This window comes from Melopsittacus undulatus, chromosome 1 (assembly GCF_012275295.1).
Source record: "Melopsittacus undulatus isolate bMelUnd1 chromosome 1, bMelUnd1.mat.Z, whole genome shotgun sequence".
Taxonomy (NCBI): Eukaryota; Metazoa; Chordata; class Aves; order Psittaciformes; family Psittaculidae; genus Melopsittacus; species Melopsittacus undulatus.
In genome coordinates this window covers 49,566,316-49,638,404 of record NC_047527.1, presented here as the reverse complement: position 1 = coordinate 49,638,404, position 72,089 = coordinate 49,566,316, and positions in this window count along the sequence as shown.

The window sequence follows — 72,089 nt, the reverse complement described above, 5'->3', positions numbered from 1 at the left end:
TACAGTCCCTAATGAAGAGTCCCTCCACTGCATTCTTATAGGCCCCCTTCAGATACTGGAAGGCTGCTATGAGGTCTCCACGCAGCCTTCTCTTCTCCAGGCTGAACAAACCCAACTTTCTCAGCCTGTCTTCATATGGGAGGTGTTCCAGTGCCCTGATCATCCTCGTGGCCCTCCTCTGGACTTGTTCCAACAGTTCCATGTCCTTTTTATGTTGAGGACACCAGAACTGCACACAGTACTCCAAATGAGGTCTCACAAGAGCAGAGTAGAGGGGCAGGATCACCTCCTTCAACCTGCTGGTCATGCTCCTTTTGATGCATCCCAGGATACGGTTGGCTTTCTGGGCTGTGAGTGCACACTGCAGGCTCATGTTAAGTTTCTCAAGAAAACTGTTAAGCCCTTGATACTCTGACAAAGAGGGCAAAAGCAGTATATCCAGTTTAGATTACAAACACAACCATCAAAATTTTAACTGCATTATACACTGCCTGCGGAGTGATTTATTTCATTGAGAGACTGTAGCAAGTAAGATTATAGAAAAACAGGGGATCATTCTTCAGACAATGCCACTGCCCTTGTGTATGATATACCATGGTTGCATATTTCCTATGCTTCTTCATCAATAACTTGTGTAATTAACTAAAACTGGAGAGGCACATGCTCAAATTAGACAGCTTCAAAGGCAGAGGGATTTGATTTGGTCAGTGGTCCCTGGCCAGTGATCTCTCTGCTGAACTGAAAACATTCGACAGCCAAGAAGCAGCAGCAAAAAGAGATGCTGTGTTGCTCCTCCCATACCCAAATTCACAAGCATCTGGCTTTAACAGTGAAAGTGTATACAAACAGGCACAGTTCATGCAGTGCAGTTTTTGGTTCTGAGACCCCATTTTCTTCTGTTGTGGCCTTTCATCTCCTAATTCTCATGCTCACTCAAATTCTCCTGCCTGAGCAGATGGTCCCGGGCAGCAGGCAGGCAGCATGGTCCTGCATATTAGGTCATGCTTATGAAGGCTCCTTCTGGGAGGGGGTATGGACTCAAGAGGGCACTACTACTTCTGTAGCATTTCAGTAGATTGACAGTACAGCACCTGATTTTGGTTACTTCTGCCCCTTCTTCACATGTGCTCCCTCTCTGTTGCCACTGAAGGAGGACCCTGTTTGCTGGCAGATCCAGGGAAGGAGGTTTGTGCATTTGGGGTTCTGTAGGAACTTTGAAGAACCAACAGGCAGTTTGGAAACTCATTGATCTCCGGAGGCCAAATATCTTCCACCATGTAGAAAAATCAGAAAGTCTTCACATTTATACTCAGCCTGCCTGGAAAAGTATGCCATGCTACCCACGGGGATTTCACATAACCATTTCACCCTGCTCACAGTTATTTAGAGATGAGGCTTTCTGTGGGGGAAATGAGCATTACCAGGGTACTGGGACATTACTTGTTGTTGCAAGTAAAGCCCCAATAAGCTATCTGTGTACAGCTAATAGACATTCACTCTGATCTCACTGTTAGGAGCTGGCTATATGACATTACAACTACAGAGGTGCAGCAGAAGCCACTCATGCCCCTTGTTCCTCCTCCACTGACAACTGGGTGCCCCAAGGCACAGCTCTCAGATCTCAGAGCAGCAACCAAATGCTCAACAGGAGCACCTTCAAGGAGGGACTAGCAGAGCTGTCTACCTACCCTCCATCTGCAACACACTGAATATCACAGATGAACTGGAGGGGAGACTATAACATAAAGGATGCCCTGGTACAAAAGTCCACCTGCTCTCCAAAGACCCCTATTAGAAATCAGAAATTTCAAATGGTTGGATAGATTTTTGTCGCTGTCTGGACAAATGCTGGGCCTCAAGAATGTCAGTACAGTATGGTAGCCATGACACAGCTGCAGCAGCACATCAACTCCAAAACCAAGCTTACTTCCAAGCGATTTTGTTTTATGTCTCCATTTCTGTTATAAATTGCAGGAAAAGTGGACTGTAGATACTGTAGGGAGCAAGGTCAGCACCAAGAGAATAGACATCAAATAGGCAAAATCGTGATTACAGAATGTGCCAACTTGAGAAGGAAATTTTTATTTTGGGAGTACATTAGAAGCAACACAAAGGTTTTCTCTTTCACCTCCTATGCTCCACATATGCCGCCTTTCTTGACATTTTCCTGCAGCCTGATGTCCCCTGGAGAGCTGGCTTGGTTTGCTAGGTGCAATAGGTCAGACCTGCCAACATATGCTGGGATAATAGGGTTCCTGCACTTCCCTCTAGAAGCAAAGAAGCAGGTATAGGAGAAACTCTCCATTCATTTACAAGGAAGCTGTTCTTAAGAAAGGTTAAGGTAAATCTTGCAAAATATTTACTCTGAATATTACCTTAAATGTTCAAAATATTTACTTCCAACATGCTGTCTCTTTTATCAGTCCATCTTCTGCAAATATTACTAAAATAAAGTTTTGCTGGCACAGCTATTTAAAGAAAGAGAATATTAGTAAAAAATACATGAATATTCACATAGTGATAAAATTTTACTTTTACAAGCAGCAGTGTGTACACCAACACATTTATTAAGCCACATGAAAAAAATACTGCCATGTGGCTTATCCAGCCAACTGCAGATAGCTACTGCATCTCAAGTACTGAGTATTCACAAGGTACTATAAATGAGCAGTCCAAAGAGACAAATCCATTAACATTTGTACAATGCACTGACTAATGCACAATTTTAATGAAATGGGTTTGTGAAGTTATTTTTATTAATGACATTTATGAATTAGAGTGCTTCTGCAAAAGCTGTAGCAGTAGAGTATTGCTACCCCACAAGTAGAGAAACAGGTTATAGTCACATAATAAATCACTATGTAATGTTATTCTCTGTAATTTTATCTTCACTTTATGACAGCACCTTTCCAACTGTCTACAATGTTTCTTGACTTCCAGAAGATATAGGGTCCATCAGTTGCATACAATATATAAAAAATCTGCTGTACTTTTTCCATGAAAGATGGGGGGGGGGGGGTGTAACCTAGCATCTTCACATTGATCATTACAGTATTTAAATATACTAAAAAAAAAGTACAAACAAAGGGAGATTATAAAAAAAAATTTGTATCCTTTTATTTTTTAAACGTAATTTTCCTTGAAATGGGACATACAAGCAACACTCCTTTATCACGTAAAGGGCTCAGTCCTGCATAATGCTGAAGGACACTGTAATAGATAAGGAGATTCTGAAGCAATTTTATATATAATTTTACTACCATCCCTTTATTACTTGATGCCAGCTTAATTCTCATCGGAAGTGCAGGTAAGAACCCTAGCTGATAAGGACTTTCAGGGAAGTGTTGCAGAGGAAAAGCTCTGTGCTATTTCATGTAAAAGATCAGGTTATTGAATTGTGAGTTTCAGTCAGTTTTTGAGGTCAAATTACTACATAGTTTCATATAATAAACCTAGACATCTTGTGCATGTATATTGAAGGTAATGAATAATATTTGGAATAACGTCAGTACGGCTTTTTAAAAAAAACTCAAAGATAACAAAATCACCTGTTCTTTATGCAACTTCCCAAAATACTCCTAACACAAATATTGTCAGTTAATAACCTGTTCCACCTTAATGAAACCAAAAGCTAAGTTTAATTGGAGCATGCTATGATTTCCCTTCCTGCCCATCTTGTGTCTTAGTTTTCTTGCTTCTCTGCCCTGAACTGTTTTTCCCAGTCCCCAAACCTCTTCACTCAGAGCAGGCTTTGTACAGGAGATCTGGTCTCCTGGCATTCAAAGCACATGCTCCTTTGACCTTCATTCAGCAATGCATGCTGTTGTACAATGTTTTTAACTGCAGTAATGCCTCAGAATCTGCCACTTCATGTTAGCACAGAAATTTCTGCACAGCCTTCTTTCCCACTTTTTGGAGTGAAATGGGAACTCTGTATCTGAAGATACAACCGCTATTCCCCCCTGTGGATCACTTATTGAGGATAGCAGATGTACCCTTGGGTTTTGTACACTCTAAAAGAACAATTTCTGTATTGTGCTGCTAAAATGTGGTACTTAATGTCATGAATTTAGCATCTGTCTATTCAGTTTGTTGTGAAGACAAGTATCCTGGTTTAACCCCAGGCATCAGCTAAGCCCCACACAGCCACTTGCTCAACAGATCAGAGTGGGATGGGGGAGAGAATCAGAACAGTAAAAGTGAGAAAGCTCCTGGGTTGTGATAAAGGCAGCTTAATAAGTAAAGCAAAAGCTGTGAGCACTAGTAAAGCAAAACAAAGAATTCATTCACCACTTTTCATGGTCAGGAAAGTGTTCAGCTTCTTCAGGAAAGCAGGGCTGCATCACACTTAGTGGTTACTTGGGAAGACAAACACCATTACTGAACATTCTCCCTTCCTTCTTCTTCCCCCCAACTCTATATGCTGAGCATGAGACCGTATGGTATAGGATATGCCTCAACTCAGTTAGGGTCGGCTGTCCCAGCCATGTCCCACACCAACTTCTCTGTGCACTCCCAGCCTGCTCACTGGTGGGGTGGTGTGAGGAGCAGAAAAGGCCTTGACTCTGTGCAAACACTGCTCAGCAATAACTAAAATATCCCTCTGTAATCAATGCTGTTTACAGCAGAAATCCAAAACATAGCCCCATACCAGCTACTTTGAAGAAAATGTATTCTGTCCCAGCCAAAACCAGTTCAACAAGGAAGAAAGGGATGGATTTTCTAGTAGCTCAACCTGTAGAAATGTTACAGTACTATTTTACTCCCAGAGATTATTTTTTTACTCAGTGAACAACCAGTATGATTCTTCTCTTTTTCATCAGATCAGTTCTCAGCCCCAACACATTTAATCAGCACAGTTACATTTTTAAACTTTAGGATAGCTTTGTAACTTTTAGAGAGCACAGCTAACAGGAAGGTAAGATGCCTTACCACCTTTTAGTCCTTTTAGAACCACCCAGAGATGCTGGGGAGGGACTATTCATTAGGGACTGTAGTGACAGGACAAGGGGTAATGGATTCAAACTTAAACATCAAACTTAAGCAGGGGAGGCTTAGATTGCATATAAGGAAGAAATTCTTTACTGTTAGGGTGGTGAGGCACTGGAATGGGTTGCCCAGGGAGGTTGTGAATGCTCCATCCCTGGCAGTGTTCAAGGCCCAGCTGGACAGAGCCTTGGGTGACATGGTTTAGTGTGAGGTGTCCCTGCCCATGGCAAGGGGGTTGGAACTAGATGATCTTAAGGTCCTTTCCAACCTTAACTATTCTATGATTCTATGATTTTAAAACACAGAATTCCCATCATTCAGGTTTGTCAAATAAATGCATGATTTCATCTGCTTTGGCCATCTTTTTGGATTTTATTTTTTGTTTGTTTGCTTGTTTATCTCAGGGACTAGAGCAGTAAGTGTGGCAAAGCTCAATTATAACCACATGGGGCAAAGCCAACCTGGTATTACCTCCAGAGTGCAAGCAAGCACATCATTTTTTACCACCTGATTCCAGATATCATGTCAGAAATAAGATGTCACATCTTGAGAACACTTAAATTTCCAAGCTAGCTTCTGGGTTTGAGAGATCACAGCTCTCTCATGGGTGAGGTCCCTGTTATCGCTATAAAAAACTGCTTCATTGATATTTCCTTGCCAAAGTTTTACATGTCCCTTAATTTATTTACAAGCCTCTGAAATGTGTCTATAACCTTAAACGCTCAGAACCCTGGAGAATGGTGAAAGCAAATTTAATTGGGTAGCACCATCTAAGGCTGTTTGCCAGGACTCTCTAGAATGATCTACTGAGGTTATATATTTTGCTCTGCTTAGTCTGTCATTTAATTTATTCCTGGCATTGGGTAGACATCCAATATTGTAACAGTGCCTAGCTCCCTGTAATAAATATGGGTCTCCCTAGCTTTGTGCCTTGTGCAGCAGCAATACAGGAGCCATGTGATGGACAGATGACTTCCACAGCCCAGGTGTCAGTCTGCTCTGTTGCCTACACTTGATTCAGGTCCCCTGTGGTGTGGAAACTGACCAGTGTTTGCTTCTTGCACAGGACGGATTTTTGGAGAACACAGATTTGAACTCTTTCTGTCAGCTCTGCTTCTTGCTTGGGCTCAGATTGTCACATTGTCACATGCAGCTCCTGCACTTACACATGTTTTTGTCAGCCAAGCGTAGAGGGTTGACCCTGTTTGGATGTCAGGTGCCCACCGAGGCTGCTCTATCACTCAACCTCCTCAACTGGATAGCAGAGAGAAAATAAAACCACATGGGTCAAGATGAGGACAGGGAGAGATCACTCACCAGTAACTATCATGGGCACAACAGACTTCAGTTCCTCACAGGATACACCTTTTTGTTGTTTTTTTTTTTTGTTTTGTCAACTTTTTCCTCTGCTCTGAAGGCTGACTGCTTCTTTCTTTCTTTCTTTCTTCCTTCCTCCAGTGTTTCAGAGAAGCAATTTCTGCAGGGTCTGTCCAGGTGTAGAGCCCTCTATATCTTTGCATACGCGGTGACATATACACACTTGGTTTATATTCACACTCAAAGTATCTGATTACTCCATCTCAACAACAGTCTCTCAGAATATGCCAGGCCCTGCCAGCATTGTCTTTTTCTATGCCAGAAAGCAGAAAAGGTTTCTGCAAAACTTAAGGAGTCATTGATATCATGGTGGATGCAATAGTAGCATCAAACCCCATGACTGTTCTTGCTCTACGTACATTCATTCCTGCCATTGATGGAGTCAATATCAAAAAGGTATCAGGTAACTTGAGGCACATCTTACTGTGGACTGTGACTGCCCATTCAAATCAATGACACTGATTTTTATCTCTGCACACTCTTACTGACTGAGATGAGTCTGAATAAAAATGGATGCTCCCTTTCTCGTAACTTTTCAGTTAACCACTGAAATCAGGCTAAATGTTGCCAGGAAAAAAATATGTAATAGATGTATATTTCGTTTTCCCTTCTCATTTGACTGCATTTCTATCCTTCCACTACATTATTTGCTTAGTTGTAGTTTCTTAGTGGAATAGATTAGGGACACTCTTGGCAGAATCTCAGTACTGTAATACGTTTATCTTGACGAAAAACATGAGGTCAGGAAATGCCTACTATACCCCTGGCAGATGCAGAACTGAGACAAAGAGAAACTAAATGCTTCTTCTCAGGCTACAAGGGATGTCTGTGGCAGAGTAGGGCACAGATCCCTAGATTAATGCCCTTACTGGTGAAGTGCCTTTCTTTTATCATGAGTGGCCATTTGAGTAGATAGTAAATTCTTGTTTACTTCTAAAAGATGTGGATGATGCAAAAATTTCCCATTTTCAGTCACACTGCTGAAAAAGGCATGGACATTCATGCTGCAGTATCTTAATACAACAAGTTCAGAAAGACAATGAGCATCACTGTGAGAGTCAGGACATGGTCATGGCATGCATATCAGCCTCTTTCCAGAGAGGGTACTGAGAAGGATATTTTTATAACATGACAGATCATCAAACAGGTATCTTGCCCATGGACACATACAAAATTCTTGTTATAGCTAAATTCAGATTTTAACGCAAAATATAAAGGGGAAAATATCAGTGGGTATACTATGGAAAATACACTGAAATCTGTAATTTATGCTGCAGTTGATATCAGCTATTAAAGTGCACTGATAGATCATGTCATATATTGACAAAAACGTAATAATTTCATTCTTCTGTGGCAGCAGCTGAAAATGAGGAAAATAATGGACTTTGTATTTAAGCTGCAAATACATTTAGGATGAAGGATTTTCTTTTGCTACTTCAAATTTTATTGGGGAAAAAAAAAGTCATCTTAGAAACCTGAGGCTTTTTTAAAACATGGTTATGATTCTTAGTACATTCTTTATATAGACTGGAAGAGGAGTATGGTCTTACTGTGGCCTGCCCAAGGCCACTTACTAAGTTACTCAGACTAGGTTGGGATTTAGCACCTTTTTGATTTCTAATCTATCATATCATTGCTCCCTGGAGCTCCACTGTTTTTTGGTAGGAGACAAAGACCATTTCTAGATAAACTATCATTAGTTATTTAAGCCTCATAAAAATAATGCGTAACATTTGCACATCCACATCGTGGTTTCCACTGCATCTTGCTAGGCAAGCATCTCTTAGAACTATTTTTGTAGATTGTAGGATTTTTTCAACATTTCTTAAATATTTTTAAGTCTACTAGGGAAAAAGTTCATACACCCTTCTCTTCCACTGAGACTATGAGCCAAAGTTTTCAAACCAAAATCTAAACTCTAAGCTAAAAAATACATTTCTGAAATTCAACTTTTGAACTTACCAATGAGCATTCAGAATAATGATGTCATTTATGAAATGTTATTGATGTTGCAAAGGCAACCCTCTTAGCTCTCACTGACTTCAGTGGAAGTGTGTGCACATAGTCTAGACCAGCAAAGACACTTAGAGGTCTTGTGAAAGTCAAATGGTGTTAGTAGTCTCAGTGTTGAGGTTTTTTTGTTGGTATGAGTGTACTCAATTGCGTAAAGAGTGTAACACTTCTTACACTTCAATTATTTGATCTATCTCATATATAGTATGTTTTATAATGTGTGGTTTCAAGCCACCATTAGACAGGCACGTACTCCTCTCTGATATCTCACTACAGAGATGTAGTATTAAGAAAATAATTTCAATAGCACTTTCAAAAACAGTTTGCTCAAGTTTAAGACTGACTTAACAACAAAGCTTGAAACTCTTTTTCAATAACACTAGGTAGCAATAATTTGAGTTTTTCATGTTTTCCATTCAGAAACATCTTGAAATTGAAAATTATCTTTTTTGTTAAATAGATTTTTGCATTTGTTTCAAGTTCTGAGATTTTCTTTAGTCAAGAACTTACAAAAATGTCAGGATTTTTTTCATTTCCCTTGTTGTCTTTCCCTAATTATCATAGGGAAAATGAGGCAAAGCAAAAAAGAGTGAAACAATACATGAAGTTCTAAACACTAAAAGAATTTATGTGTTGACTTTCAAAACCAATAAATATAGTTTCGATTTGTATTTCATTGTGGGGAAAAAAAAAAACAAACAAAACCAACTAGTGCTTTAGGAGTTTTGAAAAACTTTTTTAACTGTTAAAAATTATTCATTAAAAATGCTAGCCACCACATAAAATTATAATTTACATCTTATTTGCGATAAAAAGAGAAGTTTGCTCTTGATTTCATTACTTCATCCAGTCTCTCAAGGTCAATATATTTAAAAAGTCAGGAGATCAATGATGAGGCAACAATTACTTATTCAGTCCATTCCTTCTTCCCTTAATATTTTTCTGCCAAAAGAATGAAATAACTGCTGGGCAAGATCAGGTATGGATGGCAACAAAAAGAAGAGCTCTAGTAGGAGTTCTATAACAGACCCTAACTATCGTGAATTGCATTATTTCTTACATTATCAATTACAGGCTCTTTTAATTAGTTTCCCACAACCTGTGCAGTGGAATGTGCCAGAGGGTGGGTGCCTAATTAGAAATGAGGCTTGCTGCAGTATCTGCTGTGCAAACCCCAGGAGCAGTGACACGCTCTGGCACTGGAGAAAAAACCCTCTGTAAAACTGACAGCAAGATTAGACATCAGTAACACACGTAAGAGCTTCTTTCCACTGCTCCACGGAGATGGGAAGAGCAGAGAATGTCACTGCACATTCCTACAGAGAATTTAGATTCAGATAGGGTCCAAGAACTGGCATTTTCTAAATGGTGAGAGTCCACTTGTTCTTTGGTGATCATCAGGATCAGAGTGAACCAGCTCTGTTTCTATTTTAAGACACACACTGCTACCCACTAAGCATTGTTGGGTCCAAAACGGAAGGAAAAGATAAAAGCTTTTCAGTTTTACAACATGTCACACATGGTTGCTGAATGAGATTTACCATCCATCATCCCTCTTGTCTTTGATCTACTGCAGGTACAGCAGAGCTAACTGATCCGTCAGTTTCTGAGCCATAAGCGGTTGTTGACTCATGTCAACATGAGTCAACATGTGACGTGAAGAATTCCCTGTGAACTGCAATACTCGCTGAGCTCATAGCTGGGGAGATGCTAAAGGCAATGGTCTGAGGCTGCCATTTAATGGGCTGCAATTTACTGGTGAAGGAAGACCACCCATTTAGGTGATCTGTTGCTCAAAGCACCTTGCTTAACATTGGCGGCTGTGGTGTTTGTATTTCCAACTCAATTACAAAGAAAATGGGTTATATTCTGTTCCCACTCTTAACAGGTCATTGTGCTGTTATAGTTGCAAAGGTCTTTCTTTTTGTTTTCACTGTTCAGCAGCTTTGCTCCCATTTTGTTTATGATGATATTCAGTAATAGCAACTACCAGGAGCTTTTTCATACAAACTTTGCTCTGATTTCTAACACAGAGATACATCCATAGGCAGCTGAGGATAAGTTGATCTGTAAGCACAGCAAATCCAGAGGCAAACATCACAAGTGAAGAAGGTTGAAATCTTTCTGATACCAAAATAATCAACAACACCTCAAAAAGAGAAAATGGAAACATTTTGCACACCCTATTTTGGGAAATCTCTCCTTTCCCTTTCTCTTCCTCTGTGCTCACACAAGTTTTATTTTTAAATCTGCAGGCACAGTAGTGCAATTTTCATCACTATGATAGTCAGTGGCTGTGGTGATTTACATCAAACTGGTACTTTTTGGGAACAAAATCAACTCTTCTTTATACGGAACTTGCTCCATTAACAAGCTCATATTTAATATCCTGCCTGCACATAATAACTGCTGCATTTAAGATTTAATGCAATTTCTGTTTTAGTTCAACCTATGCAAATTTGTTAATTCACAACCATTTGTATTCAAAAGAATATTGGTGTTAAAGAAAGATATATACTCCATCACAAATACCTCCTGAGACATTAACGTTTATATCTGGGTTGCAGTTTTCTTTTTTTGTTATTGTTGGCAGTATCATTTTCTCTCCTTCCAAGCACATTAGCCTTGCCCTGTGCACAGACAAGAAGTTAATTACAATACCTCAATATTTGTGGTACTTTTTCTCTCCAGAGGCTGTAAATCTCTGAAGCTCCCAAAATATTTTCCTCTAATGATGTTTGAATAGTCATGGTTGGTTCAAAACACCTTGTCTGTGCTTCCAGCAGCCTCTCAGGAGCACACTCAGCTCCCAGGGACTGTAAAAGGAGTTGGAGCTCATATTTTCAGTACTCTTTTCTGCGCCTGAGTAATGTATCTGACCTAACCTGGGATAGGTGGTGTGAATAGAATCACTCTAAGTTATGAGCTGATATCAATAGTGTTGGAATAAGAACATCATTTTTGTTAGCGTGGATATGTAAGTTACAGGCAATAATTTCAACTGCAAATAACATGTTTCCAAAGGATCTTAAGTGCTTTCTTTTGCTGAAAATCTCAGAAACAAGTTATGTCTAAGGATTCAACAAGAGTTGTGTCTGCTGTGATAATTTTGCTTCCTCTACTCTTTGTAATTTCACTGTAAAGCCCAATATAATAGACACATTTCTCTGCTATAGTCTTGAGAAGAAAAAGGCATTGTGATCTCCTGGGTCAGTACTGTGTGATCCAGCCTAACAATCAAAGGACATTACCATGGATACCCAATCTTTGGTGGCTGCGGAAAGAGAAAAATTACCTTTGAATCAGCAATCCACGGCCAGGTTTACAGCCAACTTCAAGGAGATCTGGGAAATCAAGCAAATCTTCTGTGGATAAGGATTCACTGCTCCTGAGCAGAATCTTTTATGATAAGCAAGTGGAGGAGATGTAAGAAAGCTTGCTGACCTGAGCACCACCCCCAAGCTGTGAGGCGTAAACACCTTGCAGGTGTTTGTTTGTACCCTTGCCTATTGAGACAGATGCTGCCCTGTTATTGAGGATCAGCACTGGCATGTTAGTATCCAGCACATCAGTGCGACCAGGTGAAAGTCAGCCAGAGGAAAACAGTCAGTGCCAAACTCAGCTCAGGTACCATTGCTGCAACAGTGACAGAGCAAAACTGAAAAACTGAACAGATCAGCCTGAAGTAATGTAAGACTCCTCAAGGGAAATAGAATCCATTCTGCTTCCAGTAGAAACAATTTCATTCTACCACGCAGTCTTTATCAACCAACCACAATGACTGTTAGTCTATGTTTAAGCCTTTATATACAGTTTGTACAGCATTTATCAAAAAATAAAACCCCAAAACTCAAACAAAAAACAAACAAAAAAATCCAAAACAAGCAAACAACAACTAAAGAAAAAACAAACCAGCAAAACCACAAACCCAAAAAGACCCAAAACCAACCAAACAAAACATCCCCACAACGGTTCCATAGGAATGTGAAACAATAGGTGTTTTCTATGACTTCCAACTCTTCTCTCTGTGATAGAGCAATACATGTGTGGGATGTCCCATGCATATAGCAAGGAATCATAAGAAACTCTTACAACTTATGAGTAACCTGTAAGATGCTGCAACGATCACTGTGTAAAGAAATTATCTGCATTGTTCCAACAATAATGACCTTGTCACAGATAGACACAAATATTTTTTTAAAGAATTTAAAATGCATTTAAAGAAATTGGGAGTAGGGAGGAGGAGAGGAGAAGGCAATATTTTAAAATTAGGAGATGCAAAGAGAGTAATGATGAAAAATTACTTCAGTGAAGATTTGTTTGATGTAAGAGTGTGGTGCCCTGCTACTGAGATAAAAAGATATCAGCTGGGAAAAATGTATGTGAAAAATGTATGAAGGTCTTACATTAAATTAGTGAACTACACCGAAGTGGAGAAGCAACAAAGGAAACTGCACTTTCAGCGTACCATCAAAGTCAGTAGAAAGAATTTGAATCAAGGCCAAAGTGGTAGATATCACTGTTGCCTTCAGCTTTCACCCTGCCATCAAAGGAGGACAACCTATAGTTCACTTTTAAGGGAAACCTAATGCACTGTTCTGCATTTTGTCTTACCACTTTTGTTCTTTTAAAGTAACATTAAAAATAGTGTTTATGAAAAGAATGAAGCTGGAAGTCCTGAGTGACACTTCTGAACAGGACTGTCAAATGTAAATGGTGGACCTGATTCCCATTTACACTAATGGTCTAGCAGTAGAAAAGGTCATCACCTTGATCTAACATAGATTTGCAATCACTTTTATCCTTTAATTTCAATAGAGAGAAAATCCTTGGAGTGAATGGTTGGAGTCCTGATATGCTTTAGGTCAGCATGCTACAATGAGTAGCACCTTGGATTGTCACTGGCATGCAAAGAAAGCCCATTTATAATAAAATAATTATGAATAATAATAAAATTATGTATAAAATATATTTAATATTCAATTATTATATGTATCATATTATATATAATAGTAAATTATACTTATAAATTATTATAATTTCTATAAGTTATAATTATAAATTCTTATAATGAGTGAAATTATAGTATGTAATAAATATTTATTATATATTCATTATGTATTCATTATATAAATTATATATTATATATAAATATATAATAATGAATTATAATAAAAATGTAATAAAAAAATAAAAACCTGTGTTCCTCAATTTCTACATGTGCACACAAGTAAGCAAAACAAGGCTTGAAAATAACTTGCAAAGTTAAACTAAACATTAAAAATTCTATCTATTTTTGTTGGTTTAAATACAGACATTGTGGCAAAGCAAAGCAGAAAGGTTCTTGAATTGTTTCTTTTTTAAGGCTATGGTTTGGGGGTTTTAATAATTAAAGAGTATTGAGACAAACTTTATCATACCTTTGCTCTAAACACAAAATTGTGAGTTGCAGGAATAAAGGGGTAACAAGAACAAGGCACACTGGAAAGGGGTGTGTAGAATGATGTAGAATTGTGTAGAATTATTCAAATCACTCAATTTTCACTGAGAAAAACATGGAACATTTTAGCATATTTTAAATCCAAAGATCATGTCTGTTGTAACATGCCTCTATAGTTTCCTCTGCGTAGACCAGCCCTATAGCTTTGAACACAGAATAGAGCTCTCTCTTCACAGCTTGCCAGTAATTCTTAGGCAATGCCACTAATGATTTGCATTACTGTTTGAATAATAAATCTTTATCACCAAGCCATCAAAGATGCAACACGGACCACCATTACGAGAAAATGTACCACATCACTTGCCTTCCTTTCCTGTTTCTGCATGGTGTAGAGGAAGTCTATAGTTAGAGCTTGCTATTTTGTGATATAGTGTCTGAATTAATTAAAGGTTTGGCACTTTTCACATGTTATGCAGATATATTTCCCCTGTTACTACATTCTTCTCCACACATTAGGTGTTAGAATGCACAGCATATTGCAGGCGAGAGGGGTGTTGTTTCTACAAAAATAAAAACTGTGAAATGGAGATTTTTTAATTATTTAGAATAAAGCATATTTTTGGATCATACAGATAATCTATGAGACTCTCTTAAAAATAAAAAAGCAACAAGTTCTGCCTCTTTTTTCTACTTACGCTGTAATGATTTAAATTTCTCAAAGCATATGGTGAGAATCAGAATTATCCCTTTTCCACCTACTACTCACAATTTCTTGACTACTGATTTCAGCACCTAATCTATGGTGCTAAAACCAATTAGTGATACATCAAAGGTTTTTGCAGTTGTAAATTTTGGACCACTACAGAACATTAGCACATGAGCTCCTCATTATAGGCATGGATATATGTGATCTTTAATCATGTGATAAAAGATACACTCAAAATATGTTTTGTTTGGCAACCATACAATCTCCTAATTGAGGAAAAAAAGCTAATTATACAGTTCTTTGCAAGGCTGGATCTGCTGTAATAAGGCTTGTACACAGAAACTAAGTTGTAAATGAGAAAGGCTAATTTAATTTTCTTCCTTTTTCTGAAATATTTGCTTTCTAAAGTTGTAGAAAGTTATTTTTCACAAATCATATCCTCTAGTAATGGTTTGAGGTTTTAAGCAGGTTGCTGGATTAGTATTCTGAACAAAACTTAATTCCCACGAATGTGCTTAACTTTTGGCACACAGCAGCCCCATCAAAGTCAATGAAACTAAGTCATGCCATATAAAATTAAGCATAAAAGCATAAATTAGTAACTGCCATGTTCTTCTGTTGGCTGGCTCCCAGTATGCCTCATCTGTTTGCAAGAGGTATACAGACCTAACGCAAGTGATGAATTTGATGGTGAAGCAGCACATTGTATGCTTTAGTACTCAGGCTACTTGATAGGCTATTCATTTTCTCCTGTCATTTCCTATTCCTCCACAAAGTCCTCCCATCGTCAGGTATAAAAATAACAAATGGAACATTGCCATTTGGTATTAGATCACTGGGAACAATTATTTATAGTTCTTTTCTTCCCCAGAGAGGTATTTTTCCATCCTTTGGAACTTGAGCCCAAGCCCAACGCACATCAGCCTGTGTTACCTTTGGTGGTGCATCAGAAAAGAAATTAAAACTGCTTGGAGCTGACAGGAGATGTGATAGACTGGACATATTTCATGTGAGTCGTAGCAACAACACTCCAAAGTGGGCTGAGAGGGACAGGGAGGCTGCAAGATCTGATCTCTGTTACTTCCCTTTGCTTCCCAGGGTGAAGAGATGTGGTCTGCCTTAGAACACAAAAAAGGTGAAGGATGAGAGAAAGGAAGGAAGGAAAGGAGGAGAGGGAGAGAAAGAAGGATAAAGGAAACAACACCAATAAGGAAGTCAAGGAGGGAGGGACGAAGAAAGGGAGAGTCTTCTTTCCTCCTGCCCGTGAAATCTTAGTCTCAGATCGAGCTGCTTAGGTTGGCCACTGAGATAAACACTAATTTTACAGAGTCACTAAATCACACTGGAATTTCCAGTGTAGATAATGGCAAGAGCTAATCTGCAATGATTCAGAGAAGGAAATAGAAGCCCTTTTACAATTTAAACCCTTTACTATACAAATTACAGACATTTGCTAGAGATTTTTTCACGCTTGAGGAAAGTTTCTAAACACCATTTGCAGAACATTATTCCCTACACAGCAGTTTCTTAGGGACAGAGAGTACAGAGATTTCTGTTAATAGGTCAGGTTGGATTCTCTTTTTTTTTTTAAAGTTTATTTCACTGATCAAGGGATGGCACCCGAAAAATATGATAAAATTTAAATGTACTAAAGCTTCACATCAGGTTAATTCCCTTTTTCAGTTTTTGGACTATAATAGTACTGCCTTTGGGGTACCATCAGGTATTCCACAACCCCTTTTTCTAACTGCATCTCCCACACTTACCCTGATTAACACAGGATGCCTTCCACATTGCCTAATTTATCTACTGGGGTTCTTCATGTCTCAATAACATCCAGAAAAGACTCTCCCTGATATAATTAGTCACCACAGTTTGAATATCACTGGTATATGCCATTTAAGACTGTAGGTGAGTCAATATTAGGATCCATTTCCTGGATTGCTCCTCCCCATCTATTGCAATTCTCTAATATGACTTCTGAAATATCTACATTAAAGCATAATTAAATAATCTAATCTCTTTCCCCATCTCTCCTGATGAATGGCACAGAATAAATCTAATTCAAATATTATTTCTCTGGTTCAGAGGCAGACACAGTTTTTTATATTCCTCCTCCTTTTTCAAGACACCCACTTCCTCTAAATTTCATTTTCTCCCCATGCAATAAAAAATGAAACAACATTGATTTCTTTTTTATTTAATTCTTTTTTTTTCCTAGTGTGCCTATATGACATGACAGTGAGTAAAAACATATGCCAAGAAAACAATTACATAGCACCTCTGTATTGATTTGTCTAATTATATCTCATTAATCAAAACAAAGTTGTTTGCTTGGACATGACTGGAAAACCAGAGTGGTTTGTACATCTGTTTTACCTTTCAGTTCAATGTAGTTAATTATTCCATAGAACAGATACCTGAAGAAATCTCTGACTTCCAGATACCTTTCTGCTTAACGGGCATCCCTAGCCCAGGAAGGAGCCTGGATGGATGTCTGGAGAGCTGCTTGCTCCAAAGTCTCATAGTAATCAAACATTACAGTATTTCAGATAATCTGAATGCCAGATTGACCCTTGATTTGAAAATTTCATGATCACAGAGAACAATGCCAACAGGTCCTGCACAACTTTCCTATACCACCTCTGCATGCCCTAGTTTCTATTGTGTAGCCCTACCAGTTTGTACCGATCAAGCTGGAGGGTATCCACATAGCATCATGCACACATTGAAGTATCTTATTCAGATGGAGGAAGGTACCATGCAGGAGTAGATTTCACAAACTGAACTTTTATCTGGAGCTGGGTCTGCAAACCCAGATAGTCAAGTACTGCTGAGGACCCTAAAGGCAGCATGCTTGCTGGCTAGCTGTAGTGGGGAGCACTTAACTGAGTGAAAAGATCATCAAATTCAGCATTTTTCCTCACCTGAGAGAATACTGCCCTAATCACCATGCAGTAAAATACTGGTTTAGTTTTTCTCTGATGAAGAAAACTAGTTACCATCCCTAATGCATTAGGCAACACCTTGTTGGCATAATTAAATATTCAGAGAGGTAAAGTTGAGCCATGGGTGAGTTTTGTGCAGCAGATGGGGATCATACCAGAACACAGCAGAGTAGTCTTCCCTCCAAGGAGAACCATGGCTTCTAGTTTGTCTAATAAAGAAATGCTTTCCAGCAGAGAATTTGTTATGTGGGGCTCATCTTTTGTTATTCTGGTTGTGCATGGATGGGGAGCATGTGATGGATGAGCTGGGCAGCCCCTCCAGTGCTGTGCCTCTTGGGTAGATGTCCCTGGGTGGTACCCTCAGGCCAAGTCAAGGGCTTTTCACAACTACTTTTTGGATTTACAGCTCTAAAAAGGCAAAAAGGCAAGAAAGTGAATCCAGGCTGTTACTGTCAGCTGGGATTTTCAAAGTCACAGTGAAATGCAGTGGCTGATCAGAATACTCAGGTACCTCCATCTTTCCCTTAGTCATTACTCTCCACTGCCCGATACCAATTCATGCTTCTGACTCATGGGTCGTTGCTGCTGCTTGCCTGGGGACCTTTCAGTATGAGATGACACAACACAGCAGATGGTAGCTGCACTGGAAAACATTATTTAACTTTATTGTGGCCAACAGTTCAATAGAAGTATGTTGCTGTCACATAAATTCCTTGCCATCAAAAGAAACAGAAGTGGGATCTTAGAGGCCCAAAATTACTTGCAAATTGAAATATTTTTCTATTTTTAAACCATCTGCCTCACATATTCAATTTTTATTTGCTCAGGCTTGTAAAAGGAAAAGGATGGAGTGAAATCCAATGACATGAACCACTCAAGACCACTGTAATGAGGTAGTGTTTAACCAAGTAACAAATTTAAACAGAGCATAGCTGCACTGAAGTTCATTCTAAAGGTATAGCTTTCAGACTTGGAAAATATCCAAACTAGCCTTGCGTCCTCACTTGAGAGATTGAAATAAAACTGTAACATACATACACACACACATAAATATACATCCAAGTAGCAGGATATTCTTCACACAAAACATATTCAAAATATATTTTGTTGACACTGGTTAAACATAAAACATCCTAATTCTGAAAGGGCTCTGGTGTTGCTGCATTTCTAACAGATTTCTAACACAACACTCTCCGAATAAGGTATACTTATGTATATATTCCCTCCTCCTCTATAAATTACCTGTGTATTTAATTAGGCTTTTTTTTATTAAAAAAAAACTCTTTAGGTAGATCTTATACATAATTTGTCTGTTTTAATGACAGAAATTGTATAGGTAAATATTAGTTAATTTTCATTAAGTTAATAGAAAAAAAGAGTGAAAAATATATTTAAATTTAAAAAATGGTAAATCCATAATCTAGGCAGCTGTAAGTAAATGATAGCTCTCAATAAAAAGACTGAAAAAAAAACAGTTGAAGTTTGGTTTACACTGAAAGGATATTAACTGCTGTGTAAAAACTGAAGAAGAAATAAGCCAAGTTCATTATTTCAGCAAACAATGCATTAAGCCCAGTTATAAGAACAGATCTGTTCATTTTCATACAGAATAGCATAGCTACTTTTTAAAAACTAAAACCTTCTTTCTGCTCTGCCATACTTCCATCAGAGAAGTCAGCCTTTTTTTTTTTTTTTTTTTACTGCTGCTTTATAGGCAGCTGAGTTATTTAAAACTCAGCCATGTCCATGGGAAAATCTAACAATGCCCCTTGTTTTTCTCAGCTATAGAGGCCACTTGACCTGGGAATTGCAGATCCCATCTGGAACAAGTGCTGGGGTTTAATCTCCTCGACTTCATTTGCCCTTTGCATCATTCTGGCTGGATAAGGCCATGGAGTAGAGTCAGGCTCACAGTATTAGTCAGGCTCACCTTGCGAGTGTGTCCACAGAGGCATCAACAGGAGAGCACAGCCCTCCACAGCCCCCCAGTGGGATCTGAAGTCACTTGTCCTCATTCTCCTCTCCTACAGGTTATACACCAGTGTCATTCCATCATTCCCCTATCTCTGAGAAGCTATTTATCATTTTCCTTGGTGTAAGACAGCCATCAGTCCCTATGCCTGCCACCTGTGGCAAAGACAATTTATAATGATAGACATTTCAACCCCTTCTCCCTCAGCAATGCTTCTCAGCATTTTCCAACCTACCTTGAAAATATGATGCAGCTGGGATTTCTACCAGCATATATAAGCTTTACTTAATAAAGCTGAACAAACTAATTACAGGCACAAAAAAAGAGTTTTATATGCATTAACATCTTTCCCTGGTCCCAAATTAGCTGTTATTTAAAATTCTTCAATGAGTAGTTAGTGTAAACATAGTTTGCTCAGGAGAGAGTTGTTCTATATTTTAATTATTTTTATTCACAATTTTCTATCCATGTGGTGGGTCTGAGCCACTGAATCACACAGTTTTCTTTCTGCTCAAGGCTCCCTAACACACAGCAGGGTTTTCAGCTCATCACAGAACAGTGTTGCCACCCATATTTATGTAAATAGACATTCACACATGGTTTGCACCATTCTATCAATGAATATTTTTAGAGACAAAGTCACACCTTTAAATAGTTACAAAAAGCTACTAGGACAAAGTTACAAGTGTTGCTAATTAGGGGGAAAAAAACAGAGAAAACATCTGGGATGTATTAATTTACCAAAACTTACAGAATTCTTCCAGAAATCAGAGAGGGTTGAGAGAACAGAAATGGCCCACCTCAGGTTAAAAACCAGCTTATTTTCCCTTTTCCTTTCTCAGCTTACCAAGGGGGCTCCCCAGTACCCCTGTGGGGTATTTACAGGCCTCAGGGCTTGGGAAAGTCATAGCTCAGTGAGGACCAGCAGCCTCCGAAATAGCAGCATCCACCCTTTACAGCCGTGTGGCACCTTGAAGAGGAAAAGCCCTGTGGCTGCACCCCAACTTGTTTGGGTAGGAAATGCAGAAACCGGAGAGAGGGGGCAGAGGAAGCGCCGTAGCTGAGATACGAGATGCGCTGAACTTCGAAGGAGAAGCTTCCTCTGCAAATCACTTGTCTGCGCAGCTGTAATGGCGAGCAGTGTGCAATCAAATACAAAGTTAGTTGTTAGTTAGCTTGTTTGCCTACTTCTCCCGGACTCCCGCCGTGTTTAATCAGCCGCTCTGATGATTTGGTGATTACTCCCGAGACCAGGCTCCCCTCGCTCGGACCACTAGAGGGCTTGGGCTTGCTACTTGAAAGCAGGAAAAAGCTGTAAAATTTGTGATTCACCTACACAGGTACAGATAAAAAGTGAGACTTATGAGTCACGTCTAGGTTTTCTCCTCTTAGTTTAAGGTTTACCTGGATATTTTGCTCAGTACAACCCCTTGGGATAATGAGCATGGGAGATGTAAACCCTAACTCTGGGGAGAGATCTCTGCATCTTAGCAGAGACCTGTCAGACAAGACCAGTACTCAGAGGCATCTTAAATCTGTGATCAGCATTGGGATTTAAGGGACTTTAAAGTGGAGATTTTGTGGGTTTATCATTCCTATTATATATAATAAGCTTAAGAAATCTTGCTTGAATTGACTCATTTTTTGGAGAAATAAAAAATCTGATTTAAAAATAAAGGCAAACAAGAATCATTAACTATTTCTAATATTGCATGTTTACAGAACCACAAAGACCCCAAGTTCACCCTCCCCAATTAAATTTGGTGTTTATATTTTCAACAGGTGTAGCTGTTGTTATACATATCTCACATGCTAATCATCTAAACAAAGGCTTCAGTCCTGTTTTTCCTGAACCACAGGGTTTCTTTTTCTGACGTATCTCTACAGTCAAAATAGTAATGATCATCATCAACACAGATAAAAAATGCAGAAATATTTAAATCTCATAATACATTTGCTAAGGGATTATTTTCTTAGTTTGAACCATTACTGCAGTGGAGCAGTTAAGGAGCTATGCTAATACTGCTTATGGTATCATTAAATTTTGCAAGAAGAAATGTATTATAAGGATGATCTGCAATAAAGGACATAAGTGCCAAAAGCAAGACTGGGCAGGTAAGTACCTAAATGTAAACCCAGAACAAGCTGAAATCCATTTGTGACTCCCTTTTTGACCACAGATTCTCCCTGGTATTTACAGCTGTATCCCCCTTCACATTCAGAGTCCTCCAGTCCTTGCAGCTATAATTTTACCCTGTGGTATCACAAGCCCAGTTGGGATTCAGAAACTACCTGAACTGATCATCGTAGGCTGCCTGCTCAAGTACTGGCAGCTTCTGTCTTCTTTGTTGTTTGTCTTCATCTTTGTTTCTCAGCATGTTAATTTGCCTTGACTACCACTTCCACTGCAAGGAGTGGCAGCCTCCAACTCTTTCAGTCTTGACTGAAGATGAACACATTTTTAATAGAATGGTGAAAGTGTGCAAGACTAATGAATTTCTTGCAATGTAAGCAAGAAATCTGGGGCTCTACTGCTTCTCAAAAGAAAGTACACAGGATTTTAATGGGGAAAATGATCCTCTTTTTTGCCTTGGTTTAGAAAGGGTAACCTATCTGGCCTATTATTTCTGATTACACGAGGCAACATAGTGAGAGACAATCCACTCAGTTTCTCCAGAAATTTAGACATGCATAGACATATATCTGTGCCAGTACAATAGTCTGTTCAGAGATGGATACATTTGCACAATATTTCTGATGTTCAAATTCTGCTTGCATTCTGCCTTTCTGCCCTTATTCCTCTGCTGTACCGTATTTGCTTTGCTGTTTTATTTGCCTCATCCTCCTGCAGGTTCTTCCATGGTGCTGGTAAGAGTCTAGTAGTCCTGCTAGGCATTTCTGCTTTCAAACTGCTCCTCATCTTTCATCTTTCTGTTCACTGGAGACTTCTATGGCTCCTGTATTTGCAGCCCCCTCTTCCCCTTTCTCAAGGACACAATTTGCCCAGGGCACAGTGGGACTGTAGCAGTCCAGCAGAGTGAGGATGCTGGGTTGCAAGCTCTTGAAGATAAGGACTGTACTTGTGTTTCTCAGAAATTACTTTGCCACCTACCTAATGCTTAATAAAATGAATAGTGGTGTCAATACACCTTCCCTTTGCTCCCTTTTCTGTAAACTATTGTTGCGTATAATATTTTGCTAACATCAAATTTACAGCATCATTTCTGTTTTTATTGGATTGAGAATCATGACTTTTTCAGCACCATTCATACAAATGATGTTATAAAATCAGAATAATAAAAACTCTCTAGTTCCATGAAGGGAGATATAAGGTCCAGAGCACTTTTGTTACAGTCATATTTATTTCCATTATTTCTGTAACAGGACTGTTGCTTGGCATCTAACACAAGCCAAAATGAGAGTTTAGAGAACATCATCAGCATTTTGGCTTTTCTTTATTTGTTACGCAACAGTTTAGATAAGTTTGTCAGGTTTTAACACATATGACCTAATTTAAGAACATATAGATTAAATTACATATTATTGAGCATCCTCAGTATTCATAAATTAAAGCTACATTTATACTTTTATATAAACACATATAGAAAATTCTGTTTGTGGAAGTGAGAGGCAAGTGCTGGCTGGATCCAACTTTCTTTGTTTTGGATAGTTGAGCTATAGGTTTTATCTTTTCCTGCTTAGAGCTTGAAAATAAGACTTCCCGGCAAAACTGTTTGCATTTAAAGGCATTTTATTCTGAATTTTATGAAGATCTTAACTTCTCTCATAATTCTTTCACATCCACTGATTCAATATATGTCTTGATTTTCTTTATATGAGTATTAACAAGGAAAAACATTTTTCCTTGTCAGAAGAAAAATTGCTTCTCTCCTGAGTTTTCTACAGGTTTACAAAATCTCCCCAGAGAAAAGGCTATATACCTTTATATTTTGTCATAGGCAAGATCCTGTGCACTCTTGCAAAACTGAGGAATTTAATAAGAGCTCTCTCCCAGTAGGAGAAAGTGCCTGTAGCCATTGCAGAGACAACTAGGGACTTCTGATTTTTTGACTTTACAAATGTTGCTAATGGTTGTTTAAGCAAGACATAAGCAATTTGTGTGCTTGTTCCATTACTGGCTTCCCACACTTGATAACTTCTGAATGTCCCTATCACTTTTGCCAAACTTCCATTCTTCTACATCCTCCAGCAGCTCATGAGAAGTTTTATTAATACATAATTTTAAATCACAATGCAGGGTAAATGGAACATAATATGAAAATTCAAAACATAAGAAATCTTGTGCTATATTATTATTTGTAATTTCTAAACAATAGAAACCTCAATTTTAATTTACTTGCAATTGGCAGAAAAAAACATGAGAAAATACAGATTTAAAGCTTAGCTTGTTGCAGAGCACATAAGTATTTTCATCTATCAAACAAAATGTCTTCATTAGCTTATTGCTAGCATCAAAAGGGAAGGGAGGGATAAATAATAGGAAGGCAAAACTGTGCTCAAAAATTGAAAGTAGCAGACAAAATCAGCAGATTTTAGTAAGGTTTTTGAAACTGTTCTCCGTAAATTCTTCATAGAAAATGAAGAAGAGATGAAGGATGGGCTGGATGAGCAGACGGTGAGGTGTACTGACAACTGGCTGAATGGCTGAGGCCAGAGAGTAGCAGCATGAAGTCTAGTCAAAGGCCAGTGACTAGTAGTGTAGCTCTAATATCAGTTCTGGGTTCTGTCACATTCAACATCTTAATTGATGGTCTGGAATATGAGGAAGAGTTATCAGGAAGTTTGCTGATAACACAAAACTAGGAGGAGCTGCTGATACACTACATTTGTGCCCCAGTTCAGAGGCCCCTCAAGCAGGCTGGAGAAACGGATTAGCAGAAATCCCATGAAGTTCAACAGAGGGAACTGCAAAGTCCTGCACCTGGGGAGGAACAGATCTATCCACCACCAGTACATGCTGGGGGCCACCTAGCTGGAAAGCAGCTTGGCAGACAAGGACCTGGGGGTCATGGTGAACACCAAGTTGAACATGAGCCAGCAGTGTGCAGAGAAGGCTAGTGGTGCTGTATTAAGGAGTGTTAGCAATAGGTCAAAGGAGGTGATCCTTCTCCTCTACTCAGTACTGGTGAGGTCACCAATACTGGGTCTAATTCTGCTCTCCCCAGTACAAAAGAGACATAGACATAGTGGAGATTGCCTAGCAAAGAGTCAGAAATATGATGAAAAGACTGGAGCACCTCTCCTGTGAAGAAAGGCTGAGAGAGATGGGGCCTGGAGAAAAGAGGCTCAGGGGATCTTACCAATGCATACAAGCACATGAAGGGAGGGTGCAAAGGGGATGGAGCCAGGCAGGACCAGAGGCACTGGGCACAACCTGAAACACAGAAGGCTCCCTCTGAACATCAGGAAGCATTCTTTTTTACTGTAGGGTAACTGAGCATTGGCATACATTGTCCATGGAGGTTGTGGATTTTCCATCCTTGAAGATATTCAAAAGCCACTTGGACACAATCCTGGGCAACCAGCTCAAGGTGGCCCTGCTTGCACAGGGGCACTGGACCAGATGACCTTCAGAGGTTCCTCCTAAACTCATTCCTTCTATGATCCTATAATTCTCTGAAAATTTCAGATTAACCTCCTAAAGCTGTTTTGGTACAATGATAAAGTTATAAACCAGAGGATATAAATACCAACCACTGGAACCATCTCTAATACATGTGGCTTAGTAGCAGGTTTATTAATATCTTAATCTGAACTGTTTATCTTGCACTCCTACTGTTACACTGTGTTTTGAATCTTCAGACAATTACCATAAATCAGTATGTTCTTTTTCACTGCTTTAAATATTTTTGATTAATAAAGACTATCTAGACAATGTACTTTCCTCATCTGAACAGCTTAGAAAATACAGTTTTCTAATTTTTTTTCACTGAAACTCACAGAGTTGGTCTCTGGAGAGACAATGGGAACCAGTGAGAATGGCACTTGGAAAATGAATGTTTCTGACAAAGCTTCTGAAAAACAAAACCAAAGATTATAAAAGACTCTGGCAGCTTGAGAGACAAAGCAGCTGGCAAGCCATGTAGGAAAATTAAAATATTCCCATTCTTAATAATCAGTGTGGAAAATCCACTGCGGAAAACACAAGGTCTTTTTTGGTTTGCCTTTCTGTTTGGGTCATCAGTTTCAATGATTTCTGGACGAGGAACAGGCTGTCATGAAAATTGTCAGGAGACAGAGCTTTAACACAAGATATTAGAAATTCTAGGGTAAGACTGAGTTGTCAAAGCAGATAGGCCACAGTAAATCCCTTAAGCTGTGCTGGAACAGGCAAACACAAACAGGCAGCAGTGCATGAGGCTCACAATGGTTCTGAAATTGCACTTCAGATCTTACTGGCTTATCAAGAAGTGTCCAAAAATTCATCCTCTCACTTTCAAATTGATACTTATCCTGCAGCTGCTGTGAATCCATGAGGCTTCTTAGGCATACCATCATTTATTCAGCAAAGAAGAAAAGAGCTTTTCATAAATAAAAAAAAATTAAATGCATTATTTTCCACTTTAAATGTACTCAATGTTTAAATACAAAGCCCTGTGAACTTATTTTAGAAGATTTTACATAGTTGTTTGATATTATAAATTTTAGATTGACTTTTAATCAAATATTCTATTCTATTTGTTCTAAAATTTTCAGCTACTACATTTTACAAGCACTTATGCACATAAGCCTATAGAAATCATCTGTCCAAACAAGGACTTTGGGTTTCACAGCATTTGGATAATTTGCCTTGTCCACCTCCAAAACTTTTCAATAATGAAAATGTCTGTAAGAGAACATCCTGAGAGAAAACAAACACTTTTGTCTGTTTCAGTTTAAAAATGTGCTGAAAGTCTACAGTAATAATTATTATTGCCTTATGCATATTCCAATGTATGGCATGGTATCTGCGAAACCGGGCAGCAATCAGAACTACTGGCAAGGCCATGCAGATGCTTAGGCTGCCACTTTGAAATACCAGAGACCTGGTCCTCAAACACCATATCAGCTGGCAAGTTGGCTGTGTTCAGCATGGAAATACACTTAATGGAGGAAAAAAGATCTTGGCAAAAGATCAAACCCTGAGGTAAGGAGGCATGAGAAGTACAAAAAGAAATGAGAAATAAAAGGGACTGAAAAACAGTGAAAGCCTGAAACTCCTTTTATCAGGGCCATCTAGACAGCTCCAGTGGCACTTAGCAGTTCAATGGGACATTGCAGCATACAAATCTTCCTGCAAACGCCTGTGTTTGTATCGCTGCTGACAGCTGGCTCATGGTGGGCTGAGGCCCTTCCTGCAGCAGGAGGGCAGGGAGCAGGGCAGAAGATGGACAGCAAAGATCTAAGAGCCAGTTCTGCCAATACCTGCATCACTTGATAGATGGGAGGACCACGCAGGCAATCACTGTTTCCAAAAGAGTTTTTCCATGCCCAAACAATAACTGTAATCTCACGACTTTTTGCCAACTCCAGGACTCCATTCTAAGCAGACACCAGATGCAGAAACCCCAGTTTTCTAGCAATTTGGGTATACCAAAGTTGGCAGCAGAGCAACAATGTTTTGCTTTTCCCTATATATTGTGGTCTTAGCCAGATACTGTCTTCTGGCTGATGGCTGGAATCAGGTCTGCCACAGATTCACTGCCGGGTTATTGGAAACATCTGCATGTTAATCTAGAGAGCCACATTCCCATATTTGGTTCATGCTACCAGGTATACAGTGTTTGCTTCCAAGATGAGGTTTGGACATTGTGAGGAAATTAGAAAAAATCTAAGGAGGTGCTTTCATGGTCATAATGATGGTCTGCTTCATGCTTTGCATTAATTACCCACTGTTTCAGAGTACCCAGATGTATTGGCTCTGAGGTTGCTCTACCTTTCATAAGTGCATGACGAGTCTTAGTTCCTTCATGAGTCACCCAGGATAGAGTATTTAACCATCCTACATCCTAGCTACCTTATCATAAATCAAGCTAATAGCGCACAAGTCCTTACATCAGCAAGGTGCCTGGTATAGCTGGCTCATAACTGAATACTACTTTGAAATCTTCCATTTGCATTTTATTTTCAGAGTGTAAACAGTGTAACTTCAGTAAGAATAGTGGTTTTGAACAGCAATGCAGTAACCAGGGCCAAATGTATATGATGTACAAATAAAACAAGAAATGAAAATGAGTCAGCTTGTAACTGTTGAGTAAATCTTGCTATCATGGTGCTTCTAGAAACCTCTTCCTATCTGCTTTTTTCTCAGTGCCATTAATTGCACATGCCTTAAGAACCTGGATTTATCATTAATAATGGGGCTATGGAATGCATGCACTGTGATGTGTCTCCCTCTGCATTCTGAATGGGATCATGCTTCATTCAGAATTCACCAAAAGACATTTTTGAAAGAATATTTTGCAAAAAAAAAATATAAATTCAGATTACAGTGCTTGTTTTTATAATTTGATGATGAGGTTCTTACCTTTCAAAGACTGCATTGTTTTGTATCAAGATACTAGTTTCTTAAATATTTGCAACATTATGTGAAGCAATTCATTTAGTCACTGAGAATTGCATTTCTACTTCTTGTCTTGGACTAGTGTCAAAAACATAAGAGAAAGCCCTTTCCACAAAGAAATCTATAATGAGCAAGCAGACATTGCTCCATCTGAGGTGAACTTGGAAACAAACAGCTGGGGTGGTCACAACAAAATGAATAAAATCCCATACAGGCATTGAACTTGTCACCACTTCTTGCTACTGATATTGAAAAAGACTTATCCAGAAAAAAAAAATCAATTTATTCTGCAAGAGAAAAGCAGAAATACATAACTACAGTTACAACAAAGCCAGAAAATAATACAACTGACAAATACTGCAAATTCCACAGTAGAAAACTCAAAACCCCACTAGAACTAAAACAATACAAGGTGCTGAATATCACAGACACACTGCTTTTTTAGGAACTTTTTTTCATGTGGGTGGGTAGAAGCAACAGATGAAGCAGAAGAATGAAGAGAGGCTAAAGAACATTAAAAAAAAAGACCAGAGGTGTGAAATGATAAAAGGTGTGAAAGACCAAAGGTGTGAAATAGAAACAGCGAAGATCTCCCCAGAGAAGAAAGAACTCTCACACATCAAGCACTGATTGGGCCCTACTCTTTCATTAAAGGCTATATGTAAGGTACCAGGTTTAGTAGAAGAGAGCATGGGAACCAGCAGAGATGACTGTTTAATAAATTGAGAATAATAAGTTAGTCGAAAATTAAGTTTCAGTTACCCTTAAGTCATACACAAATTATCATCAAATCCAGTTAATGCTTGGAAATAGTTTGAAAGGAGGAAGTAAGGCAGATTCACTGTGCTGGTGGTGCACTGTTCCCCTTCACCTGAAGCAGCGAGTGAAGCAGGGCTACACACCTGGGACAGGGTGAAAGCCTTCTCTTGGTACCTCTGAGCACACATAGCTTACTCAGCAGATTACAAGACTTTTGAGGTGAAGACACTCTCAGTTATTCCTAATTAAGCTCAATATACAATAATACAGTTATTATTATTCTAGAGAACTGCTAGGACAATTGCACAGGCTGGGGATACTTGGTTTCCAGCCCCACCTCTGGTGAATACTGACTGGGTCTATAGCACAAACTAATAGTCCTCAGCTTCAGTAATCAGTGTCTAAAGGCACCCTGCATAGCCCAGCACCTATCCTCTGTGCACTCACATTTACCTTATAAGCTGTTGCATGCTGCATTCTCCTGGTGTATCTGCCTGTGTTTTCTTCAAGGGAAAACCAGGGTACACTGGGCTGTGGTGCCCCACCAGGTAGAACTGGACAAAAGATAGCAGTGGGGTCTTGTTAGGCTGGAAATGCTCCTGAACCCCACAGATTAGCAATAAACTTGTGAAACCATTTGTTAGTTGGGAACATGGCTTAAACTGGCTTCAAAAACAAGAAGCAGATAGAGTCAGTATATTCCACATGTTAAGTTCATTAACCACTATTAGACAGCTTTGATTTTGCTCTTGAAGCCATCTAAGCATATATGTATTTGAGGCTGTACTGCTATTGCCATTTTGATGTTTTACAAGTACCAGGAAATGGAAGTTTCAGTTGACATCAAAAGGCTTATTACATGACAAACAAAATCACATTTTTTCTGCTACGTATGTTGCCATAATTACACTGTCATCAACCTGTTTTGCTTTACATCTCACACAGAAAAATCAATTATTCTCACATCTTAATTAACAAGAAATATGTCAGGATAAACTGCCTGAATCAGATTAAATTGTTGTACTCATTCTTATCAGGGATTTATTTATCCTCAACATTAAAAAAGAACATTACCTCTGTCACACTTCTGTAGCACAATAAACAGGCTGAAGATTGTATTTGTAAAAGGGTGTTTCATGCTCTCTGTGTCAGAGCTTGTTTTCATTTGCTGATAACTTTACAATTCTTGAAATGTTTGGACTGAAATTTTGCAGCGTGGGCATCTATTTCAAACTAATTTTTCACACATGTATACCCATGCACACACACAGTTATAGTTACAGATGAATATTTCAGTTCTTTCAGAGAAAAAAAAAAGTGGGAAGGCTACAGGAAAATACATTATTTTGTCCACCATAAAGATTTTGATGACCTTCCTTTCAAAAGGACACACCCTGGGGTTTGTGCTTAATACATAACAAGAGGGTAACTTTCCTGCTGGATTTATTTCCTTTAACTTCTGTAAAAATCCTAGCTGATTATGACTTCTTATTTCTAGAAAAACCCTATTTCACACATGTAAGATCCTAAATTGTGGCAGCCAAAAACTCCACAAAAAAAAAAACAAACCCTGTTTTGTGCTAAATAGGACATTCCCCAGCTCTGGGCTGTGGTGGGGTGTGCTGGCTCTGGGGTAGGTATGGGGAATCAGTCTCCTTCTGCTCAGGTCTGTAAGCTGCTGTCACATTTTTACCTACCTGATTACATTCTGTCTCTTCCCTGCCCCATCGACTACACAATGCAGAGAATGAAAAGTGGGCTGTGAAGAGGAGAGCTCTAGCTGCAGAATCCTGCCTTTAAGCAACAACAGGGAAGCAAGCAAGGAACTGGGCAGATGAGAGCTCACAAACAGAGCACAGTCTCCTTGGGCATCAATTGCATCCTGCCTTGAAGAACCAGCTCTTTGCATTGCCTCAGATATAATGCCAAAGAAAGGTGTTTAAACTTAAGAAGCTCATTAGCTGGAGAAACTGACTTAAGGTTGTGCTCCCTTGATGTTCTGAAGTACACAGACAGACATATCAGCTGGGACTATGCTTTAAATGTCTAAAGTGTGAGTTTGGGTTGTTATCCCTTGGAAAGTTTGAAATTAGATGTCCAAACGAGGTGAACAGGTTTTATATTCATTGCCTCATTTCCCCAGCAATGAAAATGAAATAATTCTCCACAGGAATTGTGAAAATGGCCAAGTTAATTGTTAATGTGTTACCAGACACATTAACTAATTACTGGGGTAATACAGTGACAAATGCCATTAAGAAGCAAGTGAAGAAAGCAGCAATTCTGTCTGTACACCAGTACATAAACAGTATATTTGGTACATTAGGTGTGAGGAGAAAGAATGTTGAAGACTGGGAGAAAGTGGGGCTGTAGGGGAGGTAATATACAGTTCTGACTTGAGCATCAATATTGTTGGCCAACAAAGGCGTCCATGGAAAGATTTAAATCTGTGTTCAGAGTGCAGGGATAAATGAAGATCACATAGGTTGATTTCATTTAAACATATCCTAGCTTATAAGAAGTGTTTGGTTTCGGAGTGTGAACAGTATCCATAGCTCCTTTTAGGTGCCCCCTCAGAAAAAAGTTAAATCACATACTAATGGTAAAAAATCCTCCTCTTTGCAATACTGTGGTAATTGAAGTAATGAGGTCTAAAAATTTCTTAAATTTTCTCATTGTATCAAACTCATATTACTTCATTTTATGCAGGATAGTCCAATATTTGCAGTGCTTCCTGGACACTTTCCCTAGTCAATAGCATTGAAATGCTAATGTTGAAAGGGGCACCTCAGGAACTTAAGCTCATTAAAAACTCCAGTTACTAATAATCTAATGAGAAGGTAGGATAAAAATCACCACAGTATAATGATTTCATTTCATATCAGGATAATATTAAAAAATAGTACTGTTTTTAACTACATGAATGACTGTCTACACAGGCATATAAATAGGACATTGCAGAATGTTGTTTAAATCTTTAAATGTTTTCTACACTCTATTTTAATTATAAATTATTTTTAAAGCACTTTGCTTGAATTCTTGTAAGATTTAGAGTTATACCTGGTTAAAAAGAAATGGAATAAAATCCATGAAAATGCTGACAGTATTCCCTTACTTCTCTCTTGTGTTCAACTGCAATAAAATGAATGGTATCTAGGGGGGTTGTTTATAAGTTTGTAATTTCTGTTTCCTCGCTTTTACCAACTGGCCAGTTTTAAAAACTCTTTTAATGCTTAATAATAAGTCAGTGAGTGGCAGAATAAAGATATGCAGCATTTTCTTTGGGTCTTCAAGGCTGTTGTGTTTTTTAATTCAGAACTCAGAATGGCAGGATGAAACTTTTTCTCTGTGAAAATTCTTACAAATGGATTTTATTGATTTACAAAGAAACAATAAAACAAACTTTTATAATGCTTTTTAAACCTCTAAAAAGGTTTTAAAATATATGTATTCTCAAAATTTTTTCTTCCACCCCCATTGAAAACTGTGGTTAGAGAGATGGAGCTGTTTGACTAATTGTTGCCCAAAACAAAATGAAATATTTTTGCGAACTCCATATCCATTTCCAAGGATATTTTCTTTCTGTGGCACTTCTTAAATGCCAATTTTAATATATACTGTTATAAGTAAAAATTAATAAAGAGATACAAACAAATATATTCAGTTTAGAGTATAAGAAAGATTTTGATTGTGTACAGTTTGGCTAAAGGTTAGTCACTGAGATTCCATGAATTTCCTCAGTAATCTTCTGCATTACTACTTGCAATAGTGTATTTAATTTTTAAAATCTAATGGAAGATTAGTTAGAAAAAAAAACAGATAAATGGAGACAAGGTACCAGTGATTGAATTATGCAGGGAATCATGGGCGAGCACAGACTGACTCTGAGAGATAAGTCAGCCTGAGAAGAAAGTATGTTCCTCCCTTGGAAGTCTCAAGACCCCACATCCTAAGAACCGGCAACAGATTCTTCCTCTCCAACATAAATCTTATAAATTTTGTTCATTATCAAAACACAGGGATAGAAAGCATGAGCACTAAGGGAGCTTAAATTCTAGAATTATACTTGCTGTCAGTTCTCTGTGAACTTCACGCCTTGCAGAAACAGAAGTTTGATGAAGATATGGGGGCTAAGACACAACAAAACACAAACCCAGAGCAACTGGGAGAGTAAGCAGAAGGAGAACTCCATATCTGGCATGATATTCCTTAGCACATTTCCCAGGGAAAAAAGAAGCATGTCTAATATGTCTGATAGACCCTCCTAGCAACAACATTTGTGCATGATCATCCTGTATGCCTGTTTCTCCTTAACAAATATTTGCATAAAAAACAAGAGTTGTCTAAAGCTGACACTTATGAATAAGAAATTAAATTTTTGGTGCACTAAATAATTAGTTTAATGGAGGGAAAAATATTCATTTTATATGCTTCTTGGTGTTAGGAACGAAAAATGTTATATTGCAAGGACTTTGTGTGTTTACATTCACATGTGTAGTTTCCACGATTTGAAAAACATGACAATATGTAAATGTATATTTTAGTATCTGGTGTAGATTTTTGCCTAGTTTTTGGCAAGTTAGCTAGGAACATTTCAAATACAGCAAAAACACCGACAATAGTTAGATAAATAATCCCCCTGGGTAAATTCAGCAAAAAAAAATAAAAACAACAAACCAAAAAGTGAAATGTCTTGGCTGTCTCATGGTCCAATTATTCCACAGGCTTTTGGTGTGACAAGGGACAGAAAAAGGCCAGCTACTGTTGTCCCATCACTTTAATCTTTATGGAAATCTATAAACCACTAAAGCCACTCCCAATCCCAAATGGTCAGGAACAGGCTTAATGCATGGCACTGCACCAGCAAATAGTGAGTAGTCATTAATTCCAGTTGTGAAATATGTATTGAAGACTTCAGAATCACTTTTGTGTTTAATGGCCACCAGATGTCCTAAAACACTTTAGAGTCCAGTGAGGCTGTAAGGAGCAAACGTTTGAAATTGAAAAGTAGAAATAATTTCAAAATATCTATTGAACCTTCCTTTTCTTCAAAAGCACTTGTTAATTTTATGAGTACTTAACTAGACTCCAAGTTCTCTTTCCTTCCCTTAGATGTCTGCACTGGCTTGTTTTTTTCAGGAGGATACTTCTGTAAGCAGCACGTCTTCTTCATGAATAATTATAAACTACAGGCTTTTAAGAATACTTCATAAAATATGTATGTATTTAATGCCCATCATAGGCAAAATCCTACTTGTTTGCCAGCAAGCGGCCATCAAAAATTTTGTTCTGTGAATTGCTGCAAAAGCCCTCTAGTGCAACGTGAAAGAAAAGACTAAATAAAGAGTGCGCACTGAGCCCTGGAAGACATTGCAGAGCAGTACAACTTGGTAAGCAGAAGAGAAGCTTGGTCATTTCTATAAATGGTCTGGGGAATTGCATGCTTACAGGCAGGTAGAGAAAGACCTCCAAGCCATGCCACTTTCTAAACATTCAGAGTGTCAAAGTAAAATGAAGATGAGCTGTCTCTTAGTTCATGTTGAAACCCAAGTGATGCAGGAGTCTATCACATGTAACAATTGACATGCCTAGAGGATGCCTCTCAAGTTTCAAGGATCAAATAATGCAGTTAAACAAACTGTAGAGGTGGGTTATCATAGATCTTATAGGTGCAATGCCTGCAGGCAGCCTCCATTCCTTTAGGACAGTCATACCTTTTTGAAGAAAATGAATTTGCAGTCTTTGGGAAACATGTAGCAGTAAGGAAACAGAAGCTCTCCTAGAGGCAGGATCACTCAGAATGTTACATAACCCCAGCTAGATCAAGCATCCAGCTTGGGTTTATGCTAAAAATCTCTTACTTTGGCTGACAAGGCCAGTGTTACCTCAGGCAATTGGGAAAATTAGTGGAGGTTACCCTGAGAGAACTTGGATAATGAATCCACTTTTTAAGTTAAGCAGGTTTTAATCATTATGCTTTTGTATACTCTGTTCGTTTCCCAAAATGTTCTCTGTTGAAAAGGAAAACATAGTAATAACTATCTGCATTTTTCCCTCATGTGTTTCTAATCCAGATAACATAAATGAAAAATAAATTGCCCAGGAAAATATGATCAATAGCAAGGAATAACTTAAGAGCTCATGTGATAAATAATAAATATTTGTAATGATAAATAATTCCATTAAGGCAATCAGTTTATGATGCTACCATAACTCAGAGCTAGCATTGATTTCAGGCAACTATCATTGCATAGAACTGCAAATTTACTGTACAGCAAGTTTCTTAATGATGAAGGTTTGAAACCGAGGAGGAGGAAGACATAGATATGAAGAGGATCACAGCATGAGTCTGTATCTGAAAAACCTCTCTCTGTGTTGCAATACATTATGCTGTAACTGTTCATTTAATTATCAGGTTCATCTAGTGTAAGTGTGATAAGAATAGATGCCCCCCATTCATTTAACTGCTTCCTGTCTGTTCCCAGCTGACTGTTACACATCTCTGCAGCTTATTGCCTGGGCCCTCGCTCCCACATTCCCTCCTAACTCTTCTGAGTCACGATTAGATTTTCTACCCTTTAGCTGCAACTGTTGGCAGATGGTTTGGGCTGAATTTAGACAGGCACAGATGCTTTCATGCTTGCTGTCTTTGCAAACAGAAAAAAAAAATAATAAAAAAATAACTACAATCAAACTCCATGTTCCTTTCCTTCACCCTTTGTCTGAGTGTGCCTGTGTGCTATCAATGCCTCCATGAACATTTGAACTGCCCTGAAGAAGAAAAGGTAATGGCAGAGACACACTGTACTGCCAAGTAATAACAATTGACAATGTATTTTTATATTGTTTTATCTTCAGAAGGGCTAGAAGATTATAGATCATTTGCAAGTCTCATTTAGTACTGAACATACTTAGAAATTGAGCTAAAGCTAGTAAATCCTTCCCATGAGTCTATCGCATATCTGATAATCTTCAGTAGACAAGCTGTGGCTCTTTCATTCTTTAGTGTTTTTCTATATTTTTCTTCTTCTTAACTCTTAATATTTAACTCAATGAAGAGAAGGAAAGGTCATTAGTGTTTAGATAACACAAAGAGAAGAGAATTACCAATTTTTACAGCCTTAATTTTTTCAGGGAAAAAGAAAATTTTCCAAATACCAATTATATGTACTTCTGTGGTCAGGACTGTCCCAGACTGTGCCACAATTAAAGCAGATCCAAAGATAAAACCATAGATGGTTCAACACAATCCTTAGTCTTCTACAGAAAGAATAAACAATAGTTTTAAAATTCAATAGCTTCCTTATTGAAAGCCATTTTCAGAAAGGGGTGAAGAAATCAAAAGCAAAACCTGAGGTATGAAATGTGTTTGGATTTTGCCTCTAACCTCCTACTTGTTTTCTACACATGCAGGTCTTCAGGAAGTAAGTCCTACTATCTCCCAGTCAAGATCTACAGGATTCCTCCTAAAACTGGACTTTGCTACTCTTTTATTCATTAAATTTCTGCACTTCTCTATTGTCAGTTTGACATCTGGTAGAAATACTTCAATGCATGCAACTAAAATAAGAATAAAAAACTTGAAGGGACATTCTTTTACACAGTGGCCATCTTGGCATTTTTTTCCCACATAATTCAACAATTTTTGAGAAGCTATGAGAACAACAGTATTCTTGCCAAATAAACATCAGTAGTGTCAGAAGCCAAATGTCTTCAGAATGAAAGGCACTACTATACACCTGGTCTATTTAAGATCTTATCAGTAACCTATAACTAAACAAACCTCCTGCTTTTATCTCTGTACTTATAAAAGGGATAAGAGCTAAAATTGAAACAGGAAAATGATGCAACATGGATCACTGACAGAAATCTACCAAGCAATTTATTCTGCTGGTTTGTTTAATTTACATTTCAATAAGACTTATTTCACCTGAGCTTTAACTTCTAAATCTAATTTTAGTGACAGCCAAATAGTGTAGGAACTTGTTATTTCTGTGGAGAATTTTTGTCAAAATATGAAAAAACATGAGTATAAAGAGGTTATTTTTATGATAAGATTCAATCTTGGTCAGAAGAATAAATGCAGATCATCAACACAGTTTTTGAACCTGTGCAGAGCAATCAAAATTAATTCCCTGTGGAAATGGAATCAATAATCTTCCTCTCCTGTAGATCCCTGATTTAGAGGTTTAGCACAGAAAATGGTGCAGTGTTTGTGTAAGAATCAAAACCTGTTGGTTATCAGTGTTGCAAACTAGATATAAACCTGCAGCAATCATGAAAAACATCTCACACCATTTGGATAACATGCATGGGAAAGGCAGCACTTGTACCTTTTTAGCACTATGGCTACTCTGTCGTCTAGGGGTTTGCCACAATAATAGCTAAGAGTTTTCTAAAGAGAAACTAATATTAGGGAGTTGTATGTGAGCTTCAGTGAATGTCTGTCTTTCTCTCCCCATTCATGGTGAAAACTGCTACTTTGTCCATTAGTGTTATAACAAGGCAACACCTGGAAAGGGATGTCTTCTGGTGTGACTCTAGACAAAGTAAGAATTGACTCTCCAACCGTCAAGTTGTTAACACAAAGAGAAAACTATGGTAGGAAAAACACAGCAGGAACAACAAAAACCCCAAATGAAGCAATCCTCGCAACAACAACAACAACAAAAGGCACCCCAAACACCAAAACCTGAAAGGTTTGAGCATTGACTGAGTGCAATTTTAACAGAGCAGTCTTGTGAAAGAAGTGGTTGTAGAACTGTTGAGTCAGAAAAGCACTTCAGTATTTAATTTTTAAAAATATGATTTTCATTAGGCAACACTTAACCAGCTGTAAGAGATTTTTAACATAAAGTGGAGCCGGACACTTGGCGTAGCTGAGGCTTTCTGTGATAAAGCTTCTCATTTCTACTGTAGTCATGAGTGGGAACACTATTAAACACAAGCACAACTATCAAGAAAATACAGGGAACACAATAATAACTGAACCTGAGTTGTGTTGCATAGTAGAGCACTTTTGAACGCTTCAGAATTACTATAACCACTATACATATAGTGGTCATGTATGTATATAGTTGAATACAGTACACAGGATTCTCAACTAGGATTCAAGAACTCAGGAATTCTGTTTTGGCAAAGATAGTCCCTAAATTCAGGGAAAGTCACGGTATGCATTAGTCTTGTGGTCATCACCTGTTATCAGGTTTTTCAGCTGAGGTATTATTTTTCTTCACTTCCTTTCCAAGAGCCAGCATCTTGGGAAGTTGCCTATTCCCAGAGTTATGGAAGACATGCAGAAGAGAGGGCAGATGGCACAACACAGACTTCAGCCTCAACACAGGGCTTGCACCTTCTGCATTGAGTCATGCTCCTTTGTTGTATTTTTAGAAATGTTCTACTCTTTCTAGAAAATCATCTTAGCTTCTTATGCCCCTGTTTCCCCATCTCCTCCCTATATTGCCAGCTGAGGGTGCAAGCTATACTTGTGTATGCTTGTCACCCATCTATAGAGTGCTGGCTACTATAATATAATGATAGAAACAGTGGTAATGAGAAAATTCTCTGTAAGGGAAATTATCTGGTATGTATCTAAAAGTCATTCAGCTAGCAGAGAGGAGGTTGACTTTTAAACTGAGAACAAAATCTCCTAGATGGCCCCTTTCAGACTTTGTGATGATCTAATTATAGGAAAGCTATCATTTTACCAGAAGCTTCAAATATCAAAAATGACTAACGCTTCATAAGGTTGTTTTGTTAGAAGAGAACTTTGGAAGTCCTTTACAGAAGGAGGTTATATATAACCAAAAAATCCAAATATGAAAACAGATTTGAAAGCAAATAAGAAATCAAATACAGAGAAGTTTATTTAGCAAAAGTTTAATATGTGTTGTTTCTGAAGAACTTCTAGGAATACAATTCAAGGTAAAATAGCATAGATACTACCTATAGGATATGATAACAGTGAAGATTCAAGTAGCATATTAACTATATGAACGGATTTGTGATATATGTGAATTTTCAGCCAAAGTAAGCAGCAGAAGAATATTTATCCAGGTGACAAGGAACTAAAGAATATTTTAGGCAGAAAGGACCAAATATAAATATGTGAATAAAAAGCACTAGTGAGACATTCTGGGATTTAGTATACAGTAATTCAGCACCTCATTTTCAAATAACTTCCATCCAGTGAATAGTTAACTCACCAGCTGGCTGAAGGGGAAAGGGTTAAGCTCCTCAAGTAACAAAGACTGTTCAAAAATTATTGACTTAAGCATGGGCTGTAAAGTCTTCATGAATACATGCCTGAATTAGGAACTCAAACTATGTTTTCTGAATGAAGAATTCATGAGTAGCTCTAGAAGATGTGGGGCCTCTTGGTACTCTATGTGGTTTCAATGCCAGTGTCACAAACTTGCCACTCTTTCAGCAACAAAAACATCTATTTATTTGTTGGACTTCTTTTTGACAATGTCTAAAGTCTCCCTTTCCAGTTTTAAATTGTCAAAACATCTATCATAGCTAGCAGATTGCTTCCTGGTCTGATTTTCCACCCTCAAATGGACTTGTCTGAGCACTGTGAACACTGTGATTCCCTTCCCACCACCAAAGTTTTTCATGAGTACCAAGTAACAACTTTAAAGCATGGGAGAACAACCAACAGCAGTGGTAGTTCACCAGCTTTTGCCCGGCTTCCTAGACTTTAACACAGCTTCTCTTGCAAATCTGCCTTTATATCCAGTCTGTATATGCCTTTATAGCCTTTATTTTCAGTCTTGCATGCAGACAAGGGCTTAGTGCTAGCTCCATGAAGTGCTCTGGAAACCATGCAAGTGTCTCCCATATCAAATGTAAGCTACTTGGTTTTATCTTCAAGATCAGTCATATCACACTGGTCATATTGCTTAGCACCCTGCCCAGTATCTTTCATCCATCAGCAATAACTTCTCTCCTGCATCTGATCAGCCACCATCTGCCATGTTTCCGAAGGTAGCACTGTGTCTTTGCTCAATCTCTTGCATTTGTAAAAAGTCCTGTAACACCATCAGAATTTCCTCATTTTCTGAAAATCTGTCTTTCAGGAATCCTAGAGCAGACAAAACCTTGCTTGCTGGAATGATGGCCTCCTTCTTGACTAATCTTCCCTCTTCAGGCCTTCTGATATTTCTATCTGACTGTCTACCTTTATCCATCACTCCAAAGAGGCAACCTTACTGTCTCTCTCTCCAGTCTGGAGGAGTACAACTAAGCAAGCTGTGAAATAGATTAAGAAGCCCAACCAACATTCCCTCTTTGTGTGACAGCATTTTGAAAGATTGACTGATGTCCACTCTTGTTTGGAAAGAAAGAGCAAAGGCAGCACTATCCAGAAGGTATTGCAGGGACATGAACCATGAGCTGAAGGAGATATTTTTTTTGAGACTCACATGAAGACATTTCTGGCCTGCAGTGAAATAATAATTCAGGTGCAATCCTGACCTCTGTGCATTCTAGTAGCTAACTTGGAGAACTCCTGACCCAAAATGTTGGCTGAGGTTAATTGGAGTTGGCTTGCATTTTCAGCAAACAGGAAACTAACATGCACATGAAATTAAAATGGAAAAAACAGGAAAACGAACAGCTTGAAAAATAGTAAAGAGTTATGGGCAAATAAAAAAAAAACAAACCAAAGAACAGAGGGCAATGTAAAAACTGTAGAACTTTTTAATTTTTTCTTAAATAAACTGTTTTATTTCAACAGTTCTAATACATTTCCTGTATTCATTCTGAAATTTTAATATTCACTTTACAATCACTTAACCTTTAATGTGCAACGAAGACATGAAGAACATACATATTTAAGAAAATGTTGGCAGTTTATGTCTGTCGTGTAGTCTGAAAGTGAAACCCTGAAGTTTTAGGACAATGGATATTTTAGTTTAAACCTTATAAAATTTCTGCTCTGACTTAATCAGTTTGTTAGTTCAACTTATCAAACCAAAAACCCATTTCTGATCCAGCTTTATGGACAGTCCAAGACTGAGGTGTTTAACTCTTCCTACCCAGCCTAGGGAGCTTTTGCATCTAATAGCTTACCTCTGATGAAGCCTTCTTCATCTGTGCTGAACACAACTGTAATTCAGAAGAGACCACATGAGCCCAGCCCAATTTTGGGGAAAAGTTTAGTAGTATACTTCAATCACCGGGTTTGGGATAAGGGGATAGATTTTAACAAAGTATAAAATATATGTAGGGATAAATGTAGACTCTCGGGAAGAAAATACATGAGTATGAGAGGCTATTAAACTTATGATGAAAGATCTAGGATAAAGAGACACAGTAAGTGATTCATCCTACAGCTAAGGAGCATATTTTTTGTCTAGCACTGATTATGTCTGTATCTCTTGGGATGCAGAGTTTGTACAAAAAAAATTGAGATTTTTTCACTTTAAAACTATCTAGGAAGCATTTATTTGTATTTTAATTGTTGCAAATTTTTTTAATGCCCAAGAAAATTTTAGAAAGCAAATCAAGAAATAGAAATCCATTTAAAAAAACTAGCTCTCAAGATACTGCTAGGGAAACAGGTATATTTGAGTGAAGTTATTGTATTTTATAGGGCTAAAGAGAAATGAGAGATCAAATAAAAACATGAACCCTAGAGAAGTGGAGTTACATGTTGGTCTTTCTGGTTTACCACCAATTTTATCATCATTAAGTATAATAAGGTGAAGTATATCTTAGAAGGCAATTTACTCAGAACACGAACACTTCCTGACTGGAAAAGAATGTACCAGCACAGAAAGACAGGAGTGGAAAAGCAAATATGCCATTAGACCAAAAAGATAAAGATGTTTCTAGCCTCAGCTACCACTGGAGATGTACAAAATGTAGTTTCCTTAAATAGGCAAAGCATGGAAACAATGAGCATGGGAAAAAAACTCTTATGAAAAGATATCCTGCATTTCTTGGCTACTTCAAGCATCCCAAAATAACAAATACAGTGACAGTATTGATGGCAAATAAAGATTTGCAAGATTTTCATTACAACAGGTCAACAATTGCAGTCTTAATGTCCTTTCCAGTCCTAACCATTCTATGATTCTACAAGCCCTACAAAAGAGTGGGTGCCCAGAAGCAGTGAGGGAGTCAGCTGTATGTTGCATGGAGTGTCAGAGAACCTCAGCTATCATGCCATGTGCAGCCCCTCAGTATAAAGACACAGGGGTATTGCTCACTAAGCACCAGAAATTAAGAAGCGGAGAGACATGTGAGAACAGCGGGAGTCACACCAGTAATTAGTACAGTGATTTTTAATGAATGAAAATACAGCAAAAGAGGAATGTTCTTAACATGACATGAAAGTAATTTGTGGGACAAACAAGTGTTTCCCAGTTCTCTATAAAGCAGAGGGAAAAAGAATGAGAATCAATTTGTTTTAACTAACACACACAAACCCACATAAGCAAACATATTCATATTTATGGCTATTCTGTCCTTTAGTGGTTTGTTGTTTTGGGGTTTTTTTTTTAAATTTTTGTATGGCAGGTAAGTACTGTCATTATGGCATGGGATCTGACACTGGTCTTCTTTCAAAGCCCCAGTTACTTGCAATCGGACAAGGTGATTCACCTGACCCATGAGTCTTTATATACACCTGTTTCTTTGAATCCTTTGAAAGAAAGCTGTGAAGTAGATGGATATTTCTGTAGTCAACATTAGGATAGACTTGGCTACTGTCTTTCTTGGGGAAGTCTGCCCAACCAGCTGATGGTATGTACCAATTGACATGGGAGCCTAGACAACCATGGAAAAAACAAAAGCTAATAATAACCATCAAGTGGGTGACTGCCAGTGACAGAAGAGTCCGTCACACTCACAATCTGCTGCCTGCACTCATCAAAGAGTGTTTGGAAAAGAGGGAAGTGGAGGGTGGACAGCACAAATTGCCACAGGGGCACAGCCCAGAGCTCTCAGAGCCACTATTCCCATGCCTACTGAGACCTGGGCAGGGAGTAGATAGTGGGGACTAAGAATCCCTGGGGTTAGAGCAGAAGGATGGATTGACTACACAACTCATGCACATTTGGTATCTACATATAACAGGAGAGGACCAAAATGTACACTGTTGGTCGGGAAGGCTCTAATTACTTTTTTATAAAGAAAGCTGCTATTTATGTGTGATTTGGTTTGCATGCCTTCGAGGGTGTGCAGCTAGACCAGGTGTAACAGCTAGAACACATCCCTCACCTAGGCTTGGAATCTAACCCAACTCACCAGAGAAAAGCCTCTGCCTACCAAAGTTGTGCATAATAAATAAAAAGGCCACACTAGTTTCACAGTGCTGCCTACTACTTGATTGACATATAGAACAATAGTACATTTCTTGTTGATGGTGTAAAGGCGTATTCCAGACACTAATATAAACTCTCTTAGTGATAAGAAACAAAAATTTCTCCTGGATGTACATGATAAAAGTTTCATTCTAATTTTCTGCTGTAAAAATCCAAGTTAGGGTATGACATTACATTTTATACATTATACGGATACACATGTTACATTATGTGTAACATGAAAACTCCAAATTCTGAATGCATAAAGGATATGGCCATTAGCAGAGTTGTAATTAGAAGACATTTTCAAAACCTTCCCAACAAAAAAAAATGTTGAAAAATGTCTGATAGTCCCCAGGTGCAAAATATTTCATGTGTTACACCATAAAAGAAAGCCCTAGCCATCAAACAGATAGAACATCAATATCTAGAAAGAAGCCTCTATCATACCACAGACAACCTTCCAGGGCTTACTTAAGTTACACTCAGAGCTGTTCCTCCTTGAAGCAATGTTAGACAGCAAAAGTAAGGGACAAATTCACCCTCCTCTGCTTTGTTTCTGTTTCTTTTCTTGCTTTTCATTTCTTAGGAAACAGTGCACGTTCTTACAATCAGAAAGCATTTCACATCAAAAAAAAGGGCAATAACCCCGGGAAAAGAACTGACTGCATTTTCTAAGACATGTAGCTATAAGATCTTACTGGTGAGTTGGGTAAGAACAAAAGTTAACCTAGGAAATCAATGGCTCTGGAAAACAGTAGGATTCTGAACATCTCAAAGCTTAGAATAGTGATCTCCTGAGTTATATCCATGAGGTCCTACCCTGCAATATAAAACTTGCAAATACTACCTGTGCTCTTAGAGTCAATAAAGACTGATGCAGAAAGAGAAATTACTTTCTGCAAAATAAAAATGTGCAGTAGACAAAATGAGAGAAAAGATATTCCATTAAATTCTACTTATTTTATCAAAATACTCTCAATCTTGAAAGCTGGTCCTGCTTCATGCAAATATTTAGTGACTTTTCAGAAAATATATGAAGTTATTTGTACAATCAAATAAAAATGTCATATAGTTATATTAAAAACTTGTATGAATTAGAAATGTATTTGGATAGGAGTAAAGCTATATATATACAGAAATTACACCTTGTACAATACTCCATTCAGGCCATGACCTCAGCTGAACTATCAGGGATTTCCTTTGTCTGGAGCTTTTCTACTTCAAAGGTACACCTGAATCTGACAATTATATTTATATAATATGATACTGCTGCAGTGGAGCAATGTCACTGTGGTAAATATACTTTGAGCCTGTACTCACAATTCAAGTCAGATGTTGAAGTAGCAGGTATCTCAGGGTACCTACTGCAACTGACTTGTCAAAAGACTCCATGAAAGATGAAAAGTCCTCAAAATATTTAAGATGCTCTAGAACTGCCTGAAGTATTAAAACAGACTAAAAAAAGAAAACCCAACTGTCCTGGGTTTAGCAGTGGCAGCCATTTTTCTCCTTAGTAGCTGGTGCAGTGTTGTGGTTTTGACTTTCAGCCTGGGAACAGCACTGATAACACCGATGTTTTCAGTTGCTGCTCAGTAATGTTTACTCTGACCAAGGACTTTATGAGTGTCATGCTCTGCCAGGGAGGGGGGGAAGCAGGAGGAAGTAGAGACAGGACACCTGACCCAAACTAACCAAAGAGGTATTCCATACCACAGCACACCATGCCCAGGATGTAGAACTCGGGGCACTTATCCAGAAGGGCTAGATCACTGCTGGGTCAGGCTGCATATCGGTCAGTGGGTGGTGAGCAGTTGTATTCTCTTCCCTTGTTATTTCCCTTATTATTACTATTGGTGGTAGCAGTAGTGGTTTTGTGTTGTACCTTAGTTACTGGACTGTTCTTATCTCAACCCGTGGGAGTTACATTCTTTTGATTCTCCTTCCTATCCCTTGGGGAATGAACAGAGGAAGGTGGGGAGTGAGCGAGCAGTTGTGTGGTTCTGGGTTGCCAGTTGGCCTCAAACCACAACACTAACAAAACCCACATATAAGCAAACAAAAACCACAAACAAACCCAAACTTCAAAACTTAAACGTCAAAAATTCTGTAATTTATATTATATTTTCCAGTAGATGGAAAGTTATACCTTACTGGAAGCACTAACTTGATAAATTTTAGGAAGTCTAGTACGAAATTGAAGGAAAACAAGCTATTGGCAGATATAATATCCCAGATCATGTTAACTTTTATGGGTTTATATTTGCTATCATCCATGATTCTCTTCAGATAGAATGCAACAGCAAACCTTTAAAGTCCCATTGGGAAATGTAAATTAATTTTAAAATAAGAAAACAGAAATTCATATCAGCTATTGATGCTTACTGCTTAGGGTCTTTGAAAATTATAAGTCCATTAAATTGTTTGTCTAGTGTTATTAAACTAATATTTCATTTCTATATTAGTGTCCATGCCTTAGAAGAGCTTTATGAACTCTCAACAGTATTTCAAAGTATGTTTACTTATTGGGGTAGACCATACTGCCTCATTGTTGAAAAAAATGGACAGGTTTTGATAAAGTATTGGTGACAGCAGTTTTGTGTATATTAGAAAACTGAAACTGAAGGAGGTATTGGTTTCTATTTATTCCTTTATATATTTCTTCACTGCTGCCACCAATGGGCTTTGATTTGCACAACTAATTAGTTGTACTAAAGCATTCTGCTTGTAAGAGTTATTCCACTTTCTCTCATTTATCATCCACCTGTTGCAGCTTGTTTTCAAACTGTGAATGCTCTGGGACACAGGCTGGCAGACACCATCTATTTGTGCAGCATCTACTACAATGAGGTCCCAACCTAGCTGAGGATTAGCTGCACCCATACTCATTTGAATAATTATAAACCTTAGGTCTATGAGAGTTCTTTGAAAAACAAAAATGAGCTGGAATAAAAGATGTAAATATTTTCCTCTGCTTCATTCATAGGATCTATTTAGTCTAATGATGCATAAATTAGCATAGACAGCACAGTTTATAAGACAGATGTTTCTGCAAGAAATCAGAGCATCAGCTTAGAACATTAAATTTCTTACTTGAGGGAAATCCCAAAGATTTTATACCTACTTGGGCTTCAACAGTGAAAAAAATAATATTATTTCTGGATGTCATCAGGTGAGATTCGTAAGGAAAAAAAAAACAAAAACAAAACCAAAACAAAACAAACAAAAAAACCACCCTGAAACAAACAAAACCTCATGTTATTTTAGAATACAAAAAATATTTTTAATCATCTCAAATGGCAGCATGCTTATTAAGTTCATGCTATGCTTTTTTAAAATAAAATGTTCTTATAGTGAAAAGTTAAATTATCACATTTTCACTAAATCAAGTAGCGATAAACACATAGTTCCTTGGGTTTTTTTTTCCAGCAAAAAAATAATTACAAACAGTCCTGTCATGAAATATTTTGACATTTGCAAACTTCATTTCTGATCAAACAACGTCAAATCTGAAGATGGAGACAGAAACAAGATTAAATCAGATTGCCAATTTCATGACTCAGTGAAAATAATCTAGGTGGTTCAAGGAGGATGTAAATTGCAGCGAGTGTTTGAACTTTAAGATCTATAACTGAGTATTCACTCTTTACCTTTTGTTATAGACCTTTGTGTCTATTAGTTTTTGATTTGCATCCATATACATTTCACATATAATTTTGTGTAGAGCCACAATTAGCCGTAGGTTTTGTAAGATCAGGGGGTTTTATTTGTGGGCACTTTTATGTGGTCAGAGCTCGAATTTCTTAAGGATTATTTTAGCTTGCATAAGCTTTGGTTACCAAAGTGCTATAGACCAGCTGAAAAATAAGAAGCACTTGTTTTCCACCTCCCATTTTCAAATTGCTCTTCATATTCTTGTCCACCTCAATAACATCCATGCAGCATGAGGAAGTAGTGTATGTATAAAGTCAACATGGGCTGCAAGGTTCTCCAAGAAATAAATTTTGAGAAGAGAAAGAGAGAGAAAAAGAGGAGAGAGAGAGAAAGAGAGAGAAAAGCCGATTCATCAGTATGTGTAAGCAGCAACCCTCATTGCTCTCACAAGAGCCGGCTTGTACCATTAATATGCAAAGCTGGAGATTTAAAACACATTATGTTGATGATTAAGAAAGCTTTAGACCTCTGCCATAATCCTTGCCTCTAATGATTTCACAACAAGAAGGGTACAATAAACTAAAAACAAATAGACAAACAAGCAAAAAACAACGCAGCCCTGACTAGACAAATGGTGAAAGACCTGCTATAACAGAAAACCTGGAAATGTCAAAGACTACTAGAGAAAATCTAAATAGCCTTTCATACTGTATCTGAAAATGCAAGATGTCAGTGAAAAGATAGGTAGACAGAAAATCTGAGCTAACAATCTGGGGTGAATCTGAGGCAAAACAGAGAAATTACTAGAAGATCCAGACTTAACTCTTAAGCAAGCAGTTACAGCTTGCAGAGTAAATTAAATTACCCAATGAAAAATGAAGTTGAAAGTGGACCAGTCAGTCCTCTGAGGGAGACATGTAATCCGGCTATGGAAACAAAAAAAAAATCAGAGGTTGACAGACCAATGAAATTCAAGACAGAATACCCCAACAACAGATGAAGCTGAACCCTTTGTGACCAACAGCACAAGCCAAGATGATACTAAGTGTTGGAAAGAGAGGCACATTCTGTAATGGATTACCAGACTTTACAAGCTCTGGCACAACACCTAAAGGATGGACACAGAGAATAACTAGAGCAGCTGACAATTTTGCATCCAAAAGCTAAGGACTGTAAATCTGAAAACTAACAGTCCACAAGAAAAGTGGAAATACAGCACTGGAGAAAAAGCCACATGCATAGAAGGTAAAAAGTTTGACCTTGGAGAGTGTAAATATATGGTTAATGCAAAGAAGAAAACACTGTATAGAATCATAGAATCATAGAATAGCTAGGGTTGGAAAGGACCTTAAGATCATCTAGTTCCAACCTCTCTGCCATGGGCAGGGACGGTGTTAGGGTTAGGGTACACTAAACCATGCCACTCAAGGGTTTGTCCCACCTAGCCTTGAACACCACCACGGATGGAGCATTCACAACTCCCTTGGGCAGCTTGTTCCAGGGCCCAAAAACTCCCACAGGAAAGAACTTCTTCCTTATGTCCAATCTAAGCTTCCCCTGTTTAAGTTTTAACCCATTACCCATTGTCCTATCACTACAGTCCCTAGTAAAGAGTTCACAGCATCCTTACAGGTCCCCTTCAGGTACTGGAAGGCTGCTATGAGGTCTCCACGCAGCCTTCTCTTCTCCAGGCTGAACAGCCCCAAATTTCTCAGCCTATCTTCATATGGGAGGTGCTCCAATCCCCTGATCATCCTCATGGCCCTCCTCTGGACTTATTCTAACAGTTCCATATCCTCTTTATGTTGAGGACACCAGAACTGCACACAATAGTCCAAGTGAGGTCTCACTAGAGCAGAGTAGAGGGGCAGGATCACCTCCTTAAATCTGCTGGTCACTCTCCTTTTGATGCATCCCAGGATACGGTTGGCTTTCTGGGCTGTGAGTGCACACTAAAGCCAGCTCATGTTCAGTTTCTCATCAACCAACACCCCCAAGTCCTTCTCCACGGGACTGCTCTGAATCTCTTCTCTGCCCAACCTGTAGCTGTGCCTGGGATTGCTTCACCTTCCCAGGTGAAGGGAACATACCCAACATTCAGTAATGAGGGTAACAAGCCATTTGCCTCTTCCATTCTGGACTTTCAAAAATCTGAGGAGTTAAATAACTGGAAAAGTTTGTGAAAGCCTTTCAGTGGACAGGACTCAGCTGAAGACCAAGTACATGTGGAAAAAGTTAGCAAGGGCTTTAGCCTATGGCTGGAGTTAAAATAGAAGATAGCTAGTCCCACTGGGAGCTGTAGACCAAGCAAAAGAAATGGCCAGCTTTGCTGTATTTGCAATATACATGGGACTTCACCTACATATTGAAGTAACAGAAGTACTAAATAAATCTGTAAAACGAAAACTTTTTTATTACCTATGAGGGCATAAATCCTTTGAAGAACGGCACAATGCCCAGCTAGTAGGCTTTGCCAGACCTGTGTGGGCCAATGTAACTGCCTCTGCATTGTTCTCCTACACGGAGGAGTGCACTGTCACAAAGGCTGGCTCCAGACCCAGTCCTCTGCACTTCCACATCCTGGCAGAAAGAAGAACCAGAGGAAGAACCACCACATTCCAGTTAAGGTAATTAGAGCTTATCCAGTATTACCTGGGCTTTCTCTTTTAAACAGTCTCCTAGCCAGTTTCCACAAATAAGGGACAGCTGTGTGGAAAAGTATGTTTTTATTTAGGAAAGGGATTTTTAGGTGTATGGTATCTTTCAGCCAAAACTGGAAAGTATCAAAGTCATCCTGTATTTGCACAGTAAACGTACTTTTGGCACATGTGCTGCACAGTAGATTTGCTTACTGTAAGACTATCTGATTTATTGAGTTTGATGTCAGACAGCCAGGTAGGTTTGACACTTTTGTCACAAACAGCGCAATATTGTCTAGACAAAGATGCTATCTCTGGCTTAACACAAGTGTTTGCCTGCAAATCTTTGATGTGCAGTAGAATAGTTTGGTGCTACAACAATGTATGCTTGTGTCTAAACATGCGTCAGCAGTGTGTGCTCTTATACCTGACTTTATTAACAAAAACAGAGCCAGTTGATCAAGGAAACTGATTATTCATCTTTATCTGGTACTCATTACATCACATCTTGAATACTGCTGCTAGTTTTGATTCCCAGTACATGAAAGATGTTGGTAAACTGGAATGAGTTCAGTGGAGGCCACCAAAATTGCTGGGCTGGAGCATTTGCCCTATAAGCAGGATCAGACCTGGTTCAGCCTGAAGACAATATAGCTTCAGGAGCACTTAGCAGCAGCTTACCAGTATTTACAGGAAAGTTAGCAAGAATACAAATCCTTGTTATAGAGGTGTGGCAGATGGACAAGAAACAGCAGCCCCAGACTAAAAGATGGGTAGCTCCAACTGAGTCAAAGGAAACAAATTGTCCAAGCATTGGGACAGGCTGCCCAGAAAGTTCTCACCATGGAAGTTTTCAAGATCTGACTCAACAAAGCCCTGAACACCTAAATGCTGAATCAACTACTGACTGTGCTTTGAGCAGGATGTTAGAGCAGATGACCACCTGACGTCCCTTCCCACCTGGAAGATCCCAAGGAAGGCAAATTTAAATTTTACAAAATTAAATTGTTAAACAAGTTCCCACATGCTTAGCACTGGGTTATGTGAGCCAATGAATATTTATTTTTTTCTGAAGGAAGGTCTGGGTGTAGAAAAATATCCATGAAGCATGTTACAAATTATAATGTGGAAAGATACAACAACTCTGATTGCAAAATGCTAGTGGCTGATGGGATTAATAACAGGATGTCTTGATTGATAGCAGGAAGACAAGATTGTGACTTTTGGAAAATCTCCAGGTCCTTTGACAGTCAGATCACATTTTGTTTAGGAACCAGTGCTGATTCAAGATTCTAGTAGGAATGGCGAAAGTCTTAAAATTAATTTTAAAGGGCTTCATCTGATTACCTGATCATGTATTTTCCTGTATTCTCAAATGCTTAATAATTAATGATGGAGCAAGCTGCAGGTCAGATTAATTAGTCTTTCTTAACATGCATGTGTGCATTAGCATCACTGAATGGTCTGTTACTGTTTAATTAAGCCCACAACATATTTCTTTGCATTGAATCAGCACCAACCAGGTGTTCCAATTTCAGCTGTTCAAAGTTCTGGTAGACATCTAAGTCAGATGCAAATCAGAGGACCAAAGCTAAATGCCTATTTTCCTTATATAATCCATGAATAAAAGCAGATATCTCCATGAAAGGCAATCAGAACATCATTAGCTCATCTGTATTAACTTGTATAGTCCATTATCTACTTCCTAGCTGACACTTGTCATAACCTGTTTCAAAGCATAGCTAATGTTACTGCTCTATATGCTATTAAATGTCCCAGTTAGAACAGGACTGAAATTCTACAATTAAACAGAATAAGTGTTAAGATGTTTGTCTGGAAAAGTTACATACTTGATGAAAATTGTCAGGTTCAAACCCTTTTTATCGCCCAAAATACAGCAGAAAGCACTTATGTATAGAGGGTAGCCACACTGCAAACTTAACTGGTGGGCAAAAGTCATGAATACAGGCTATGTGATTATGGGGACTACCTTACTGGGGGATAACTTTTGCTAGCAGGTTATATACTCACAGCTTCCATTTCACCCAGAAGCCAATTCATGGTTGATAGTGTGTATATTTTTCACAAACACTAGAGCTGGTTTTCAACTCAAGTATCTTTAGTGACCTGCCACGTGTTTGGACGTATAGAGCTGCTCTGTTAGACTCCCTTATTGTCAGCAGGAAGAAGCATGTACCAAGAAAAAATGATTCATCTGAATTGCCTTAGAGATCTGCTAAAGGACAAGATGACTTCAGCAAACTGTATTACTCTCCATTGATAACATAAAAAGTTTAGACAAGGAGCTCAGATGAATGTAAATCCCACGCAAGGGAACAACACTGATCCATAAGTCTGAAACCAACAGTAATCTAATAAAAAAGAACAAACAGCCTCATTCCTACTGAAGAGCCAGATTTGCAATGTATCTGCTTTAGAGATTATTAAAACCAAAACAACAAAAAAGCAGTATCACAGTACTATGATTAAATCCACAAGTCATACATTTGGAAATCGTACTTTTCTACATGTTGAAACCTTCTTACATTGGTAAAGCCACAGCAGATGAGAAAGAGCATTTCTTTTTCTGGGTCCTTATATAGCTAAACTGTATTATGTTAGCTTTATATTCCTGAAGAACCTTTATTTGGTCACCAACCAGTACAGCCCCTTCTGAGTAATGTCACCTTTCCATTAACATGAAAAAGTATAGCTTACAGCAAGTAGACAAAAAGGAAGGAAAACTTGTTTGGAGCTCTCCTTGCTTCTCTCTGGCATGATAAAGTTTTCCAGATCTGAAATTTAAAGGGTACCACTCTAAGAAGCAGAGTTCACAGCCAGTTCACAGGTTCACAGCCAGTCTTTCCATTCCTTTCCTGCTTTCTCATCACTACAGATAACTGTATTTCCCAGAGCATTTCTCAAGGAGTTATGTTATTTGGTGAAAAACTGTCTTGATCTCTGCCTCCTTTTCTCTCTTTTTTTATTTTTTTTCTTCCCAAAATAAAACAAACAAAAAAAAAAAAACCCAAAAAAACCAAAAAAAACTGAGCTTTGTCTCTGATGGCTGTAAAAGAAATTTAACAAACCTGACTGGGAGAAAGTGCTCACCCACTATAAAAAGAAACACTCTGAGAAGTCCCATAGCTCCTCTGGCTTCCTGTAAGGCTCCCAGGCAGTATCCCAGAGACAGCCTCAGAGCTCAGCAGCACAGCTTACATAAGACCTCTGTCCTTCTCCCATAAAGCTCAGCTCATCTGCAAGATTAATTGCAACTGCACAGAGTGACCTTCAGGGTCATCATAGCCTCAGAACCATGTAATGATAAAAGAAGAGACATGACAGGAGTAGGTGGAGGCTGCAGGGGGAAATGTACACACTCCAAAGGGAAGCCAAAATGGTAGGGATGGGCAATCTGACAGAATAACAGTGTGGTCACTGAACCAAAACGTGATGCAGTATGCCCAGAAAGCTGGAGAGGAAATACAAAAAAACCCTGGCTGCCTCCGCTTAAAGAATACAATAGCAATGCAGAGCCCTGGGTGCCACAGAGGGAGTGCAACAGCCACGTGTAGAGGTCATCACCTTCCACAAAGCTCAGATGAATAACAAGAGAGCACTAACTTTCAGCAAAAGGAAGGTCAAAGCTCATAGCAGGCTCAGCCTTTGAAAACATGATGAGAATGACGATGGACATTCAGCAAACTGCAGGCTGGTCTGAAAAGAACAGCAGGAAGTTTCTCAATAATTTTTTCTGGATCTTCTTAATAAAGAGAAGTTAAGTTTCTTTTTGAATACCAGAGTCACTGAAAAATGATGGAGAGTCATCTCCTTTCTCATGGATCAAGTCAGAGAAAAATCTGCCATTCTAATTTCTCACAAATTAGCACATGGCTGTCAAAATAACAATGCAAACACCTCCAAGGGTAATTACCCTTTTTGACTTGAGCGTTTAATCAACATATCCAGGTTCTGGTCACACATCTTGATCTGGCTTCAGCAGAGCTGAGTGAAGAACCTGTCAGCCCCAGCTAGTTCCCAGCCTTCTGCCCCCATCACTTTGCTGAGGCTACTGACTTGTGGACCTGCTTGCATAACTATTCAGATCAGTGCTCTCTGCTTCAATACAAACAAGCCAGCTGAGTTGAAATAAAATAAACAAGCCATAAACATTAGGTCTTCTCTTGGCTGGACTCTTGCAACTCAGCTAGGTCCTGAGGTGATCACCTGAGCAGTCACTCCAGCAGATCTGGGGGTCTTAAACTTCTCCTGGTCAAGTACTGCTTTGTACAGAGAACAGACACCATCCCCCTTATTTGTTCTTGGATTCAGAGACCTTCAAGCCTCTTCCCTGATAACACTATCTGTACAAACTCTGTCTCTAGGGTTCTCCAGGTGATATTAAAAATCTTTCTCTGACTTTCTGCTGCCGTGGCTGTTATCTCTTCAGTGTTTCTGCTGCCTCTGTTTTCTGAGCCTGCCCCCTCCCTGGTAACTTGTCCCACAATGCCCATCTTCCAGCAGAACCCTTCTCCCACATAGTTCAGATCCCTGCAGCTGCTGTGTATTTTGAATCATAGTTCCCAGCTTTTTTTGTCTGCTCAGCAAAGGAACTTAACTTCTTTATGGCAGGGTAGAAAAGTGTATGGGCTCCCCAGAGACATAGTAAATTATCTGGTCCTTGCTCTGGATTGAAACTAGACACAGAGAATTACCATAAGTTAGAAATTTAAATAGCTCTCCAGTCCAGGAGGTATGGTAGGCTGGGCTATGGGAAGGAACACTCTGAGAAATGTGCATGGGGTACTCTTGTGTTTAAGCAGTCTTTCCCATTCTTCTCTGTGGTCTCACACCCCCAGCCACTTGATAGCTGACCTGAAGAAAAAAGACTGGTTTTACTCTCTGGTCTGAACCATCCTCACTATCCTTGGAAGTATTTAAAAGGCATATAGATGTGGCAGTTAGGGACATGGTTTAACGGTTGACTTGGCAGTGCTCGGTTAACAGTTGGACTTGATGATCCTAAAGGTCTTTTCCAACCTAAATGATTGTATGATTCTATGACTGATTCCTTGTGTGCAAAGAGAAGCCTGAACAGGGATTCCCCCACCACCCAGCACTACAGTGTGAACTTTTAATGTAAACCTCTGGGTCATGATTTCACTTTCAAATGAGATACACAGTACAATTAGAAATGACAAAGAGACCCTCACAGAGGTGCATGCAGCTAAATATCACATCTGATTCCTCACCAAAATTTTCCAACACTGGTGTTTGCTGAGTTGCTTGCTATATCTTGGTTGGTATGGTTTAACTAAGAAAATCTGTACAAAGCCCATGCACACACTTGTAAATGAGGCAGAAGTATTCAATAATCCTGTTGTATTCACATTTTCTGACATGTTTGTACCTCCTGGCCTCAGTCTAGGTTTGGTGTGAGAGGCCCCATGACTGTACTGGGTTTGCATGGCAGATTTTGGTGGTGAGGGGCACTAGGAAGATAGCTGCTGTGAGAAGCTGCTAGAAGTTTCCCCCACGTCTGATAGAGCCTTTGGGATAACAGAGTTAAGAAGTGGGGAAAAAACTGCTGTGCAACAGCAACTGCAGCCAAAGTGAGAATATGTGAGAGAAACAACTCTGAAGACATGAAGGTCAGCGAGGAAGCAGGGGAGAAAACGCTCCAGGTACTGGAGCAGAGATTCCCTTGCAGCCTGTGGTGATCCTGTGAGAAACATGTGCTGGAGCAGGTTGCTGGCAGGACCTGTGGCCCCAGCCAGAGAGGAGCCTGTGCTGGAGCAGGTTTGCTCCTGGAGCAGGTTTGTGGGGACCCATGCAGGAGCAGTCTGCTCCTGAAGGACTGAATCCCTGGAAGGCACTCACATAGGATGTGGTAGGGAAGAACTGCAGCACGTGGGAAGGACTCACACTGGAGAAGCTGGTGGAGGACTATCTGCTATGTGGGAGCTCCAGTGCTTGAGCAAGGGAAGAGTGCAAGGAGTCCTCCCCTGAGGAGGAGGAAGGAATGGCAGGGATGGTGTGTGATGAACTGTCTACAGCCTCAGTTCTCAGTTGCCCTGTGGTGCTGAGGGGAAGAAGTTTATAAAAATAAGGGGTGAAGTTGAGCCCAGGAAGAAGGGAGATGTGGGGGAAAGATAATTTAAGATTTACTTTTATGTCTCACTGCTCCTCTCTGGTTTGATTGGTAATAAAATAACTAATTTCCCCAAGTTGAGTCTGTTTTTGCCCATGACAATAATCGGTGAATGATCTCTTCCTGTCCTTATCTTGTTATATTTTTTCTCCCCTGCCCAACTGAGAAGGGGAGTGATAGAGTGGCACCTGGCATCCAGCCAGGGTCAAGCCACCACAATGATGCAACACAAAGGACCGTGGGCAGAAAGCGTTGTTTCTGTCATGAATGAATCTTCTGCCATGACATTTCTTGACCAATTTCTCAAGTTTATACAGAGACTGAACCTGTTACCTGAACTTTTGGGCTTTCTCAGAATGAAATGAAATTTCTCAGACTTCTGCAGTGCAGTTATCATTATTCTTTGTCATGGTGTAAACCCTCTTTGCTCAATGCAGCGCTATAAAGCTCTTCACCTCTAGTTCTGATTTGTTTCAGTGAAGCTTATTTTCTTGAAAGGTTTCCTTGTATTGAAAGCATATAGCATTTTCTCTCTGATATCTTCTTTCTGACCTGAAAACTTAATGCTCATCTCTACTAGTTTTTAATCTTTCAAGTTGAATCCACAGAACATTTTCCCTTGCTTTCCTCGGGAATTTTTGTAACTATTTGGCTTTGATCTTTCTGTGATTGTTGTAAGATCAGGGCTGGGAGAACTTCAAACAACATACAGTGGTTCAGTAGCTTGAAACAGAGCTAAATTAGAACTGTATTTTATACACAGAAAGTGTGTGAGTTTCAATGAAGTTAAATGAATGTTACTTCTATATTTATTTACTTTTGGTTTTATCCCGCTAATCAACTCATGAAAAATTTTACTGGGCACAGGTCAATAGCTAAGCTTGTTATCACTCAGGTATAAAATGTAAAATCAATGCAATCACTTTCTTGCTATCCGCCTCTCTTAAAAGCACAGAGGAAATAAACATAGAAGAAAATATAGTGAGCAGCATAGAATGTAGAGGCAGAGAGGGAGACAGTGCATGATTGATTCTTTTCATGCCTTAAAAACCTTTCTTCTTCCAAATTTTAACTCTACTACAAAAGCAAATTGTCCCTCTAGGGTTGATGTTAAACTATAGGAAGTATAGCCACATGCAACTAGCAGTAAGGCTGCAAGTGTTTCTTCTAGAGAGACTGTTGCTGTTTGGGAGAAAAGTGTAGGGGTGCTCTGCAGTCTAAGAAGGAGTACTTTGAATGAACAGCTGACCCTAGGCTAAACTAACTGGTCGGTGTGAGTGGGTACTTACCTGAGTAGAATGTATCACATACTGACTTGGCTTTAGCAACTAAGGGGCATAGAGCACCTCCCATGCTTTTTATGGGCTAAGAAAATTAGGGCCAGAAGAGAAGGCTGTGTGGAGACCTCATAGCAGCCTTTCAGTACCTGAAGGAGGCCTATAAGGGTGCTGGAGAGGAACTGTCCATCAGGGACTGTAGTGATAGAACAAGGGGTAACAGATTCAAACTTAAACAGGGGACATTTAGGTTGAATATAAGGAAGAAGTTCTTTATTGTGAGAGTGGTTAGGCATTGGAACAGGCTGCCCAAGGGAGTTGTGAATGTGGCATCCCTGGCGGTGTTCAAGGCTAGGTTGGAGGGGGCATTGAGCAACCTGGTCTAGTGGAAGGTGTTCCTGCCCATGATAGGGGGATTGGAACTAGATTATCTTAAGGTCCTTCCCAACTCAACCCATTCTAAGACCTTGTGATTTCTGGTGGGAATATGCAAAAATATAACTGTGCATGATGAAGTCTGGCAACAACATGCTCAGTCTTTCAGCATGCACATTGTCCTTGGTTTACCTATGGGACAGAGGAGTATCTGTACCCCAGCACCACAACAGTGTGGCTGATATTACTGTTCTTGGTGTTCCTCAGTCATAAGAAGTAGCCTTTATAGGAGTTAGTGTCTGATTCTGTAGTGGCTTGGCCACTGCCAAGCCTACAATTTGTTTCTTTTCTTCTAGGTAAAGTCCTCTTCCCACCTTCCACCCACCCTCAGCTTTGACTCTTATCACCACTACAACCATCACATTAATTAATTTGCTTTTGTAACACACCTAGTTTTTGCTGCAATATTCACTATCCTTCAGTGAAAGGTTTCTGACATAGATCTTCACTGGCATTAACCTGACAGCAAGAAACCCACATAAGCACGTAATCATAGAATAGTTTGGCTTGGAAGGGACCTTCAAAGGTCATATGATCCAGCTCCCCTGCAGTGAGCATAGACATCTTCATCTAGATCAGGTTGCTCAGAGCCACATCTTTCAAAACTTAATAAGTCTAATTACTCTTTAATTGTTGTTTTATCATCTTGCACTCTTGTGTCAGAATTTAAGGTTTTTTTTTTCTGAGCTCCCAGTGCCATGTGATAAAAAATTAATAAATAAATAAATAAATAAAATCAAGTCCTCATGACTGAAGTGAAAATTCCATTTGAAAACTCAAAAGCTTGAAGACAGATTATGACAGATGTTGGTTTATTATTGCAAAGATTCACTATTTTTTAAGCAGCCACAGGGCTCTTGGCAGGCCCAACATGAACAATTTTGGAGGGTTTAGGTTTGGCAGAAATATAATTCTTCTTTATACGCTGACCAGAGAGATCGACACCATAAAACTCACAACCCCAGAAAAGTGAGCCGTCCTCTAGAAGTGACAAGAATAAAAGCTAGAATTACCATTTTTACTGGTGCTTCTGTCTTCCTGAGAAGCTCATCAGTCTCATCTACAGAGCTGTGTTAAGACTTCCTTCATATGCTGCCTTCAAGCCTTCACCCCAGTTGTCTAGAATTTGAACTGTCTTTTAACTATATGCTTGCATGCATTACACTTCTAGCTCAAAGCCCAATCACAGTACAAATAATAGATACTAATGACAAAAGAGCTCTTTATGATTAAATATTATATTGAATTTTATATGTCTGATTTGACTTAGGATAATAAATCATATCCTAGTCTTCATAGGGAAAATTATAAAGGACCATTAATCTACTACCCCTTATGTGTGATGCCATTCCATTGCATTGCTTCTCTATCACAGCATGCAAGAATATCTAGCATGCAAGAATAGATAATTTTTCACCTAGAAACTGAATGTTTAAAAGAATGTGCATGACAAAATTATACTTCTCAGCAGGCACTTTTCATATATAGAGGCTATAATCCTGATTATTTCAATACAACCATGTGTCTTATTTACTGACTGTTGAAAATTCTAGAGAATAAAGACATAATACAGAAATTGCCATGGTAAATTATGACATGTCTTTAACCAAGGATTCAGACCTTCTCTTCTGCTCCCAAGGGAAAGTAAAATATGCAAAAGCTATCTTTCGATGTAATGTAATGTAGTGAAATGTAATGTTTTGTCTATTTAGGAGAGCCAGTAGCTGGAAAATCAGTGCAGAACCATCTGACTCCTCACTATAATTTAGTTGGCAGCTGTATGCAGAGCTCCATGGGAGTAAGATTTGTTTGGGCTGGTGATATGAAAGGGATTCAGCAAGTGGGTTCATACACAGCATGAATTCACACACCAGAACACTCTTGGAAGGGAGAAACCAAAACAATAAACCTCACCCATTAGCTGTGTAGTATGACTAACAGCAAAGGTCCTCAGGTAAACAACATTTGCACAGTAGAAAAGGAATTAGCCTATAGCAACTGCTTTTTCTTTGTTTAGTTTTTCTTAATCTCTCTAAAGTTCTGGGAGGAAGGGCTGTCTATAACAAAGTTAGTGATTTCTAACAGGGCATAAGGAGATTATACTGAAAGACACAAGATAGTTTGGCTATACATTGTCATGTGCCCCTTTCAATTTCAGCCATGACCTGGGCTACAAATGGGGTGATTTTGCTAAGCGGGCACTTCAAGTTTTGATTAGAGATACCTTAATGTCATGGGACAGAGATTATGTCCTATTAATAGGTCTGCACGAATGTGAAAATTTTGTACCTGTATAAAAAAGCTGGGAATTCTCTTTCTCAAGTAAAAACCAAACAAATCATGGGCAATGTAGCTGTTGAAAGAAAGGTTATTACTAATAAAAATAAAATTGCTAGGGCCATGTGAGCAAACATGGGAACAAATGCATACCCATATGGAAATTCAGCACAAGGGCTGAAAGCTTATGAAAACACCTGCATCTAAATTTTGACCTTAGATTTTTCTCCTTGTTATATTTCCCCAGGCTTAGCCAAAATCTGCAAATAAACAATCCAATCAAACTGCAGGACTTCTCCAGGAATTCACTGTGTCCATCTGTTTGTGAATCAGTCACAGACAGACTCAAGTAAACAATAAATACACGAAGATACAAATGATAAGACTACTGGAGGGGAAAAAAAAAAGGAAAGCACAGCTTTCCATGCCAGGAATGTGGTATGTATTCTAAAAATGGCAGTAATTTTTACATTTATTCTGGGAGAAGGAAAGAAAGCAGCAGCTCAGCAGGCTTTCTGTGATTTCTTAACAGACATTTCGTCATTTATTGTTTATTCCCTTTATATTTCTTCCATAGAGCAGAATTTATGTAACTGTTCTTTATGTTATTATAATTTCCTCCTAGTCTGAATGTTTGCAATGAAAGGTGAGTTTAGAAAGATTCTTAATTCTGTCTGAAATCTTTTTAGCTTTTACTACTAAAGGAAACATTTATGAGGAGATACTGAATGATTTTGAAGGGATTTTTAAGGTGAAGAAGAGAAGACTGAAGGACGACAATCTACAGTTATGTTTAAAAGTTGTTATTTTGAGGATGTATTTTTATCTCAGTACCACTGATGATTCTACAAGAAAACGTGTAAATTGAAGTAAATGGGGAATATTTGTTTGCATTATGAATTTAACAGCAGGCAGGGTGTCATTGCTGTTTTCTCTATGTAGTCATTTAATCTTGCTGCTCAAGCCATTTTCAAGAAGGGCTCTTTTTCTGCAGTTCAGCTACAGCCAGGTTGCTCATTCCATGCATGCCCAGAGACATTCTTCATTTCTCAGGGAGTCCCAGATATTCATGCTATTCAAAGGCAGCTCAGAAGTATATAAAAGTTGACATGTTTTGTCATGGATGAGGGCAAAGCAGCTAAAGTAGAAGGCAGTACAATTCAACATTTTGCTGGTACTAGGAATGGGAAGTGTTGTTGGGAAGGGATGGTGAAAAGGACTTTAGGATGTGTGAGTTTTTTGGTGGAGGAAGGAAGTCTCAAGACTTAAGCAATGAACAGGCTTAAGGATGACAAAGGTCATTCTCAGGCTTTCAGGGAGAATTTGTGGGAGTGGATTGTGATGTTTTCTTCTCTGAGATGCTGTTAGAAGGGACATCTTCCTCTCCTCATTTCCTTAGTCCTCCAGTATCACCTGTATAGACTTCTCTTCCCTAGCATTTCAGGGACTCCCTATTTCCAGTCTAGTTTAGGGTTGGTTTTTTTTCCCTTATACCACTGTGAAGGATATTAAAAAAGGCCTTAATGTAATGCAAAAAAAAAAAAAATAGAAATATCTTTTCCAATGCCAACTGCAATTAGTGCTGAATAGGTACTCAGGAGACCAGAAACTCTCCAGCACTGGAAGTGTTTAGCTGCTCTTTCCCCTGTTGACCAGAGGAAGAAAAAGGCAATCTACCAACGTCCCTTCTAGCCCTAGTGTCCATCATGTTAGAATCACAGTATTAGCGGAAAGCACAGCTTGCTGCTACTTCCGAGATACATCACTATTTCATATAATATTACAGCTCAGGAACAGCAGTTTTTAATTTAAATGCTTGTGTTCTAATTTCATATTCTTATCAGAAAGATGAAGTCAAGACTGAGGCCACACAATCTGGAGAAAATTTATCTGCCACAATCCAGCATAATATAAATGGTTTTATTTATCTAAACAATAATGCAATGTCCTGAATTAAAATCACTCAAATCCTTTAAATAAATCCTTTTTTTGTTTTGCATTTGCAGATTTGGCCTGCTTTAAGCTAGCAGTCTCCATGAACAAATCTCAGGCATGATCTGCCAGTCAATGTGATCCAGGGACCATTCCCTATGCACAGTTTATATGCAGCCCTCTGGTTTGGAGACTGAGATGGGTTGTTAGACATGAGCCAATGCATGCCAGCAGATCTCAGTGCCCAGTAAATTAAACTTGTCTGTTAGTATTTCTTGTACAAATGTCACCTATGTCTTGGCTTAGTTATTGGCTTGGATTTCAGCTGATGCCTGTAAGTGTAAATATAATAAATCAACATTTAACAAAACAAAATATACAGTGTAAAATAAGACTTTGGTGTTGTGTTTCACTACAGCAGCAAGTACAATAATCTTCAAAGAATCTGTTTTACTGTTTCTCTACTGTGGTTCAAAATATCTTCAGGGTTTTGTTTATTTTTTAAATCACATAAATCCCACTCTTATGAAGTACATCAACTCTCATGAAGAGATTATGAGCAACCAGCCACAAGCAAACTTTCTAGATTTGCCTTCAGATTGAAATGTTTTGGACATTCACTTATAACAGCGTTAAGGATCATTATTCAGCATCTCTACTTAACAGCTATCTTTAGAAAGACGCATCAACAAAGCCACCCACTAAAAGAATAAATAATAGCTATGAGGAAATGCATTTCAGCACTCAGGCTATGAAAGACATGTCAGCTTTCAGAAGGTGGCTAAATATACTATAGTATTTAGGAATACTGCCCACAGCTCCGTAGAGAACCTGATGGAGCAAGGACTCACCTGAGGGTCGGCTGCAATAAGCCAGAGCAATTGTCCACAACATGTGAGAGCACTCATGAATAGCTTAGGCTGTGAAAAGTACCATTCTTGGAGAACCAACCTATAGATAAAGATCAAAAGCTGCACTCCATAGAAAGTCACTGTTCTCCATTCCAAAATACAATAAAAAGAAAAAAAGAGCAACTATTTCATGACATTGAAAGGTAACAAAGAGCTGTTTAATGGCATTCAAAGGTAGCAAATTCAAAACTGTAGATGTTTTCTCACACTACCTCACAATATAATTAGGTAGTGGAGAAGCCATGGCATGTAACTCAAACTATCAGGCTATTCAAGAGAGCAGGTGACTTTCAAATAACCTTGGAAGTTCTTACTGTCATGCTCTATTAACAACAAAATTAGTATCAGACTGTCTGCCTTGAGATTTACATACATCTATGTCTAGTCCACCTCAGGGTAGAACTTTCTGCTGCAAAACAAATTACCCCTTGTATAGATACTGCCTGGTTCCTGCATCTTCTGCTGAAACATTCATTCCTGGACACCATCATGATGATGGACAAAATGGAAGTTTCTCCAGTCTAGCTCAGAAAAGCTTAATTTCTTCTGCCAGGAAACATTAAGTCCTGTAACAAGTAAAACAGTCAATCCATACTATTAGGAAAAAGAATTTTGTGAAATTCTTCTGAATATGCTTTCTGTCTGTACTTCAAGTATATATAATTAATTATTCTGTTAGGCAAGGAAGGTAAAAATGTTGGCTCTCACCCGATACATGTAATATATATCTGATTAATAACCCATCTACCTATAATTAATCTTGAAATATAAGCAAACATTCAAAGTAAATAATAGAAGCCTTCACATTTCTAGGACATCTATCATCACGGTTTTTGTTGGCTGTAGACAAGACTATCCATGGAAATGTCAATACTCTATTACCCTTCCATCATCTGCTTTGATAACCATTACCAAGCATATTGCAAACTTTCAACATAAAATGACACTCTGTAGCTTTGGAGATGCATAAAACCTTTTTGTGACTCCTTCTCCCACAGTGTATGAAAATTTCCCAGTTCTCAATAGGAGAAAGAAAAAGGAATGGATGTCACCAGAAGCAAAATGTTTATTTCAATAATTTTGTTTTGATGAAAATTTGTGATTGAAGCTCTTGGAAAAGAAAATGTCATGACTGGTTTACACGTGACAAAACAAAATGTCATGAGTAGCTTTCTTCTCTGTAAAACTCAAAGGTTACATGGGACTAAATGTGCATGGAATGCAAGAGACAGGAGAAAAGTCAGAAGGGATGTTTCTCATTCACCAATGTACTAGTAAGCGAACTTTTGCAGATGTTCACACCACTCAGGGAAATGTGCTGGTCTCTGCAGTCTACCCGTATAATCAATGGAAGGGGGTAGATGGGAGTTTATTTTGCAAGGCTCTACAGTCACACCCAAACCACACAATTATGTGATGCAGGGCACTATAGAGGGAGTTGGTCTCCTAATCAGGAGTCAGGACAATGTAATAAACTCACTCCTTATTCAATGAGCATAGATGGAACTTGACTTAACATACAGAGGGCAAAGTGTTGCAGGTTAGATGGAAGTCTGGCAGACCTGTTTCTCTTATGAGAACCTAAAATACTAAAAAGCAAGGCTAGTGGTAAAACTTTGATTTCAGCTTTTCTACCTGCACCCTGATTACTCCTCCCTTCTCCTCCACCATGGTCCCTTATATGTGTATAAGTGATTCTAGTGTACAATAAATTACCGTAATCCCTAAATACCACACTCTTGTATTACCTTTCTTTCATAGTATCAGTGCTGGCATGAAATGCTTCTCTCCATTCCCAGAGATTTTCACTAAGATAACTAGCTGAGTCAAACAAAAAACTCAAAACACAGCAAACTGGAGCCTATAAGCAGGTTAGCATGTATGCAGTAAAGACAATGAATGAAATAGGACCTTAGATAAAGGCAGAAACAAAGTATCTTGGGAATATAGCTGAAGCTATAGATGTGGGGATGTTTTATCCAGTAAGTATATGTTTTCTTTTAGAAAGTCTTGGATCTAGTATAGCCAAAAGAGCTGCAATAAGCTCGCATTTCCCACTTCCTAGCAGCAATTTTTTGCTGCTTTTGAAATGCTATCGCTATTAGCTTGATTGTGCCATAACAAAACTGAAAGACGTTGAAGAAAACCAGGTTTGATTCTCCCATCATTCCAAAAGGGCTTTAAGTGAAATCACAGCAGATCCCAGTGCAGTATTAAGACATGTAGTAACTTGTCTTAACTTGAGATGGTCTTAAAAGAGGGTGAAATAGTGTAGAATGAGTGAATAAAAAAGAGAATAATGGCCCAGCAGTTCCTGCCACAGTTAGTGGAAAAGCAGAGTTTTGGAGGAACCACAAACACTATTCTGCATTGTGCTTTTTCTCTTTATTTTTAAGCTCTCCCTCACTCACTTTTTCTCCACACAAAACAGAATGTGGAAAAAAGATGGGTCAGGGAAGCCTATTATTTAATAAAATATATCCTTTGGATAGAAAGGAAAGAAGAATTAAAAAAGGAAACACCACCACATTTATTTATACATTTGTAAAATCAGTCCTGAGTGTACTGCCACATTTCCCCTTTTTTTTCCTTTTTTTTCACCTCTTAAATCTGCACTACAAAACAATTCTTCTGAAATAGACGCCAAAATAATTTTATATCAAATGTGATCCTAAAACCAAATATAATTTGTAGATATTTTGTAGATATGCAGAAACATCAGAAATAATTCATTCAAACATAATGCACAGCATTAAAAAACCCCACCCTAACAACTACTCATGCTATCATAAAATAGGCTCAGTTTGCATACCTGAGAATACCAGAGGGCATAATCCGTCAAATGAGAATAATCCTCTGATGTGCTATAAACACAAAACAAGGGAGTATGAAACCTATGTAATGTCACAGTTTTATATTAAAACATAAATGCTAGCACCAGGATAGACTTTGCTTTCAAGATACAGATCTGTTTTGCATTGCCCCTGGGTGAGCTCATTACATGCCAGGTTGACTACAGTTCAGTTTGCAATGGATTTCAGCAAGCAGCTTTCTAACTGTATGAGAGTCATGATGTATGTAGCTTGCTCTGGCATGAAATCTTTCCATAGTAGAAATTTCCCAACTTGATAAAGACTGTAGAACTCCTCAGTAAAACTGTGTGCTCACCCAGCCTGCACAGTTTCCACTCGTAACAAAATTTTCACAAAGCATTAAAATCCTAGACAATGTGATGTGAATTACAGCTTGGAACAGAAAAAAAAAATGTATATTGAGCCAAATTGATTGAAGTTAGAGCCCCAGACTGAAACTCCTCTTTAAAAGCTGAATTCTAAAAAGTTGTATACATGTATAAGTATATTGTTATACTTGTTCCTGTATAGAATATAGTAATGCAGACAAATGAGGAATGTGGATTATGACATGATATTGCCTTTGATAAATTTGAGTTACGAGGTTTTCACCCTCTGTTGGGGAGATCAAAAGTACAGCAATAGCACAAAATTATTTATTAACTATCCAAAGCATGTCACAATGTGTTTGTGTTACAACCTGCACATTAGTTTTTTCTCTCCAGATTCCAATCCTCTACAATGTTGCAAGACCATTATGCAGTCTTTTCTGCACCTAGATGGAAGATGAATGGTCTAATTCACAACACACAAGATGTCCCTTCTGGGAGTATGCAGGTGTCATCTTGGCATATAGATTCATCTCCCACAGGTTGACAACTGAGATGTGAGATGAGAAGTGCCCAACTTTGCCCTATCTGAAGTCAATGGGACTTTGAAGATCGTGACCAAAAATGATATATCTGATTAACAATGATTTCATTGTGTCATGGTTTAAACCCTGTTGGCAAATCAGCCATGCAGTCTACTCCCCCCCTGAATTTCTTCCCCCCACTCCCAGAGGGATGGGAAGGAGAATTGAAAGCAAGTAGCTCCCATGTGTTAAGATAAGAACAGTCCACTAACTAAGGTATAACACAAATCACTGCTGCTACCACCAATAATAATAATAATAAAGGAAAGAACAAGAGAAGAGAATATAACACCTCACCACCCACTGATCGATACTTCACCCCCACCCAGCAGTGCCCCTAGCCCTTCCTGATAATTCTCCATTACATCCTATGCATGATGTGCTGTGGTGTGGAATACTCTTTGGCTAGTTTGGATCAGGTGTCCTGTCTCTGCTTCCTCATGGTTTCCCTTCCTGCCTGCAGAGCATGAGACTCACAAAGTCCTTGGTCAGACTAAACAGTAACCAAAAAAACTTAACTAAAGTAACTAAAAACTTAAGTAACTAAAACTTAACTAAAGTAAACTAAGTAACTAAGTAACTAACTAACTAAACTTAGTAACTAAGTAACTAAAACTTAACTAAAGTAAAGTTAGAGCGGTAACTAAAAACATTGGTGTTATCAGCCCTGTTCACAGGCTGAAAGTCAAAAACACAGCATTGCACCAGGTACTAAGAAGGAGAAAAATGCTACTGCTGAACTCAGGACACATTAAAATAATTAAATTCTTCCATTTGAAAAATTTGGAGTTTTCAACATTTGCTTTTTCACCCCATGATTCTTCAGAGTGAGCTGCAAAGGCAAGGGCAAAACCAAAGACAATTAGAGAGAGAAAGAAAAAGGATTAGGGGAAGAGAAAGGTGTTCTTTGATGGTCAATAGTTCTTTCAGTTGTCAAGTTTCTGATAGGGGTGTAGGGTAAGTGCCTGTTCTGGTAAAGGCCAAGGAAACCAACCCAGTGGACTGAAGAGAGGACATCTTGATACATACACCTGTAGGAGTGTGCCTTGTGACTGAAACTGCCCATCTCCGCTTGTGACTGAAACTGCCCATCTCTATCGCCCTCATTTTCTGACAGTGCTATGATACTGGTGGGGAGAAAGCTTCTGAGCATGACTTGGAGCAAGATGTCTGCATCTTCACCAAGGTCTACCTCAGCAATGTTTAGCATGCCAAGTAGAGATGGCAACAGCCACGTGTTAACAGCACAGGTGACGGGTTACAGTGGATCTTCCCCTATAAATCTAATCCTATGTCATTGACACTGCTGTAAAACTCACTTGTGGTACCTCTGGTATCACTAGCTGAAACCAGACTAAGAGGAAAAGCTGTTTAGCAGTTTTGAAAAAAAACAGAAGTCTGGGGAACAAAATGCCCAGCAGGTAGGAAAACAAATCTGTATTGATATTCAGTAGTCATCTGCAGAGAATGAATGCAGCATTCTAGAATTAGCAAAATAATCAGAAAGTGTTGAAGAGTAGCAGAGGGACATCCAAGTGTTGTGTGATTCACCTCCTAACAAATCGATCTATTTAATTAAAATATAAGCAATCTCCCATTCATCACAGTTTCCCAGTATTTCAGGGTTGGAAAGTTTTTTTGGTTCTTATGTAACCTGCACATGCAATGCAGAAGTGCACTGTGATGTTTTGTCTTTGCTTTTAAAAGCAAAATTCATAAGTTTTTGTAAATTCCTATTAGAACCAAGATTTTTTTTAAGGTAACACCACTGCTCTGCACACCCTTATATGGCGGGAAAGTGGTATGATGCTGTTGTCTGTCATTTACAGGTGACATTTTGAAGTGAAAAGGGACCATCAGGAGTTACTGGAAGATGAAGCATATACAGTCCAGGGAAAGCCTGTTGCTGCTGTTCAAGGTAAATTTAGTGGAAAACACATCGACAATTTAGTTGCCTTTAAACTCTGCTGTCCAGTGCTGCTTGCCATCTCTACTAAGAGCTGTTAATATTTCTAGTCTGAATATTTTTCCACCAGTTATGTGGTTATCTGTTAACCAAAACAAATACCTATTAGAAATATTGTCTACAAGGTAAATACTAGAAGACTAATCATATAAGCCTGCAACCTGCTATTCAATAAACTAGTGAGTTTGAGTTTCTTTTGTTTTCTAGTTAACATGTCTTTTCTGGATATCAAATAGTTCCCGAGATACTTTTCTGAAGCCCATCAAAGTTCCAAAAATAGTGCAGAGGTATAGCCAGCCAGTATTCCAGAAGAAGATGAGCATCTTCTACAGAGTTAAAATAATATTTTAAATCCTAATTTACTTTTCCTTACATCTCTATCCAAAAATTACGACATTCATTTTCCAGAATATCACTTTTCCCTGGAAAAACACTGTCTCTGCCTAAGGGACTAATTTTTAGACCCACTGCTTTACCAGAGAAAGAATAAAATAAAGAAAGAAAATAAAAGAAATAAGAAAAGAAAATATATAATAATTAATAATTATTATTATTTTTGCAATAAAAATTGTATCCTTTCTTTGTTCCAAAGAGTTCACATTTGTCTTCGTAGAAACTAGAGATAGTAGATCCTCAGAATTTTCTTATATTATTGCTATTATTTTGTTACACTCTATAGTATGGGGGTTTTTACATTAATTTAAACATAGGATACCAGCTACCCATAATAGAAATACATAAGATATATCATTTATATTGATATTTCACATATGGTAATGACATAATTACTGTAAGATACTATTTATAGACAATGTCTCAATATATCAAATAATTGCATTGCCAGAAAATACAACACTTTGATTTTTATGAATAAATAAAACTTTAAACCTGTCATTTTCAGGTGAAGTTAATCCTATTTTAACCTATTCTGTGGACTGCTAAGGTTTTAACACTGGAAGCTATGTAATAGCATGAATTAACAGAATTTTTGTGACTCCTGAAGCCTCATCCTTGATTTTCTAAACTCTTGGTATAAGCCTTGGTACAGCAGATGGATCTCAGAATTCCTATACCTGAATACTACTTTAACTAAAAATGTCAAAGAATGTTGACTACAAACACAAGATATAATTTACCCAGATATTTGGCTGTCTACATTACTGGAGGTTGAGATTTACATAGCACAGTAGAATAGGTATGGAAGCTCTAGCGGGTTTCTGCCAACTTCATATTGCATCCTTCATGCTAGGCTTACTCATGAGCAAATCTAGGAAATTGCCTTCACGTGGAAAAGTAAAATGTTGCTTACAGTGAAGAGCTAGAATTCAACCTGCTGGAAATTTTATTGGGATATTAGAAACCTCAAAACACACTGTTGGGTAGGAGATAGTCTACCATTATGCATCTTTGATAAGAACGGTCTGAGAGCAACTAGGAAATATGCCAACTGAGCCAATGCACCTGTTTTCAGGTTTATTGCATTTAGCACAAGGGAAAACAAGAGAAAATTCATAATGAAACAAGCACAAGCTTTATATTTTGATGGACTTTGCTGAAACTAGGACCAGCATCCTAGTCTTTCTTAATGGCCAGTGAAAGCTCAGCTCCAATGGCAATGAGGAAAATAAAGGACTATGAAAATTCATATTAAGATCCCAAAGACAAGGCCAAAGGCAAATATGTAGCTAATTAATTATGGCATGATAAACTTGTAAAAAGCCTTACAGTTTTGCACTCTAATAATGCTGGTGAGCATGCTATACCTACTCGGTACAATATAAGACTAGAAAAAGAACTTCCGTGTATGCTGATAATTTTCTTTAAAATAGCCTCTTTCTTTCCTTTTGAGATAAAGCCAAAACCTTTCTAAACCTTTCTTTATAAGTGAAAGATTTAGGTTTGCTTTCATGACCTCATTTCACTGTCCTGTACTTTCAAAGCTTAAACAGCTGAATCATCTAATGAATTAAGCCATAAATATAATTGCATTTGTTTCCTCTTAACAAATCCTGGGTTCATAGTTGCAATTCTGCTAAAGTTTCTGTAAATCAAAAATTAAAGTATTTCAAAAATGTTTTGATTTCTAGAGCAAATTCTGAAAAAAAAATCTCATTTTTTAATCAGAGAAAAATAAAATTTCCATGAGCTGTAAATCTATGCTTTTGAAGAAGTTATAGGCATTCAAAGATTCCAGGGGGTGCTTGGGTTAGAGACAGAATGAAGTAAAGAAAAGTATTTGAAGTTTGAGTGCTTTTATCAGTTCATAAGTCCAGCTCTAGAATGCAATCAAACAATGGTAAGCAGATTCTTTCCAATTCCCACAGTAAGTTACCCTTATATTCAAAATAACTGAAGCTTTCAAAAGGTTATCTGTTCACACAGTTTGAGATGAAATGTACGGTTACAAAATAGCAAGATAGGAACTCGAAGGCTGGAGCAAAAACACATTGTGGCATTGAGGAAGGACTAGGAATAGATCAATAGGAGAAGAAGGGCAAGCTCTTCTTGCTCACTGAGCACCAAGCTGAACAAAGGTAAAGGTGAGAGAAAGCAATCTTACTCAGCTTGGCAGATCACAAATACTCCTCCTACAGACTCCACCTATGCTAAGCACATATTTTCTTTGTTAGATCAGTGCTTGTATGAGATAATATCTTTGAGCTGGAATCAGGGGACCCTGGATGGCATCAAATGACCAGGAGAACTTCATGACACTAGGCAAGAATGAGGCATAGGTTGTGCATCTGTGATGTGAAAATGTGGCAATGGACTTGACATAAGAATCCAACACACCCCTTACTATAGGAGTCACTAGGCATACAGGCTTGCTTCCTTGTGCTTCCCCTTCCTCTCCATCAGCCCTTTGTTTTAGTTCTGTTTTAAACTCATACACAAAAAAAATATGCAAAATTTAGGCCACTATTAAAGAAAAATTGTCCAGTCTATAGCTTAAGTACAGTCTTCTGTTCTTCCAATGTGAAACCCAGTTTCTCTGTTTTCAGTAATGCTGGTCAGAGGTTTATTTACTTATGCAGGTGATGTGAGAGATAACCTCATTTTGTTTACATGTCTTTCCTGCTATTTTTAGCTTAATGATGGTTGCAATTAACTAGATTTAGTGTTCTTTGAAATACTCACATGTACAAAAATCTCCCAGAGAAAAGCATAGGCTGACAGTTCCATTGCCCTTTAGCCTGTTAGTTATTCTGCATATGAATAATAATTGCCTTTGTCCATCTTTCTAAAAACCAAAAATCGGAAAAGAACAGTGTAGTTGCTTCAGCTCCTTCTTCTAAAGTATATTCTTACTGAGAAACTCCATATGGCGAAAAACAAAACAAGCACAATGAAAACCAGTGTTATGCAACATCTATTAAAAATCAGATGAGTCACCGAACAGAAAGTTGCCAGGCCTGAAAGAAACTAAAAACCTGCTAGCCTCGCTATAGCAAACTCCTGAGAACTGAAGAAGTATTTGTTATTTTGGAAAGATGTTAGCAGAAAGGGCTTGGCATTTGCCGAATCAGCATTATAAAGAGAGATGACATTTGACTTTGAATATACTTTCAGTTTAATTTCATATTCAGTACTCCATTTGAATGTGGAAATAATAAGAACATAAAGAGAAATATGCATTTAGATATTAAAGATAGCATTCACTGGGAAAAGTAAGACAAACAGGATTACTGTCTTTAGGATCAGTTTTGTGCAGTATGTTAATACCCACAGAGTCAATTACAACCGAACGATTTTTTTTCTGCTGGAGTTACTATAATTGACGAATTACTATAACTGAGACTTATTATGTTGAAGCTAGGCCCTATATCTGAAACTGGATTGAAAACATTCATCTCATTTTACAGAATTAGTTTTGCTTTACAAGAAAAGCACATCTGTTTCTGAAATTTGGAGTGGCTTATCTCTGGTTTTACTTTAAGCAGCCCCTGAGGTTACCTTACCTCCTTTAAAGGGTGCAAAAGGTTGTTCATCTTCTGCTTCTCCT